At 44.9% G+C, this 71,679-nt stretch overlaps 4 protein-coding genes, 2 long non-coding RNA genes and 2 pseudogenes across 11 annotated transcripts; 5 read left to right on the top strand and 3 right to left on the bottom strand.

Annotated features, from left to right (window-relative positions):
• The first annotated feature begins 15,483 nt into the window (after positions 1 to 15,483).
• On the top strand, positions 15,484 to 16,379 carry LOC136501480 (uncharacterized). 2 transcript variants are annotated; one of them, XR_010770286.1, is made up of 3 exons: positions 15,484 to 15,557; positions 15,646 to 15,716; positions 16,339 to 16,379. It is a non-coding gene; the product is annotated as an uncharacterized lncRNA (long non-coding RNA). The 2 variants fall into 2 exon arrangements; XR_010770285.1 differs by lacking the exon at positions 16,339 to 16,379 and adding an exon at positions 15,799 to 15,887.
• A 1,773-nt stretch (positions 16,380 to 18,152) lies between these two features.
• On the top strand, positions 18,153 to 20,883 carry LOC136501479 (uncharacterized). 5 transcript variants are annotated; one of them, XR_010770284.1, is made up of 6 exons: positions 18,153 to 18,418; positions 18,960 to 19,097; positions 19,161 to 19,322; positions 19,517 to 20,469; positions 20,633 to 20,752; positions 20,832 to 20,883. It is a non-coding gene; the product is annotated as an uncharacterized lncRNA (long non-coding RNA). The 5 variants fall into 5 exon arrangements; XR_010770281.1 differs by having other exon boundaries at positions 20,656 to 20,752; positions 20,832 to 20,872; XR_010770280.1 differs by having other exon boundaries at positions 20,656 to 20,849.
• A 203-nt stretch (positions 20,884 to 21,086) lies between these two features.
• Positions 21,087 to 22,705, bottom strand: LOC136499401 (uncharacterized; annotated as a pseudogene).
• A 12,919-nt stretch (positions 22,706 to 35,624) lies between these two features.
• LOC136499400 (UPF0481 protein At3g47200-like) lies at positions 35,625 to 37,043 on the bottom strand. Its single transcript, XM_066495070.1, has one exon. It carries the CDS (start codon positions 37,041 to 37,043, stop codon positions 35,625 to 35,627), a length of 1,419 nt encoding a protein of 472 aa, XP_066351167.1.
• An 11,308-nt stretch (positions 37,044 to 48,351) lies between these two features.
• On the bottom strand, positions 48,352 to 49,770 carry LOC136499399 (UPF0481 protein At3g47200-like). Its single transcript, XM_066495069.1, has one exon. The coding sequence runs from the start codon at positions 49,768 to 49,770 to the stop codon at positions 48,352 to 48,354; it is 1,419 nt and encodes a 472-aa protein (XP_066351166.1).
• Positions 49,771 to 54,791: 5,021 nt separating this feature from the next.
• On the top strand, positions 54,792 to 55,547 carry LOC136499398 (putative UPF0481 protein At3g02645). The gene has a single exon (XM_066495068.1). The coding sequence runs from the start codon at positions 54,792 to 54,794 to the stop codon at positions 55,545 to 55,547; it is 756 nt and encodes a 251-aa protein (XP_066351165.1).
• A 23-nt stretch (positions 55,548 to 55,570) lies between these two features.
• Positions 55,571 to 56,180, top strand: LOC136499397 (putative UPF0481 protein At3g02645; annotated as a pseudogene).
• Positions 56,181 to 66,281: 10,101 nt separating this feature from the next.
• Positions 66,282 to 68,116, top strand: LOC136500862 (protein ENHANCED PSEUDOMONAS SUSCEPTIBILITY 1-like). The gene has a single exon (XM_066496327.1). It carries the CDS (start codon positions 66,365 to 66,367, stop codon positions 67,814 to 67,816), a length of 1,452 nt encoding a protein of 483 aa, XP_066352424.1. The 5' UTR covers positions 66,282 to 66,364; the 3' UTR covers positions 67,817 to 68,116.
• Positions 68,117 to 71,679: the final 3,563 nt, after the last annotated feature.

The following is a 71,679-nucleotide window of genomic DNA, read 5'->3' as shown; positions in this document are numbered from 1 at the left end:
GGGTCCCGTATGTCAGCGACTGTGTAGTTCAAATGGAATTTTTCTATTTTCAGAAATGGATGAATAGTGTCTATTTTTGTTATTTTTGTGTAGATTTATTTAGAGCTCCAAAAATTATGAAAATTTTTGTGTGACCTCTCTGTGATGAATATTATGTAGCAAAAATATGAAATATTGATTTACAGTACTTTTTGAATGTGATGAAAATTGCTCAATTAATTGATAAATGTAATTTCCATGATTTTTGTAGGCCACTGTATAACTCCAAAAATTATGAAATTTGTTTTGGTACACTAATTTGTCATGAGAAAGCTTTTATAAAATTTTGAGGTCATTTGGAACAAGTTCATTTTGAGCTTAATTCCAAATTTAATTCAAAAATGGATAAAAGCAAACCCTAAGTGTTAGTTTAGGGTTTGATCTTGTTTTGGTCATGTTTTGTGACCAGTAGGGTTTCAAGATCAATTTGGTCAAGTCACTTGTGTGGTCCTTGATAGTAGAATTGCAAATTGGTTTTGTTGGCTTGCAACTGTACCGTGAAGGAAAGTTGTACTCAAGGTGTTATTATATTTCATGTACCATGAAAGCATCATGTTTACATTATCATCATGCTGAAGCATATGTTATTATTTCATGTAGAATCCAAGAGTGAACCGATCCTAGTTGAGCAATTTGTGGAAGAATCCCCGGTTGTCTCGGGATTCGATATTTGTGGTACTGATCCGGAACCCGAGATCATCAACGAAAGCAAGCCCCGGTTTATGCATTAAACCATTACCTTATTTACTTTGAAAAGTTTATCACCTATGTTACCTATTGCATTAAGTTGATTAATTCAAATGTTACCTACTTGATGCATTACCTACCTTGTTAATTGTTTACCATCCTTGAAGATGATTTCATTTGCAAAGGCGTAGAATCCTTAGTATGCTTTATGGTAGGCTTTCAAAGTAAAAGTTTCGATACACTCAAAGATGGCATTCTTGCCAAAGAAAGAAAGAAGATAGAATGAACTAGAGACTAGTCGGATGAATTATCTTGAATGTTGGGTAATGTTGCCGACTATGTCGCTTAAAGGCCAATCGTTGTGGATCTTCTGAACAAGACACTTTGTAGTACTTGTCACATACTCCGATAAGCCTACTTCGGCTAATCCGATACTAAGACGAATGCCCATGCACTGGGAGTGGAGAGATGGCAGGAGTAGCATGTACCCTCGTGGCTAGAATGTGGCCGGATTGGAGGCGTGCTGTGCTCTTGGGTGGCGTGGAGACGGCTTAGTATAGGAGGATCCGGTAGTGAGGTTGATATATGCAAGATTAAGTTCTACATATGTCATGTGATAAGGAATCCCCAGCTAGGACTTGAATCAATTTGAATTGCCGGTGCTCCATGGATATGGAGACTCATTTCATTACAGAAGCAATGCAGGACTGGTGAATTACTAAAATTTGAGAAAGGGAATGGAATGAGAAGGATTGGAACATGTAATATGAACACTTAGTTGAGATAATGAACTAAGAATACTTAGGGGTAAAACTTGAAAATAGGATCAAGAATAGTAAGCTTTTGGCAAAGAACTTTTGAATCTTGCTACATCCTTACCTTGCCCCAACACCTGCATCACTAAAGTCTATCACCCCCTTTTACGTCGGGTTAGTCTTGTTGAGTACTTTTGTACTCAGGGTTTGTTAACCCTTGTTGCAGGCGAGTCACATGCGCAGGCTTGTTTTGGTCCCTGCTGCATGTCAGTGTTTGAAGTCGATGACGATGAGGAATGATGAATGGCCTTTGGACAAGGCACTAGTTTGTATGATAAATAATGTTAATGTAATATTATCCCGCTACTATGGTTGTATGACACTTATGGTTATGTAAGTTTGAAACAACTGGTTTGTAATATTAAAACTTAAATCTTCTGCTTTATAATCTCTGGTATGTATATTGAAAACTGTTGTAATCTGCAATGTCTATGACTGGGATCCTGTTCGGAAAAGATTTGTGGATGATTCGGGTTTCCCGAGGACACCCGACAGACCTGTTAAGTTGTTGAGAACTTGTGTATGCTATCAGAGGTCTGTTGAGACAACAATAGATGCACATGGGCCCGATTTCTTAGGAGGTTCTGCCACAGAGGGAGAAAAGAAAAACTCATAAATCCTTTTGTGATCCCGGAGCGAAATGTCGGACTGGAGGTCGTCCACCGTGAGGGAGTCGGTGCTGAAGGCCTTCATCACAAAGGGGTTTCTGCCACCGAAGGAAGTGGCACACTGGAGGGCTCCCAAGAGGGAGGAGTTCCCGCAACCTCGTCTTGATGAGGTGGTTTGTTTCCTCACCTTCCATGAGCGCGGGTTAGGATACCCCACGCATTGGTTCCTGCGTGGGCTCCTTAATGAGTGGGGTCGGGAGCTGCAACACCTTAATCTGATGGGGGTGCTGCATATCGTCGGCTTCGTCACCGTCTGCGAGGCCTTCCTTGGGATGGAGTCACACGTGGACTTCTTCCGACGGCTGTTCTCCAGGAGAGCTTTGACGGTGGGGAATCCATCTGAGGCCGTGCTGGTGGGGGGTTTCACCCTACAGAGGAAACCGAGCGTGGGGGGCTCGTATCCCATGTACATCCCCTATGACTCCAACCGGGGGTGGCACGGGGAGTGGTTTTATATCAGGAATCCGATGGAGGCGCCGTTCCTGGTGTTCACCGGCGAGAGGCCGGAGAAGCAGGATAGTTGGTCGTGGGGTTGTGCCCGTAAGGAGAAGAAGGTGGAGATCATCGAGGAGGAGCTGTAGAAGCTTGTGCAGCATGGCCTTGATGGGGTGCAGGTGTTCCACACTCTCTACCGCCGCTAGGTTGCTCCGTTGGTGGAGAGGGCGCGGCCGATGTGGAGTTATAGCAACACGTCGGACCCTGATCACGTGTCGCCGGAGGAGCTACCGAACGATGAGGTCTGGAGTCGCCTCGGCCGGGTGCTGCATCTGAAGCCTAAAGAGAAGGTTGAGGGAAAGCCCATACCTCTTAATGCCTCGGTGGTGTCTAGAATGGTGTGCTTCCTTTCTTACTCTGTGTTCCTTTCCCTTTCGCTTTCCTGCTTTTTTGATTTTGAGTTGCCTGTGCATAGGGGCTTGATGCTTACAAGTCCTGGCCGCACCTTCTGAAAGGGCCAGAGGGCGTGGCTCGGTAGGCCGCCCAGAAGGAGGCGACGGATGCCAAGAAGAAGAAAGCCAAAGTGGCCTAGCGGAAGTATAAGAAGGAGAAGGAGATCGCCCGGCGCGTGAAGGCTGGGGAAAGAAAGAGCGACATCGAGTCAGAGGATCCCACGGAGGTGGATGACATGGTTTTCTTTGAGGAGGAGGAAAGCCAGGAGGTTGTTGTGACCTCAGCGGTGCGTCGCGACCCTACGGTGATGTCCGCTGGTGATGAGCAGGAGGCAGAGAGGCGCGCGGTGGTTCTCGCACCGAGGAAGCGTGCGGTGAGCGCGGACGCCATCGGCGAACGGGAGGCGAAGCGGACGTGGTCACCATGCCCCTTGGTGGCGTCGCCGGTCTTGTCCCCGCCTACTATGGACGCAGCCGAGCAGGCCGGGCGGTCCGAGGAGCGGACTCACACCAGTGCGTTGCTGGGAAGGGGATGGCCTTACAAGTGAGAGGGAAGGAGTATGTTTGCTTCTAAGCATTGTTGCCCACGCCGGCGGGTATGGGATGATGGTAGGCGCCCACAACACTGTTGGATGTAAGATGCACGCGGGCGATTACGTTGTCTTGTTCGGTTACGGCAGATGTCGGTACCTGCATATACTGTTGATGCCCAGAGGCATGTGAGGAGTTTGACCATGTTCACTCGGTACGGAAAATCCCGGCGCCCACAACACTGTCAATGCCTAGAGGCATGTGAGGGGTGCCTTACCGTATGGGAGTTAATGGCGCCCACAATACTGTAGGGTAAAATGTTGGCGCCTACAACATTATTTGTGTCAGGGAGGCTGCAGAGTACCGTTTCTGCAGGCGTACAGGGTACGATTCCTGGTATCGTGGTTTGACTTGTGTGCTTTGCCTTGCTTTCTCCGTTCGTTCCCTGGTCCGTTCCGAGCGAGCGTCCCCGGTTGGTTGGTCCCAGTCGGCTCTGGTTGCGCCAGTCAGAGAAGAGCAGCGAGCAGGGTTTTTGTGTACCCAGGTCAGAGACGTGGGGTTAGAGTCGGAAGTGGTGCTTTGGCTAGGCCTTTCGATCGGAGAGGCCGTCCGGAGGCGGCTGGAGACCAAAGTGAGTGCTCCGGTCAGAGAGGTGGGCCAGAGTCGGAAAACGGGCACTGCTCCTCCTCGGCCAGACCTTCCGGTCGGTGATTGGACCGCCCTCCTGGCTTGTCGTTCCGATACTTGGGTCAGCCCATGAGTTGAGTGTTGTCTGTTTGGGCCGAGTCTTTGTTAGGAAGCCGGTCCGTGAGGGACCCTGGGTTTATGAACCCGACAAGTGGTAAAGATCATAAGAATCAGTCAAGCCAATACAAGGGTATCATCCAAGGCTTGTAAGGAGAAATTAGAGCGCTCAAAAGGATTAGGCAACATAGTTCTATTGCACTAGATATTCTTGTATAGGGCAAGAATCAAAGGGTCCTAGAGAGTCAAGTAGGCTTACAAGAAAGCGACAATCACTTGTACTCTCTTGGAGCTATGCTTATAGAATTTGCGGTCGGCTTCATAAAAATCCTAATCTCTTGTCGTGGTTGCTTCATTGTCATTTATGGTTTTTCTACACGATTCGACAACATCGCCCTTAATATAGTGCAAGCTTATGTCAAACTCGCAACATCCATTCAAAGATTTGAGGTCCACTGCGGATAATTACGGATATTAGATTCAAATAGTTTTTTGAAGCTAGGTGTTTGTAGCAGCAGAACTGCAAAGACATTGAGTATTAAAAATGATTAATTTTCATTTTGTTTATAGCTTGGGCGACTATGTATAAATGTTTAAATCACTTCAATTTAATCTACAAACTACGACTCCAACCTAGATCTTGGATCTGGAGCTATATCAAACAAGTTCTAAATATGGTAACGCTCCTTATAGGGCATTCTTCCGGATGGACGGACCCCGCACTCGCCCACGCCTCCCCTGCCCACGTTGCCTGCTCACTTTGCTCGTGGGACGGACCCCGTCCATGCCCGCGCTGTCCCCGATCGCACCCCCACCGCCCGACCACGCAGTGCACGTGAGCCCAACGCGCTAGCCACTCGCTAGCTCGCTCCCGGACTTGCACCTCCCATCGCGGTTGTGCTCCATCCGCCCGCCCCTGCCCCTACCGAGGTCCATGGCGATGATGAGCTCCGCACTAGCGACCTCCGCGCCACTCCGTGGCTTCGAGCTCCGTGCCGATGTCGAGCTCCACGTTGACGAGCCTCCATTTGTCCAAGCAGCAAGTAGATGCTACGCTGAAAGTGCATGTTGCAATAGTATGTTTCAAGTGTTTTGGATATTTTTGAGGTATGTTGCAAATGTTGTATATTGATATTGCAAAAGTACGTAGATCGGGATGTTGCACATGTTGTAATGGCTATACACGTATGTTTCAGGCATATATTCCAAATGTTTCATCTATTCCAAACGAATGTTGCAAGTGTTCTGTCTGGATATTATAAAAGTAGATCTAGATGTTGCACATCCATGCATATTGCAAGCATATGTTTCAAGTGTTTTCAGGTGTTTCATACGTATGTTTGCAAGTGTTTCATCTGGATGTTGCGTATGTGCAATGGTTTTCAAATATTTTTCAGGAGTTTTTCGCAAGTGTTTCAAATGCTTGTTTCAAGTGTTTAATCTGTCTTTTTTTGCATGTTGCAACTACTGCATCTAGATGTTTCAAAAGTAGATTGGGTGTTGCACATGGAATGCACGTGGGAAGCGGCCTGCGGCGCAAACAATGTCTGGGGCGGCGTGGGCGACGTCCAGGGCGGCACTAGACCACTACTGGTGCGCTCCCTCACAAGCTCAACGCACTATGCGCTCATTGGCTCCTTGTGCAGGCAGCGTCTGGACGCTAGGGCCTGGATCCAGCGCTACCAAGTCTGTTCTAGTGTTTATCCATTCTACACTCATTTAAGAGTTTGTGGCGGTAAAGTGGTAATGTACACTTCTCCCCTGGAGGGGCGATCTTTAATTAACACGTACTAAATATACCAAGCGGAATGGAAATAATGGTAATTGTTTAGTTACACTTCTTGCACTTGAGAAAGTTACATGATGGGTATATTTTAGAAAAGAGTTTTGATATTTATCTGTCAACAGATTTTTGTTGTTGAAATCTGTTGAATTTTGGACCATTAATTTGCTTTAAGATGTGTGTTTCTTGTGTTCTCTAGTATCTGAAACGTTTTTGTTATCGGGTTTAAACCCGCACTTGAAGAACCCATGCCCAATTAACTTACTCAATGTCTATCTCACTCATATCTCTCTCTCTTTCTCTCTATCTCTAGCACACCCACTCATCCTCCTCTTCTTGGTCTTCTAGATGCGGATGTGTTTGCTGATAGCTGCAAGGAGCGCCTCTCCTCTAGTCCTTGTCCCCTGACCACCCATTCGAGAGAGGCATTTGAGGCCTAGATCGAGATTTTGGATTTCGTTGTTTTGATTTTCTCTGTATGCATTTTGCTCACTGTTGATTCTTCACCTCCCCTCACCCAGATCCGGAATGAAGATTGCTGGTCTTCGTTCGATTTTCTGGGTGTTATCTGAATAGGTCGTTTTTTTCTTTTTCCTCATATGCAGGCACCATTTCCTCCATTTGTTTTGTAGCCTTCTATTGATCGGACACTTCATTATTTAGGTTTTTGTGTGTGATTCATCAGATTCTATAGGTACTCATGCCTTCTCACTCTCCCCTAAACCGTGCAAAAAAAATTGATGCTCAGATCCCTAATTTGTGTGGTGTGCTCCAAGTTTATGTGGATCAATAGTGTTGGTAGTATCGAGTCTACTATATTTCTGCTTGAGTAGCTGTGTGATTTGTAGCGAGGCTAGGTTAGGGAATCTCCTGCAGCTTGGTGCTATGGCAATCACTGCTAAAAGGGGCTTTAGCCTACACTACTACAGGAATCAATTTGCGCAGCGTGGCTAAAATGCGCTCCGTGGCGGGCACCTCTTTTGCCCGCCACGGTTAACCGGTGGCCGTCCATCGAGGCCGGCCACCGAGGCGCCCACTGCGGGAAAAGGGTTTACCGCAGCGGGCCACCTTACTTGCCCGCCGCAAGAAATCGTTATTTACCGCGGCGGGCGGTATGAATCGCCCGCCACGGTTAATACGATTTACCATGGCAGGCTCTTTAAACTGCCCGTCGCGGTAAAGAGTTGATTTACCGAGGCGGGCGTTTTATCTTGCCCGCCGCGGTAAAGCCTGTACAAATACACAGCACAACCCCTTCATCTTCTCCATGGGTCTTCCTCTCTCAAAACTCATGGGGGGAGGCTTTGTCCTAAAATTTGAGGAAACTTTTGATTTGAGTTGAAGGGCTTGGATTTGAGGGAGGAGGACATCATAAGAGGTTCATAAAGGCTCTCCCTCTCTCCTTCCATCCTCTCTCTCTCTATTTCCATCACCTAGAGTTCTCTCTAGATCTAGATCAATTTTAATGGAAAAAATGATGTCATGTATTTCTTTAACTTTAGATTCATCATAGATGCATGCTTCATCTTTCACATCGTCATTTCCTCTCTTTTTCATGATTTTGGACATAAAAATTATCAATTTCTCCTAATTCTTCTTTATTTAATGTTGATTGTGACGGATAATGTTTGCAGGTATGATGGATAGGTCGGAATGGATGTACCGGATCGATAGAGTGAATGATCCGCGGTACCTCTTTGAATTAAGGAAGTTTATTGCGGCTGATAAAGCTCACCGTGAGAGACTGAAGCGGATGACAACCATATGTCCATGTTCTCGTTGCAAGAACCTGAAAGCCCACCGAGATAGCGAGGTGCAAACTCATTTGATCATGCATGGTTTCGTCGAGGGCTACACAGTCTGGACATTTCACAGCGAAAGAGTTGGTGCGAGTGGCGGTGCATCTGGAGTGAGCTCTTTGACGCCGACGACGACAGCACCACCAGTGAATAAAGATCCTTCAGTAGCAGCTACGCCAGCCGACAATGACAACAGTTGTCATGATTACATCACGGTGGATGATCTAATGCAAGACATGGCCGATGAAGCCGGCGACGGTGGGGATGGTCAGGATACTGTGAGCCAACCCGAGGATGTGCAGCTTGTTGAAGATCTAGTCAAACACTTCGATGAAGACGACGTTGTGTTGGGTTGCCCAAAGTGGTTGGAGAATTTCAGAGAGTTGAAGCAGGCGGCAGTTGATCCTCTCTATAAGGACAGCGGCGATTGTCCGAAGGAGTGCACAGTGCTCCGTTTTATCCTCCATATGTTGATGTTGAAGGCTCGTCATGGTTGGTCTGACACTAGCTTCAATGAGTTGTTAAGCTACCTTGCCACCACATACCCAACGGCTAACAAGGTGCCTGCCAATACTTATCGGGCCAAGAAGCTAATCCGGCCAGTAGCGATGAAGCTTAGAAAGTTTGATGCATGCCCAAACCACTGCATCCTGTATCGGGACAATGAGTATGAGAATTTGACGAGTTGTCCGCACTGTGGCTTTAGTCGGTATAAGAAAAATGCTGGTTGTCGCGTGGATGCAGAAGACGAGGGAGGCTTGCGGGGTGGTCGGAAGAAGAATAAGAAGGGGGCAAAGAAGAGTAGTGCGGCCAAACAGATCTCGGCTCAGCAGGACGATGAAGAAGAGGGTTACACACATAGAAAAAGTCCAGCACTGTTGGTGTGGTACCTGCCCGTGACCGATCGCCTACGTGCAATATTCGGGAACCTGGACGATGCCAAGCTCATGTCCTAGCATGCATCAGCTGAGCGCCTAAAAGACGATGGCAAGCTACGGCACCCATCCGATGGCAAGCAGTGGAAGGATTTCGACGAGGCCTACCCGGAGTTTGGCAAGGAGCCCAGGCATGTTAGGTTCACGCTGAGTACCAATGGGATGAACCCGTTCGGTGAGCTTAGCAGCTCGCACAACACTTGGCCTGTCGTGGTCACCATGTACAACCTACCTCCCCATCTATGTTAGAAGCGTAGGTACCTTATGCTGACCATGCTTATCTCCGGACCAAAGCAGCCCGACAACAATATAGATGTGTTCCTGGAGCCGTTCATGGAGGAAATGAAGATACTATTTGATGTTGGGGTCCAGATGATGGATGCATCCCGCAAGGAGAAGTTCACACTAAAAGCAATCATCTTTGTCACCATCACCGATTACCCCGGTCTCTTCTCACTATCGGGTTATGTCGTCGAAGATGAGCTGGAACTCAGTGGAGTCATGGCAATCCGACGCTACCACATACCGGTCAAGGCAGAGGTGCAAGGAGGGCATCTTTCAAAAGGGCTATGATCAAGGAGTGGCTGAAATGATCAGCCGGTCCATAAAAGAAGCCTTCACGAGCAATGACCCAGATATACTGTCGATGAGGTCATAGATGCTTCGCCAGGCTAGCGTAGCCGTGCCTCAAGTTCCACAAGGGCAGACACAAGGGCAGCCACTACCGATGATCGAGGATCGCCCAAGGCACCCCATCGACGCCATCTGGGAACCCATGCGCGTCCAGCTCACGATCCCGTTCGGTAGGGCGAAAAAGTTGACCGTGGGTGAGGGTTACATGCACCCCAAAGAAGATATCAAAGATTTCAACCAAGACCAGATCCCTGCCAACTATGCTGTCGTGATACTTACATGGTATGCGACCGAATACGAAGAATTTGAAATGGAATATCCAAATGCAGAAGGGGTAATGATCGTTGGAGCTGCCTTGGGTTCTGAAGTCCTGTGGAACAAGGACGACATAGAGATCATTCTCTCGATGCCGACTTCTACGCTGACGATGACACCAGCATCACAACCATCCGTTGCCGGATCTTATCCCCCCGATGATCCAGATCACGACGATGGCGATGACGAAGGCAATGGCGGGGATGACAAGGGAAGGAATTCACCCCGAGGCACAAGCCCTCACCCTCGTTCTCCTCCTCCAACAAGTCCACCTCCACCTCCCGGCAGTCCGTCTAAGGGCATGAGCAAAGCATCGGGAGGCACAAGCCCTCACCCTCGTTCTCCTCCAACAACAACAAGTCCACCTCCACCTCTCGACAGTCCATCTAAGGGCACGAGCAAAGGACCGGGAGGCACAAGCCCTCACCCTCATTCTCCTCCTCCAACAACAAGTCCACCTCCACCTCCCAGCAGTCCATCTAAGGGCACGAGCAAAGGACCGGGAGGCACAGAGGAACCAGGGGCAAAGACACCGCTTGCTGCCATTGCGAGCACAAGCCACTGTCCTCCACCGTCGGCGAAGACTAAAGGCGACCAAGGGCAGCTCACATACTCACTTGAGTTCGAAAGGTATGGTAGCGGCGAGCATAATTTGCTAATAACTTTTCTTTGCCATAATATGGTACTAACATTTCTATCCCAGGCCGAGATCACCTTTCCATCTATTTCCTAGATCGGATGACTGCCTCGGCCATTACGAGCATGGGAAGTTCATGATAACCAAGGCCCAACTCATCGACAAGGAAAGGTGGGAGACAAGGAGGTTTCATCTCTGGTACATGGAAGCGGCAAAAGCTGGCCTGCATGGTTTTCTAGTCAAGGTTGTGGCGAAGTGCTTCCACTTGCCCAGCAATGATGTAGAACTCCCCGTGGACTTCCACGACATGTACAAACTACTGCGGGAACAAGACCTTGACATCGCCCAAGTCACCTTGTTCTCTATGTAAGTGCTGAATTGCGAGTTTCACATATCACCTGCCTTTGAATCGGTCAAGACTACTTATATATGCCACGATGGCTTGTCCTTGCAGGTTGATGGCCTATATATCCAAGGAACTAAAACTTGATGTTATCTATCTATCTCCAATGCATATTGCTCAAAGAATCATCATTGGTTACCACCTAGATGACAATCATCCAACCATGAAAGACTTGACCAAGCGACAGAGAAAGGCGCACAGGAAGAAACTGATGGACAATGAGAAGTTGAACATTTCAAGATACATACTAGGAGCAATGAAGATCAGGAGAAATGGGTGTATCCTAGCTGCCTACCACTTTGGGTAAGTCGAAGACATGCCTGTAGATATAAGTGGGTAGCTAGCTAGTATTATTATTCCTCATCGTAACCTGTATTTTGTTTCAATGGTGCAGCCAAGGCCTCGAGGGTCACTGGGTTGCATTTATCATCTACCCTCAGGATGGCAGGGCCTGCGTATTTGATTCGTTGACAGTGCCAAACTTAAAAGGGTACAAGGCCTTTGAAGATTGCCTCAAAGTGTAAGTGACTGAACTGTCTTCTCATATGCGTTCTAATGCCCTGCCTAATACTAGTACATTTCGTATAGCGCTTATAAGGAGTACATGAAGGATCCTGAATGCTATGATCGAAGAACAGAGAAATTTAAGGCTAAGCATAAGAACCGTATCAAAATCAGACGCAACTTTCCGGTAAGTATTTGAAAGGTTTAATTGTGCTTTCCGTTCATATGCGTTCTAATGCTTGTGTTGTAATGCTTGCGTATCGATCATGCAGTGTGCCAAACAACTGGTAGGATCACAAACCTATGGCTTCTACGCCTGTGAGTTCCTGAGGGTGTGCAAGCAGTACAACAGTAGTTGGAGGGTGCTCAAGAATGGATTGAACTAGTCGAGAGACATGCAGAGCATCCAACACAGCTTCAAGCAGACAAAGGCGGACATATGTAAGTTTATCTTAGACAAATGCGTGCTTGAAGGGGGCACGTTCTTCCATGAGAACAGCCCGCTAGCGATTTTACTGGAGTACGAGAGACTGAGGAAATGGCTCACGATGATGCGTCCGCAGGATTACACCTTAGCGCATGTATAACGACTTTAATATGTAAATGTAATGAATTAACGATGACAAGAACGACGAAGTGAATGCATATATATGTATATTATCTCATGTGTAATGCCTGCATACTTTTTAAGTTTAATCTGTGAAATCTGGATATGATTTGGATTTGAATTTGAATTTATATGCCTACTGTATTTTATTTGAATTTATATGCCTGCTGTATTTTTTTTTTAATTCAGGAAATAATTTACTGAGGCGGGCAAATAATAAAGCCCGCCACGTCTAATCCACATAACCGCGGCGGGCCACAAAAGGTGTCCGCCGCGGTAAAATAATTTACCGCGGCGGGCGGTGTAACGTGTCCGCCGTGGTAAAAGTATATTTACCGCAGCGGGCACGTTACACCGCCCGTCGCGGTAAATCGGTTTACCGCGACGGGCAAAGCTGCCCGCCGCGGTTAAGCCATGATTTACCGTGGCCACTAGGCCGCGGCGGACGGCTTTGCCCGCCACGGGAAACCCCGCCTCCAGTAAAGTTTGTGTAGTAGTGCTACCCATTTTTAGTTTGATGTTGATTATTTGCCCATTTCTAGTTGGATGTCGATTATTTGATGACAGGTTACAGGTTCCAGTGCACTATTGCAAATAGTGGTATTGAGTGCTGGAAACCTGGAATCTGTTGCAAATAAAACTGAGAACCTGAAAAAATGCTGAAAAGGCCTTGTTTGGAATTACTAAGGTTCGCCTATAAAGACACCACGGTTGAGACTTACTACTTACGAGTGACTCAACAGTCAATCATTTGCATCTGTATCTTTTTGCCAATAATTAGGACACTGAATTATGCAATCTCTTTTTCGTTCTAGATTTAGCACGCATTATATTTTATTGGATGTCCAGACTACATAAAAGTTACTTTGAAGAGCTTGACAATGATGTCTTGAAAATTGAAATAAAGTTTATTTCTCTTACTTAACAATTTAGGAAATAATTGGAATCTATCTCTGTTCAGCTATTTTCTGGTGTTGCTTTGTAATTGTGGTCTATTGAGGTTTGGTTTTGTCAATTTGTGGGTTTGATTTGGGGATTTTAGGCCAAGCTGCATGTTCAGTTTGGGGATTTTTGCTGTCTCATGTGTCAAAGCAAGAACGCCCGACAACAAGGATATATATATGTGTGTGTGTTGTGTCTTCCAGCTTACTCATAGCTTTGGATTTAGGACTGATGTTTGTCTTTGCGGATTGTGTTGTACCTTTTCATTCGTTTCGCAACACTATGCTTTCTCATGCCATTTTCTTTTTTGTGCAGTCTATTTGCTATTGCTGGTGCCTGAGGAGACCTTGCCAGAGTTCATGTCAAAGGCAACTGGAACTGTTGTCAACTGGTTGGAATGAAGGTATACTTGTTTTTGTATATAGTGATATTGTAGAATACTCCTTTTTTAGATTATCTTGACTCTTGTAAGAGCTTACGTTTGCATGTTGTTTCATTTGCGGTTCATTAGATCCATTTGTGTTATATCTATTTGTGTTTGTATCTAGACTGGTTTTTTTGTTCTTCTTAGAATCATAACTTGGATTTAAGTGCTAGATATTAGTGGAGTTCAAAGGCTTGATTTTGTTTGTCCACCATTGTGCATTTTGAAGAAATCGGCATGTGATTATCCTAGTCTCACTTGTTGAACTTAGACCAAGTTCAATCAAATATAGATTAATTTTTTGGACTAATTTGTGTTTTTGGGAGTGCATTTGACATATAATACATTGAGTTGCCTGTGGGATTACAATTGTATATTAGAACTATTAGCAATTGGCTGAATAGCTCTGTTTGCTACCACCAGGTGGATAGGGTGACATTCTAGTGTGTCTTGAGTTGAAACTGTATGCATTTTTAATTGCTTGGTATGACTGTTTTGTTTTGTAGCCACCTTGTGCATGGTGATTTTTTGATCCATTTTGAGCTTGCAATTTCACACTAGGTGCATGTGCAATTAGCTACTGGTTTTGTCCACAACTTCCAGCGTGTATGGTTCACGAGGCCTATCATATTATAATCTTGTCATCTAGCAATTGATCTGATTTGTCCTTGGTAGAGGGAGAACAGAGATGATTAGGGCTTATTTTTTCCCTAGTATATGTCAATTGGTAGATTGTGTGTGTGGGTGTGGGTGCCTCTTTCGTTTTTTTATTTCAGTAGTTATTTTGGTTTATTTTATATTTGGTTTATTTCAGTAGTTATTTTGCAGATGGCTTCTCTTCATGTGGTTGATGATGCATCTATGGATGAAGCTTTATTTGAGTTCTTTAAGAAGGAGGATTGTATTTAATATTTGTTTTCTTTGGTTTATTTCAGTAGTTGGTAGTGGTGATAAGTAGTTGTTATTTGCTAAGTTTTTTATTTAGTTGTCAGAGTTTTTTTTAGTTCAGTTGATGTTCAGAGTGTGCATTTGAGTAGTTGATTAGAGCATGTGTCGACCTAGAGTGTTTGTATAGTTTTTGTTTTTGAGCTCAATTCTTAGCTTGTAGTTTTTATAGTTTTTTATTTTTATTTTGAGCTCAGTTGATGTTCAGAGTCTGCATTTGAGTGTTTAGGTTGTCCTGTGTTTTTTATTTTTTGTATTTTTGTATTTCTGATATTTAGATCTAAGTATGCCTATCTTGCCTCTTCTTTCTTTTGTGTATGTGTCTTTTTGGATGAGTTTTGCAGATTATTTCTTTTGTGATTTTTAGATGAGCATTAGGTGGTGCCCTATGTATTTTTTAAAAAGTTTTGTAGCTTAGGTTAGGGTGAGGTGTTTTTGTTTGTAGGTTGCTTCTGAAAGGTGCAAATTTTGTAGTTGATTTGGTTTAGTTGTATTTGTTAGTGGTGATAAGTAGTTGATTCTTTTTTGTTAGTGGTGCTAAGCGTTTTTTATTTAGTTGTTAGAGGGTTTTTTTAGTTCAGTTGATATTCAGAGTGTGCATTTGAGTAGTTGATTAGAGTATGTGCCTTCCTATAGTGTTTTTTATTCAATTAATGTTTTTATAGTTGACTGATTTAGTTCTTTGATATGGTGTTTGTATGATATGCGAGGGAGCAACAGGGGGATTGTCTGGATGTGGTGATTTAAGGATTGTTTGGTTTTTTTTGTTCAGGTACTAGTAGTAGTAGTTATCTAGTGTCCAGATTGGCTGTTGAATGCCTATTATCATTTGTTTGTGATGTTTTTTTCAGCAATCATGTTTTCTATGTGTTGGAATAGTTTAGTTCTGAGGATGTCTTTGAGTGATCATGATTTTGTGTTATTATATATGATTTGTAATGGTGAATTTAGCTGAGTTGAGTTGATGATTGTGTGTAGATGCCATAGTTTTTTTTAGCTCAATTGATGTCATTTCTTTATTTTCATTTTTACCTGAGGATTTGGTGGTGCCCTGCAGGTTCTCTGAGTTTTTTTAGTTTTCAGCTAGAAGTGAATGTGCTAATAGATGTTACTTTTTCATTATTTTATGAAATTACCTGTGGATGTTTCTAATTGGACACATCTTTGAACTTTTGTGCGGGGCATAGGCGTCTTAACAACAATAGCCTTTCTGGTGCAGTTCCAAAATCATTGACTGCTATCACTGTACTCCAAGTTCTGTAAGTATTTGTTTCTCAGTTTGCATACTTAGTTTCATTTTAATTAGGAAATGTAATATGGAAATTAAATGTTTCAATTGAATCATAGGGATCTGTCAAATAACAATTTGTTTGGAGAAGTTCTATCAACTGGTTCCTTTTCGTTATTCACCCTATCAGGTAAAGCAAGAATTTTAGCTGAAAATTTCATCCTTTTTGAAACCTTAACACTTCTACTATTCACACATGTCTTCTTTCGCAGTTTTGCGAACAACCCTAACTTATGTGGTCATGGCACCACAAACTCTTGTCCTGGTGCTCCTCCCTTTTCTCCACCTCCTCCATACAAACCCTCCAACCCATGTGCAATCACCAGGTGATTTATTCGGATCGTCTAGTGAAATCTTTTGAGTTCAATAGGACCTTTTCTACCTTTCTCGGATTTGTGTGCCTCCAAAACAACCATAATGCTGTCTAGTATGGAGATCAATAAGGAAGAACTGCAGAACCAGGGGTTTACAATTTTGGTACGATGATTCTGTGCTGCACTATTAGGCTGTGGCTCAGTCATATATGTCAGTGTTGTACTGCTGTCAACAGGATATAGTGACTAGTGAGATACTAGGATAAGACTGGAAGCTACATGATCTGTACCTCATTTTGACTACAAGAATCTCTCGTGTGCTACAAGTCAATAACTACCTTCTCTTTGTTTTATTTTGCCCCTATGATGCATTAGCACGACAGTAATTAAGGGTATGGAACATATGATTTTCCTGCTCTGGCATCTTATTTTGTGCAGGAAGTAGCTCTTCCAGTACTAGAGCAATTGCTGGTGGAGTGCACTACTGGAAACAGAGATTTTGCCGAGTGCAAAATTCTTTGTCGAGTGTCAAAAATCGGGCACTCGGTAAAGGCCTTCTTTACCGAGTGTTGCACTCGGCAAAGAATTGCACTCGGCAAAGGGTTCTTTGTCGAGTGCCGGGCACTCGGCAAACAACGGCACTCGGCAAATGACTTCTTTGCCGAGTGCCAGACTCTCGGCAAAATCTCTACACTCGGCATAGGCTACCCACGAAACGGCGTTCGGTCACGGCGTTCTTTGTCGAGTGCCTGCTGTTAGGCAGTCGGCAAAGATTTGATTTTTTTTTAAAAAAAATTCTTTGCCGAGTGCCCCAGATTTGGCACTTGGCAAAGATTTAATTTTTTTTTAAATTCTTTGCCGAGTGTCTCAGATCTAGCGCTCGCAAAGAATTTTTTTTTAAAAAAAATACTTTGCCGAGTGCCCCTAGCACGGCACTCGGCAAAGATTTAATTTTTTTTATAATTTCTTTGCCGAGTGCCCCTGTGGATACACTCGGCAAAGAGGAAATTTTTTTAAAAAAAATTAAAACACTCTTTGCCGAGTGCCTTATGCCTGGCACTCGGCAAAGACACCCTTTGCCGAGTGCCATGCCCCGGCACTCGGCAAAGTTTTTTTGTTTTTTTGTTTTTGGCCTCTAATTTTTTTGTGCAGCACTTTTAAAGCACTAGGAACTCCTAGTTACAATTTGGGGATTTTTTATGGCTTTTTGATATATTTAGTTACTTTATTTCGTTTACTTGAATTTTTCTGAAAAATAGAAATTTGAACAGCACGTGGTACGAATAATGGAGTTTAATGATTCAAAAATTGATAGTCATGTTAGTGAGTGTTGTAAGAGGCCGTATCCAGGAAGGAACGGACCCAAAATTTCGGACATCTTGTTCACGAAACATGTCCGCGAAATTACGTGTGAAGTGTTTTTAAATTTTATAAAAAGCAAACGAAGTTCGAAAATCATGAAACTTGTTGAGATGTCGTGATATCATATGTGGAGGCTATGATAAAAATTTCAGAAGATTTCGTGCACGTTATCACGTACGATGCTTACAAACCAGGACATCTCTACATGTGATATCTCAAGTGCAATGTGGAGATGTCCTGGTTTGTAAGTATCATACGTGACAACGTGCACCAAACATTCTCAAATTTTTATCATAGCCTCCACATATGATATCACGACATCTCAACAAGTTTCATGATTTTCGGACTTCGTTTGCTTTTTATAGAATTTAAAAACACTTCGCACGCAAGTTCGCGGTCATGTTTCGTGAACAAGATGTCCGAAATTTCGGGTCCGTTCCTAGATACGGCCTCACACTATACTCACTAACATGACTATCATTTTTTGAATCATTAAATTCCATTATTCGTACCACGGGCAGTTCAAATTTATATTTTTCGAAAAAAATTCAAGTAAACAAAATAAAGTAACTAAATATATCAAAAAGCCACAAAAAATCTCCAAATTCTAATTATGAGTTCCTGGTACTTTAAAAGAGCTGCACAAAAAATTTAGAGGCCAAAAATAAAAAAAAATAAAAAAACTTTGCCGAGTGCAAACTTTGCCGAGTGCCAGGGCATGGCACTCGGCAAAGAGGGTCTTTGCCGAGTGCCAAAGATAAGGCACTCGACAAAGAAGTTTCTGATTTTTTTTTTAGAAATTTTCTTTTTATGCCGACGGTCGGATCGGGACACTCGATAAAATTAGACTCCTTTGCCGAGTGCCTCGGCAAAGGGGCGGATGGGGGCACTTAAGCGAGTTCGCCCGGGCAAGCCACACAGAGAGCCCCGCGCGCGCCGCTCCCGGCCGTCCCCGCGCCCGCCAGCCACTCCCCGTGCGCCGCGCCCGCCAGCCACCGGGCCCCGCCGACGCCGCGCGCCACCTGCCGTAGCCCCTCCCCGCGCCCCAGCCAGATGGAGGCGTCAGCTTCGGCAGAAGGTGGGGGAGGCAGCGCCGCCACGCGGAGCAGCCCGGCGGCCGTGCACGCCACCAACGACGACGCCGCGGCCAGCGAAGGTGATGTCTCGCGACCTGCTTCGAGTGTGTCTGCTTCGATTCCGGTTCTGTAACGCGGTTGTTGGGGGGTGTTGGTCACCACATGTTCGTCGATTTGCCAACTAGGGAGTGCGCTTTGCCCGTGCTACTTTGCTAGCTTTTTACGAAGACACAGACTGGACGCTTAGTAGCTAGGAGTAGAAGGGTTGTGAAAAAATTGTGTAACTTCACGGTAGATTTTACATTTTATTTCAACTTCATGAGACTGTAACATTGGGGCGTGTCTGAGAACCTGATGCGAAATGCTATTTGATTCCTTACTACAGATAAATGGTGTATTTACAATTAAGATAATGAAAGCGTCAGGGCAGGCACTATTAAAATTAAAGATTGCTGTGCTCTAACTTTGCTTTTACATTAGTGCAACTAAGTGGACTATACTTTAGAGACCTTAAGTAGTATGGAGATGTCTATACTATACTACTGTTACTTTCTGGGACAAAGTTTTCATTGTGTTGTTTGATTTGAGTATTTGGAGGTAAAAAATTTCTTGTTTTTCTAGATCTGGCTATTCAAACTACAATCTTAGATTCCGCTTGGTTCAAAGCAAGCAAACGGTTGTGTGCTTATATAAGCGGTCAGCAGTTGTGAGAAGTCGATACATCAAAAATACTAGAAGGGTGTCTATCATCGAATCCTGGTGAGTCCATCTGTAGTTATGCTCGTTACTGATTCTGTCACTAACAATTAGGTTTTCCTTAAGGACAAGAGGAACTGGCAAAGGATCTTTATGTTCCTCGAGTGGAGGATAAGAACAGTAATATGCGGATGCTCAAAATCACCACCAGGGATGATTTAGTTAAGAATTCAATGAACATTCTGGAACCATCACCTGTGGATGCTACCGGGAATGATCGTGAAGATGGTATGAAATTTCATTTCCATGTTACTGCAAAAAGCTTTCTCCACATCTATATATATAAGTTACTGCATCGATGGGGCGTTTAAGTTGACATGTATTCACTACCTGCCCTGTCTAATGTATATAAGTTACTGCATCCATGGGGTGGTTAATTTTACATGTATTCACTACTTCTGATCCTCTTTTTATCCTTGCAGTATTGTCATCATCTTCCCCTGTTGATCTTTTGTTATTGCCTGGTATGTCCTCTATCATTTACTTCATAAATGCTCCGTCACATGAACTGGGGTAGCTTGTCACTCCAATTTTGATGTGAAAGTCCCTCCTTGCGGCAAGGGGATATACAGTGCTATAGAAATGTTCCATTTTTTATTTTTCTGTGTAAGAAATCAAGTATAAAGGTAAGCAAGAGGTATGCTGCAGTTACCAATTCGTTGTCAACTGAACTATCTCTCTGTGTATCATCCCTTTTTGCAGGTTGGGTCCTTCCAATTTGTAATTGGATTGACCCAAACTCCTAAACAATTTCATGCACTATACTAAAATATCCTTTTAGAACTATATATTTGTCAATTATTCACTATATGTCTGCCTCTTATCCTATTTCTGTTGTATCTCACAGATATTTGTGTTTAAACACATACAAGGAGACGTGTTGTTTACTGAGTAGCAGTAGTAGTCAAGTCTTATATTCCATACAGAAAATTCAAGTCACCTTTTGTCAAGTTCTCACTAATGTGTATCCACTGATTTATAGTAGCAAATAAATGGTCCTTGGAGAAGCATAAAGTACTAGTTACCATAGCAGAAAAAGTTCCTTTTTCGTTTGGTTTCAGAGGTAGCCGTTCCGTCCTGTTTGGAAGAAAACTCTCTTTGTCTCGTTGTGAGAACTTCAAAACTTAAAATGGATAATGAACTTTTGCAAAATATTACTTTCAGATTCAAGTAGAATTGCAAGTTAGAGTGACCACTACATGTTACAGAATTGGACATTTCTTTTTCTTGATGTGCCTGTAGCCTGCGCAATAACTTATCCATCTATTTCAGAAAAAGGTGAAGTAATAAGCACGCATTACAAGCTATTTTCTGCTGATATTCGTGACATACCAAAACTGGATTCAGTTATTCACATGGCTGAAATGGATCCTAGGTAAGCTTCTTTTCTCTTCTGATATGAAAACATGTTGAACTAGAAAATATGCCACACAATATGGGGACACCATCAATTAGGATACATGCATGATGTAGTTTCTATGTCTTTTTAATATAAACCAAGCTTTCAAGTGTTTGATATAACTTTCTGTTGTCATCAGCTTGCCAACCTTTATAATTGCAGAGTGTGTGCTTATTTACCTTGACCCGACTGCCACTGGTGCTATCGTGAGTTGGGCATCTCAAAGTTCTCCACTGCTGTCTTTTTCTTATATGAGCAGGTCGAATCATTCTCATGGTGTACTATATTTTGCCTCTTAGGTGTAGCCTTTGGAATTGATGGCTAATGTTTTGATGCAGATTCATCCTGATGATGCATTTGGGGAGCAAAGAATTTTTTTTTTAAAAAAAAAATCAAACTTTGCCGAGTGCTAGCCAGAGGGCATTCAGCAAAGAAATTTAAAAAAAAATTCAAACTTTGCCGAGTGCCAGCCAGAGGGCACTCGGCAAAGAAATTTTTTTAAAAAAAAATCAAACTTTGCCGAGTGCCAGCCAGAGGGCACTCGGCAAAGAATTTTTTAAAAAAAAAATTCAAACTTTGCCGAGTGCCAGCCATAGGGCACTCGGCAAAGAAATTTTTTTTTAAAAAAAATCAAACTTTGCCGAGTGCCAGCCATAGGGCACTCGGCAAAGAAATTTAAAAAAAAAATTCAAACTTTGCCGAGCGCCGGCTAGGGGCACTCGGCAAAGAAATTTTTTTAAAAAAAATAAAAAATCTTTGCCGAGTGCCTGCAGGGTTGGCACTCGGCAAAGAGACCGTCAACGGGACCGGCGCCGTGACGGTCGCTTTTCTTTGCCGAGTGCCCCCGGAGCACTCGGCAAAGAGGGCTTTGCCGATCAAATTTTTGCCGTGTGTTCTTTGCCGAGTACTGCACTCGGCAAAGGCTTTGCCGAGTGCAATTTGGCCTTTGCCGAGTGCCTCAGGCACTCGGCAAAGAACCTGAATCCAGTAGTGGTAAGAGCTCACGACGTAGGCACCAGACTCCCCGCTCGCGCCTGAGCCTGAGGTGCTCGCCGCCACCTCCAGCGCGGCGAGGTTCACGAGCCAGCACGCGGTGGTGTCGTTCAGCAACACCGGCGACAGGGACAGCTCGCCGAACAGGTGGCTCCGGTGGAAGCTCATGTCCCAAAGCCATGGCGTCGTGCTCGGTGTCAGCCTGACGCCGATCTCCGCGAGCTCCACGGCGTTGCTGGACAGCCTGGACTTCAACGGCCGGAAGCCCCTGTAGTTCTTCACGCGCGCGGGCATGCCGCCGACCTGGGTGTACCTGAGGAGGCCAAGGAGATACTGCGGTGTGTAGTCGTCGGCGTCGCTGCGAACGGTTACCTTTCCGGGGTTAAACATCTCCTGCATTCCGGCGACATACCTTCGCACGTCGACGGGCATGAACTCCCTGAGCACCTGGAGCACCAGCCATGGGATCTGGTTCTCGAGCAGGAAGATGTCCCTCGGGATGCTCCGCCCCGTGGACAGCGTCATCCGGTTCTGCAGCACGGGCTCGCCCCCGCCGCCGACCATGTACTGCAGCAGGAAACAGCCGTCGAGGAACATCATCATGGTCGCGAAGTCGGCGTCGCTGAGGCCCGCCACCGACGGATCTTCGGCGTGGTAACATCCACGGGCATCACCGACGATGGACAAGACCTCTCGTAGACCTCCATGGACGTGGAACGACCCGAGTGTTTGCAGAGGTGATAGGCCGCGGCGAGCTTGACCTCCTCGATCCATCTTCTGCAGGTGCGGCGAGCCATGGTGGTACGGGCCGATCGCCACCACGCTCGGCACGATGTAGCAGTGGCTTACCAAACAGGCTCATAGTTTATTGTGTAAGAAACTATTTTCTCTCTCTCTTCCTCAATTTCAATGCTACTCACTATTTTGTTTAGTTGACACCCCAAGAAAGCATCCTAGTCTTTTAGGTTGGGGCTGCCATTATGTAAATGGGTAATTTTTTTTTGCGACTTATGTAAATGTGTATTGAACATATCATCCCGCAATGGGTGACTCATAAGGTAGCTCTCAGCATTTTTTTATATTTTAATAGAATAGAGATAAAAGCTAGCTCTTAATCAAGAGTGCTAGGCTCATACACATTTCAAGAACATGTGAGGGTGTTACGTGGGACATAAACATACTATGAGCTATTGCTAAAAGCTAACACTATTGGAGACATTGGCTTAGAGCTAATAACTAACTCTTAATGTTTTGGGTGCCCTAAGAGGAAAAAGCAGCATTAAACAGCACTCAACCGCTGTTAATGTGCGTAATATATAGGTGGGTAATCTCCATGGATTTTTTTTTTGAAGCTAGGTACTTTTTTTAACTGCAAATACAAAGAGAGTATTAATAATGATTCATTTTGTTTATAGTTTGGACTAAAACATAAATTTTCCCATGGAAGGGCGATCTTATTTAATACTTATACATATACATAATAAACTAAACGGAATGGAAATGGTTATTGTTTAGTTACACTTACACATGTGAAAATTACATGATAGGTATATTTGAGAAGAAAAAAATAAGAAGAATCTGGCCAAATATGATTTATTGCATAAGTAAGTACTCCATCCATTCCAAACTATAAATCCTTTAACTTTTTTGGTATATCGATTTTATTACGTATCTAGACCACTACTACAGAATGGACTTGTTGTCCCAGGCGGTAACAGCCTTTAGTCCCGGTTACCGCGCCGGGACAACGATCCCGGGACTAAAGGTGAAACCTTCAGTCCCGGGTCATCGAGCCGGGACTAAAGAGGGACCTTTAGTCCCGGTTGGTAACACCAACCGGGACTAAAGGCCCTCCAGCCGAGCAACCTGGCGTACCCTTTAGTCCCGATTGGTAACACCAACCGGGACTAACGGTTCACCTTTTAGTCCCGGTTGGTAACCCCAACCGGGACTAAAGGTTCCTTTTCTTTTTCATTTTTTTTGTTTAATTTGTTTTCAGTTCAGTTACACGTATTTGTTTAATATATAATATATTTTTATGTACGTATTCTACGCTGCTAATATAAATACACGCATGCATATAATTACATCTAATTCTCATCTTGAGCATTATTATATTCGAATAAAGTATGAAACTATATATATTATAGATATATATATATATGTATATATACAACACTTTCATAATCTTGTTCTCGAAAATAACGATATCAATAAACATTTAATTTACATCATTTATTCCTTAGGATCAAAGTAGAACTCGCCGTTGGGATTTAGCACTTTTTCTAGAAGATATCCTGCTATTGACTTTTGAACTGCTTTCAGATGGTCTTTTTGCATGACCCTTCGTTTCAACCATTCAGTCTTGCATTTGAAATAAAAGGAAAAGTATTAATACACATATATGTATATATATTCATTTAAAAATAAATAAAAATTGATATATACGTACTCTGAGGACATCTTCAGGAGTTCTTCTTATGTGCGCAGTGATAAATTCACAAACGTAGTATCCACATAAGTTATTACCTGGTTCCTGCCGCAAACACCACTGTACGAGAAGAAGATTATTCTCATCATCTCACACGTAAATTGAAGTACGATATAGTAATTAAACACGTGGAGAAGTGTATATAGTACAACTTACTGGTATTTCAACTACATTAAGTGGTACCTTGCAATCCTTGCGATGTTGCCGAATAAACTCTTTCCAAACCCTGTGCGACCAATAATGTACGATCGTTAATAAATTATGGCAAAGTCTATTCAATAATAGTTATGCGCGAGAGATCGAAATTACTCCTGGATAATGTCTATCATATCTTGGTATAGTGCCCGTTCTTTTCTCAACGAGTCAAAGATTAGTAACCGACTTGAGTTTAACTCAATGACAATGAGTATCCAGTGAAAACTGCATTGGTTTATACACACACGTACATGCATATAATTTGTATTGATATTACATAAAATATGTAGACTACATTATTATTAACACTTACTCAAAGTTGTATGGGAAAAGTATTGTTGTCTTGTCGTGCTGCTTCACGAAGAACATCATGATATTCTCCTGTGCTTCAGATACCCATCGCTCCTTGACAATAATACCAGTTTTGAATACGATATAAGGATCAATGAAGCCAACACTGGTGTCTTGTATTCTTTGGAGCTCTGACATCTGGAATCTGTATATAAATATAAGTTACATGTGAGGATAATTATATACACGTACGCATGGAAGTGAGTTTATTAAATAAAAGTAAGAATCACTTACAAACAAAAGGAGCTAATGATTGATTTGTCCAGAGCGTCCATGTGGTATAGTTGATGCAATTCTTCGAAACTAATATGTAAGATGTCATCGCCACGGAAGTAATGATGGTCTCTAAATCTGACAAAGATCCACTGCTCACCTCTGCCACACGCCTGCATGTACCACTTGTTGAGCAAGTACATTTGCGTACCCAATTCATTCAGAGCCGCAGGGTTGTACAGACTTTTGCCATATTTATAAGTCTTCCAGGTATCAACTTCCAGGTTCTGGATTGGAGCTTTGCCCGTCAATTGATCCAAGGTTAAACCAGTATCTTGAAAAAAAGCATTAAGGGCTTGAACCGACACTTCTCCAGAGTTGTCTGGTCGATAGACTTCTATGTTGGAACCATATTGATTAGCAACAACAAGATTTTGCATTGGTTGCTTCTGTTATCCGAGCTGTGGGACATCTTTCCCTGATGCTCTTTTCCTTTTCTTATCTGCATCATGTGACTTCACGAGGGAGCGGTCATAGTCTGATAGTGGCGAAGGCTTACGAAGTTCAATCATCTTTTTCTTGTGAGCATCGACCTTCTGCCTCAGCACCTCTCGTGGTAGGTAAAAGTATGGCTTCTCCTTAAGCTTCGCTTGACTCTTCTTTTTGGTATCTATAAAAAAATCTTTCACTTTTTTGTCTTCTTCAGCTGCTATTTGCTCATCAGTCTTTTCAGAAAGTATTTCTTGAGAAATAACTCTTTTTCTCGGGGTCTTCTTTGCCGCCGGAACCTTAGACGTCTTTGTAGTGCGTCACTGTGGAGGAGGTGGGGGCGGTGTTGGAGACCGGCGTGGAGGCGATGTGGCCGGTGTTGGTGGAGACTGGCGTGGAGGCGTTGGAGATCGTTGTGGAGGCGGTGGGGCCGGTGTAGGAGTTGGAGATTGTTGTGGAGGCGATGGGGCCGGTGTAGGAGTTGGCGATCGCCGTGGGGATGAAGTTGTCTCGCCCCCCGCGACGCTGTGATGAGATGGGGAATGAATGATTAGGCTAGGCTGGGGGGAGACCCTGCTACAAAAACAAGTTGTGTGTCAATTATTTTTTAAGCCAATAGAAAATTAATGGAAAATAATATTTCATTCACTGTCATTCATACCTAGGGTGAGGTAGGGGAAGCGGTGACGCCCCAGGAATGATGATGAAGCGTTTGCGCCATTGAATAAATGTCTTTCCTGCTTCTCCTAGTGTCTTCTCCCCATCACCGCCTTCAATGTCAAGAGGAACATTGCTGTAACCTTTGAGCACTCTATCGACCTAGACGCTAGCATATCCAGGTTGAATAACTGACCCATGGATTCTTGGTGTCTTCGTTCGGTCTATTGGAGATACAACCCCGACAGCCACCATGATTGATGCATTATTACCATCTGGAATGTGCAGCTCACATGTTGTTAGAGGCTCGGTAATGTCATCAACAGGGAAGCGCAACCCAGCGTCGTCTTGAATAACTGGCAGCTCCATAGAAGCACAGCTGCTTTTCATCTGACCAACGGGGCTAATGGTGACTCCCGGCGTTGATTGCGATTGCATTTAACTCATTGCTAGCTGCACTTGCCTCTTGATCTCCTCCTGCATTCTTGCCTCAAGAGATTTTTCTCGTTCACGTGATTTAAGCAATGCTTGTCGTGACTCATCAATAAATTGCTCCAATGCACGGATTCGTTCTGCCTCCTTATCCTTCTTTCTTTGGCGGCTTCTGTAGGTATCCTTGTCTGCTAGGAATGCGTGTAGCCACAGAACCGCCCCATAGCCTCTTGTTCGACCACCGTGTTCGGGATTCTCTAGGGCATATGTCAATTCATCCTTCTCTCTGTTGGGCTTGAAAACACCACTATCAGCTTCTTCCCTAGCATGAGCTAGTCTCTGTGTTGCTCTCTCAATTTTTTGGCCAAAAATTAGCTTGCCAGTGTCTGGGTCTAGGCTTCCCCCTTGAGCATAGAACTAATTCTTCACGCGTTGAGGCCAGTTCTTCTCTATTGTTTCAGGTATGATTCCCTTGGCAGTAATCTCTGCTTCTAGGTTCTACCACTTGGGAATAGCACTCTTATAACCACCTGATCCCATGCGATGATGGTATTGCTTCTGTCGGGCATTCTGCCGATTCCTCATCACACGTTCCTCACTGTCTTGGGATGTCTTGTATTCTACGAAGGCATCCCAATGGGACTCCAACTTGACAAACACCTTAGCATTAAAATTTGGCGTAGCATTCTTCAAGGTAAACTTTTTATACAATGTCTTCTTCAAACTCTGGAACAATGTTGCCATCTTCTTCATTGTCCAATCCCTCACTAGCTCCTTCAAAGCATCATCTGCTTGTAATGTGAAATGCTGAGTGATATCTCTCCAAGCTAGGTTCTTGTCACGATCAGATACAAAACTAACATTAGGAGCGGATATCTTCTGCTTCTATTCACGAGCACTAACTGGGATCCTATCCCTTACAACGAACCCACATTGATTGACATATGTCTGAGCATGTGGTCCCAATGGTTTGCCGGTGTCGGTGTCGAATTCTGATATTATGAAACGCCTCTAATGGCTTTTTTGGCCCTCGGACTTTCCTACTTTTGTCGGTGGTTGATGTAGATCCAGAGACCGGCTACATGAGTAGAAACACAACGATTAACAACAAATATACGTATGCATGCATCTATAAGAGATGATAGATAATCGAATATACCTCGCCAGTATTTTCTTGCGCGACAATTTGTTGATCTTCAACCACCAGCATATTCAGGATATCCTCATAATCAGCAAAGTACTGACTCGTGTCATCTATATCCACATTGGTGCCGGCGTTGATAATATCCGCCATTATGTCATCACTCAAGTTATTATTCGGAGCAGCCATTTGTATCTTCAAGATAACACATAGATAGAATTACTATGGTACATAACATAAGTACATGTGATAACACATATAGAATTACTAAATTCAATTAAATATAATAACACATAATATTTCATCAACATGGAAATAAGTACATGTATATATATACACATAGAATGATACAATATATTTTCTCTCTCTCTCAACATATAGAAATAAGTGCATATGTCTATATCTCTAGATATGCATGTGATACACATAGAATGTCTCTCTAGATACAATTTTCTCTCTCTCAACACATGAAAATAAGTACATGTATATATACATAAAGAAATAATTAAGTACATATGTATACATATATATAGAATCTCTCTTTAGATATAATATATATAGAGAGATAGAATATATAATTACTAAATCCAATTAAATAAATCTAACATGAAATTAGATAAACTAGTAAGATAATACATTTTAATCTAACATATATCAAAAATATAATAAAAACTATCTAAAAAACTATCTAAATAAAATACTAATTAAATTTTAATACATTTAAATCTAATATATCAAAAACTTTCTAAAAATAACTAAAAACTAACAATAAACTACTAATTAAAATTGAATACATTTTAATCTAACGTACAGCCGAGACTTTGTAAAAATCGTGAGTTCGACGGAGGCTGTACGGCATGGGCGCGCGGGAAGCGTCGGCGACAGAGGGTGGGGTCGGGTGCGGCGGCGGAGACGGGATGCGGCGATGCGGGCCTGGAGAATGGCGCGGCTGGGCGGGGGTACACGACGACGGCGGCGCGGCAGAGACGAGCTCGACGACGGCGGATGGCGCGGCCAGGCGGGGCTGAGCGACGGAGGCGAGATCGAAGATGAATAGAACAGACGTTCGATATATATAGCCCGCGACCCTTTAGTCCCGGCTGGTAACACCAGCCAGGACTAAAGGACATTTAGTCCCAGCTAGTAATACCAACCGGGACTAAAGGTCCAACCCTTTAGTCCCGGTTGGTCTTACCAGCCGGGACTAAATGGCCTTTAGTCCCGGCTCGTGTTACCAACCGGGACTAAAGGTATTTTTTTGGCGGGCACCGAAATTGCCGCCCACCCTTTAGTCCCGGTTCTTGGTCTGGGCCGGGACTAGAGCCCTGAAAAATTTGCCAACCCGCCAGCGTAATTGGAAAGGCCTAGGATTTTGTTTTTGTTTAATACTAGGTTAATCAATTAATTTCATAGCAACTTCAATACTTTGCAATATTTATTTTAAAAAATACTATTGATTAACTAATTATTTATTGTAAATAGGAAAATTTTGTAACCTAAAGTTTTTAATTTCTTTTATGAATATAGAATATAAATGTTACTAATACTAAGTATTTTGTTAATGCAAAAATATATTTCTAACTTAAAATTAATAAAACTAATATTATTCGATAGGAAATTTATTATCACAATATTGTAACGTCAATGTTTCAATTTTTTCTCGGTTTTTGACCAAAATTGACAGGAATTTTTTTGTTGAACCTATAAAAATAGAGAAAATATAGTATTTTTTGTTCTACAACTTTCTCAAATGAAAAACTGGCCTATATAAGGATTGTATATATTGATGAGCTTAACAAACTCGGTATTCAAAACTTTTCAATTTGAGACAATCTAGGGTCCCGAAAACTAGTTAGTAGGTGTCGAAATTTAAAAATCACAAATTTGAACTATCCAAACTTTCTCAAATGGAAAGTTGACCAAAACAACAATTGTAGATCTTTTTGAGTTTAACAAACTTGGTATTCAAAACTTTTCAATTTGAAGTCATTTAGAGTTCATAATACTAGAGTCAAAGTGTTGTTTTTTTATTTGACCAAATTTGACTTGGTCAAACTTGCTCAAATGAGACACTAAATGACCTCAGATGAAAAAACTCTGAATACCAAGTTTGATCATCTCAGCAAGATCTACAATTGTTACATAGCTCATTTTCCCATTTGAGAAATTTTTATCAAACACTAGTCACAACTTCTTGAATCTCATATATACTTTCTAAAACTATGTCACACACTTGTGAAATTTGAACTACATTTTGTTCAAGCTTTCTCAAATGAAAAAATGGCCTATATAAGGATTGTGTATATTGATGAGCTTAACAAACTCGGTATTCAAAACTTTTCAATTTGAGACAATCTAGGGTCCCAAAAACTAGTTTTTAGGCGTCGAAATTTAAAAATCACAAATTTGAACCGTCCAAACTTTCTCAAATGGAAAGTTGACCAAAACAACAATTGTAGATCTTTTTGAGTTTAGCAAACTTGGTATTCAAAACTTTTCAATTTGAAGTCATTTAGAGTTCATAATACTAGAGTCAAAGTGTTGTTTTTTAATTTAACCAAATTTGACTTGGTCAAACTTGCTCAAATGAGACACTAAATGACCTCAGATGAAAAAACTCTGAATACCATGTTTGATCATCTCAGCAAGATCTACAATTGTGAAGTCATAACATATTACATAATATCCGTCTCTAAAACATAATATATTAAACATGCATCGTTGTATCAGGCGGGCACAACAGTGAATTTCTTCTTGACGTATGACCCTTGGTTATGATCTTGTCGTAACCATGGAGTGTCTTCATCATTTAACATGATGCTTGGATCTTTCTTCACTATGAAGGGTGGAATTCGGACATTTCTTTCGTAATCTTCTGACATGTCTGACTTGTCTTCAATTCCCACTATATTTATTTTCCCAGAAAGAATTATGTGGCTCTTTGGCTCATTGATCATTGAGTTGATGTCTTCGTTTTTTTCTCTCTTTGATTTTGTAGACATGTCTTTCACATAGAACACCTGACTCACATCGGCAGCAAGGACGAATGGTTCTTCTTTGTACCCAATATTGTTGAGGTCCACTGTTGTCATTTCATACTCTTTGTCGACTGTTACCCCTCCTCCGGTCAGCTTCACCCATTGGCACCGGAACAAAGGGATTTTAAAATTAGGTGCGTAGTCTAGTTCCCATATCTCTTCTATGCGGCCATAATATGTTTGTATATTCCCATTTGGATCTGTTCCATCTATGCGAACACCACTATTTTGATTGGTGCTCCTTTTATCTTAGGCAACTGTGTAAATTGTATTCCCATTTATCTCGTATCCTTGGTACGTGAGGATATGCCACGATGGCTGCCTAGCCAACAAATACAGTTGCTCATCAATATTGTCATCGCCTTGACATTCTTTTCGCAACCAACCACTGAAACTTTCCATGTGCTGACGCCTAATCCAAGCTTCAGTCTTCCCTGGAAATTTGGATCGTAAGAACTCCTTATGTATCTCGATGTACGGATGCACCAATGATGAGTTCTGAAGAACTGTGTAGTGTGCTTTATTGAAATAATCGTCTTCCATGCCGATATATGTTTTCTTTCCTAAAGTTCCTTTACCACTGAGTCGCCCCTCATGTCGTGATTCGGGAACGCCAATCGGGGCAAGGTCAGGAATAAAGTCAACACAGAACTCAATGACCTCCTCTGTTTCATAGCCCTAGGCGATGCTTCCTTCAGGCTTAGAACGGACTTTCACATATTTCTTCAAGACTCCCATAAACCTCTCGAAGGGGAACATGTTATGTAAGAACACAGGTCCAAGAATACTAATCTCCTTCACCAAATGAACTAGGATGTGTGTCATGATATTAAAGAAGGATGGAGGGAACACCAACTCAAAGCTGACAAGACATTGAACCACATCATTCTGTAGAGTAGCTAGTTCCACTGGATTGATTGCCTTCTGAGAAATTGCATTGAGGAATGCACATAGCTTCACGGTGGCTAGACGTACATGTGGAGGTAGAATTCCTCTTAAAGCAACTGGAAGCAATTGCGTCATAAGAACGTGGCAGTCATGGGACTTTAAGTTTAGGAATTTCTTATCTGGCACATTTATTATACCCTTTATATTGGAGGAGAATCCCAATGGGACCTTGATGCTGCTTAGACATTCGAACATGATGTCCCTCTCTTCTTTGCTAAGCGTGTAGCTAGCAGGACTTAAGTAATGACGTCCATCATCTGTCTTCTCTGGATGAAGGTTGTCTCGTTCTTTCATGCCCTGCAAGTCCTGGCATGCTTCAAGTGAATCCTTTGGCTTCCCGTACACACCCATGAATCCTAACAGGTTCACACAAAGATTCTTTGTTAGGTGCATCACGTCGATTGCGTTGCGGACCTCTAGAACTTGCCAATAGGGTAGCTCCTAAAAGATGGACTTCTTCTTCCACATGGGTGCGTGTCCCTTAGCATCTTTGGGAATAGATTCACTGCCTTGTCCCTTTCCAAATACTACTTTCACATCCTTGACCATTGCGAGTACATCTTCCCCGGTTCAGTTATGAGGCTTCTTCCGATGGTCTGGCTTACCTTTAAAATGCTTCCCTTTCTTTCTTACTTGGTGATTCAACAGAAGGAATCGACGATGGCCAAGGTACACGACCTTTCGACATCTTTTCAAATATATACTGTCAAGGTCATCAAAACAATGTGTGCATGCATTATATCCTTTGTTTGTCTGACCTGAAAGATTACTTAAAGCAGGCCAATCATTGATTGTTACGAACAACATTGCTCATAGGTCAAAGTGTTCTTGTTTGTACTCATCCCAGACACGTACACCTGGTTTGTTCCATAAAACTAGAAGTTCTTCAACTAATGGCTTCAGATAGACATCAATATCGTTGCTAGGTTGCCTCGGACCTTGGATGAGGATCGGCATCATAATGAACTTCCACTTCATGCATAACCATGGAGGAAGGTTGTAGATACATAGAGTAACTGGCCAAGTGCTATGACTAGTGCTCTGCTCTCCAAAAGGATTCATACCATCTGTACTTAAGGCGAACCTTAAGTTTCTAGCCTCATTTGCAAACTCTGGAAATTCCCTGTCTATCGCTCTCCACTGGGACCCATCAGCTGGGTGTCTCAGCATATTGTCTACCTTACGGTCTTCTTTATACCACCGCAACAACTTTGCATGGTCTTTATTTCTGAACAAACGTTTTAAGCGTGGTATTATAAGAGCATACCATATAACCTTGGCAGGGATTTTCTTTCTAGGACGTTGTTCACCCTCGACGTCACCAGGATCATCGCGCCTGATCTTATACCGCGATGCTTTACATACCGGGCATTCATTCAAATTCTCGTATTTATTGCCATGGTAGAGGATGCAGTCATTAGGACATGCATGTATCTTCTGGATTTTTAATCCCAATGGGCAGACAACCTTTTTTGCTTCGTACATAGTGATGGGCAATTCATTTGGCTTCGGAAGCATCTTCTTTATGAGGTTCAATAAATTCCCAAATGCCTTGTCGGATATACCATTCTTTGCCTTCCACTGTAGCAATTCTAGTGTTGTACCCAACTTTTGTTGCCCCTCTTCGGCCATCGGGTATAGCAACTTCCTATGATCCTCAAGCATGCGCTCGAACTTAACTCTCTTTTTCACTTTCCCATTCTTGTTGTGCATCACGAAAGGCATCGCCAAGAGCATCACCGAGATCATCTTCTACCGCTACCTCTTCTTCATCTCCCCCCATTGTAGTATCATCAAAGGCACCATACTGAGCAATAATGTCATCAATGTCTAAATCTTCTCCTTCACCTTCTTCCATCATGACCCCGCTTTCTCCATGCTTAGTCCAACATATATAGTTTGACATGAAACCTGACTTAAGCAAATGTGAATGAAGACTCATTGAGCTTGAATATTCCTTTAAATTCTTACATAGGGCACATGGACAGCACATGAAACCATCCCGCTTATTTGCCTCGGCCACACCTAAGAAATAGTGTAAGCCCTCAATAAAGTCTTGGGAGCGGCGATCGGCATTGTACATCCAATGGCGTGACATAATCTGTATTACACGACAAATTATGAAAACCTTGAACATAATTTAGTATTTTATTACACAACATAAATGACACACACACGGTTGATTAATTAACTAAGTCTGGCTACAACGTAAGCAATCCCAACTATCACTAAACAAACTAAAACTACAATGCACTTCAGTAACATAATTATTTCGTGATCGTACGCAACTAAAACGGACAAATCATTCTTCTGTTGAATATCAATAAGCTTCTCCTGCTGGTTCACTGCCTCATCAGCAGCAGCCGCTACCTCAAGCGCACCCAAATTCTGCACGTATATAGCATAATCTTCCTCCCAGTATCAACCATCGCATCCATTGCCCTCCCACTGTAATTAAAGCCAAAAAATATTTAGTCAAAAATATTCAAGAAAAGCAGGTCAATTAGCCATAAAGGTAAAATGCGTAAGAAACTCACATCGCGATTCGGGCACTTGTAGAAAACACGACCCTTGTTGGGTCCCTGTCTCTTGACTCGGTACTCCATCACAATCTTCTGCTTACACTTGCCGCAGATAATGAGAGGGAGTTCTGGCCTCAGTCGTTTCGCAACTGAACAAGAGGCCGATGATCCGGTACCAGTTGTCATCTACTTTCTATACTTATTTTTGTAAACTAGTGTAAATTTCATATTTTCTAAAATGATATATTTAAACAAAACTAGTACGGATTTCACATGTTTCAATAAATAACCATCCGTACTAGTTGACCTTGCTTACGTGATCATCTCGGCCAGCATTTCTCCACTGGACAGCACCGTACTTGGCCAAGGAAGAGCTCCGATTCTACAAGAAAGGGAACACGGTCTTCCACGACCGTTGCCGCTTTCCCTCGTAGCATCAAAGTTCCTCCTTGACGTCCGTTACCGCTCGGCAGAGAACATGTTGGCCGAGCTGAACACGGTCCGCAAGTGCAACTAGTATGGATTTTCTATAATTTTCTAACTATTTACTAAGTTTTTCATTTCATGGAAAATTTAATTCTAAAAAAGGCATGATTTCTAAGTAGTTCATTTCATGGAAAAAATAATTCTAAGTGACCTGTTCGATATCGGTGAGCTCGCGGACGTTTAGGTTGCCGAGGATAGTAACATTTGTAGATGGCATTTGTAGGTCTGAAGTTATCAAATATCCATCAAATTATAGCTCAAAAACATGTTTCAATAAATAACAATCCGTACTAGTTGACCTTGCTTACGTGATCAACTCGGCGAGCATTTCTCCACCGGACGGCACCGTACTAGGCCAAGGAAGAGCTCCGATTCTACGAGAAAGGGAACACGGTCTTCCACGACCGTTGTTGCTCTCCCTCGTAGCATCAAAGCTCCTCCTTGACGTCCGTTACTGCTCGGCAGAGAACATGCTCGCCGGCTTGAACACGGTCCGCAAGTTCAACTAGTATGGATTTTCTATAATTTTCTAAGTTTACATATAAAATCATAATAAAGTCCAACATATAAAATTACACATGCATCTACATCGTAAAATGAGATAAGCTACTGATAAAACATAAGAGGATTAAGTTTGTTACCTCCAAAATCGAAGAGCAACACCAATGGAGGGGGAGAGAGCAAGAACAACAGCAAGTTGAAAAACAGAGGCAGTGAGTTTGAATGGAATGGCTCGGGCTCGGGGAGAAAGAAATGAGCTGGATTATAGGCCGGGATTATTAGTCCCGGTTAGGGGTCCAAACCGGGACTAAAGATTAATTTTTATTCCCGGGGTATCGCCCAAACCGGGACTAAAAGCTTTAGTCCCGGCTGGTATTACCAACCGGGACTAAAGGTGGCTGGTATTACCAGCTGGGACTAAAGGTTTACCTTTAGTCCCGGTTGGTAATACCAGCCGGGACTAAAGGCCCCTGCCCCGCGGACGACCGTTGGGCAGGGACCTTTAGTCCCGGGGGCAAAAAAATGCCGAGGCTAATGCTAAATTGGAATATCGTTCTAAAGTCTGTTCTCTAGTAGTGGACATATTACCTAGCAAAATTGATATACCAAAAAAAATCAAAGTGGCTTATAATTTGGAACAGAGAGAGTATATAATAAGTGAAGGGACAGGCTAGCTAGCTAAGTCTTATAGGTTTCTTGAGCGAATAAAGTGCGTTCAAGATGCTGAAGAGCACACCGGCAACGGACATGACAGCGGCAATGAACCTGTAGTGTTTGTATATGAACCTGTACGTGGCGATCCGCACTGGCCTGCGGCGCCTGTACGAGTAGATGTGTTCCAAGATGGAGAAGTAGCGGTCGCCGAAGCGGAGGTGCTCAGCGAGCCCCTTGAAGAAGTGCAGCGCCTGCTTGTCGCTGAAGATGCTGTACAGGAGCTTCTTGGCCCGCAGCTTCTGCACGTCCTCCTCCCTGTCCATGAGCATCGCCAGCACCGACAGGTAAGAGCTCACGGTGTAGCCGTCGGACTCCCTGCTCGCGCCCGAGGTGCTCGCCTCCAGCGCCGCGATGTTCACCAGCCAGCACGCGGTGATGTCGTTCAGGAACACCGGCGACAGGGACAGCTTGCCGAACAGGCGGCGCCGGTACTGGAAGCTCATGTCCCCGAACCATGGCTTGGTGCTCGGTGTCAGCTTGACGCCGATCTCCGCGAGCTCCGCGGCGCTGCTGGACTTGAGTGACGACACGATGCCCCTGTAGTTCTTCACGTGCGCGGGCATTTTGCCGATCTGAGTGTACCAGAGCAGGCCAAGGAGATGCGGCGGCGTGTAGTCGTCGGCATCGCTGCCAGTGTTGACCCCGCGGTCCCGTTGGCCAGCAGGGCCTCTTTCATCGGGCATCGGGGTGGATCCGCAATGCATCCAGCACCGGACTTTCTCCATCCCCTTTCCAGGTTGAAACTTCTCCTGCATTCCGCTGACAAACCTTCGCACATCGACGTTCATGAACTCCGTGAGCACCTCCAGCACCAGCCAGGGGATCTGGTTCTCGAGCAGGAAGATGTCCCTCTGAATGCTGGGCGCCGTGGAGAGCGTCATCCGGTTCTGCAGCACGGGCTCGTCCCCGCCGCCGACCATGTACTGCAGCAGGAAGCAGCCGTCGAGGAACATCATGATCGCCAAGTCGGCGTCGCTGAGGCCCGCCACCGACGGGTCATCAGCGTCGTAGCAGCCGCGGGCGTCGCTGACGACGGACAAGATCTTCTCGTAGACCTCCATAGACGTGGAGCGACCCGAGTGTTTGTAAAGGTGGTAGGCTGCAGCGAGCTTCACCTCCTCCATCTTCTGCAGGTGCGGCAAGCCATGGTGGTACGGCCCAATGGCCACCACGCTCGGCACGATGTAGCGGTCGCTGTCGCCGCCGATCCCGTGGAGGCCGCGGGGGAATCGGTGGATCTTGGTGTCCACCTTGGAGAATTGAGCCTTGAGTCTCTCGTTCGCCGTCGCCGTCCTCTCGTCAATGGCGAGTACTATCTCATGGGTTGGGCCATCACGGATGAGGATTGTTTTTGTGCCTGCGTTGCTACTGGCGTCCATGGCGCCAAACACCGCTCTGGTAGTAGTCATTTTCAAAGTTTCACATGTCATGTTCGTAGAGCTTCAGCTTATATATATGGTTCTTCACTCATCAGAATCATGATTGGCAAATAAAACTGATCGATCCTTTATCCAGAAAGATCGATCCCTTGCTCAAACCGTTTCCAACATCTAGTTCCAAGCTTCATGTTAACGCGCGTCGCATCTACATGCCCCAGTAGTCTTTGTTTAAGCTTCATGATCGGCAAAACATAGAAATGAATTTATTGAACATGCAATTGTCAGATCAATCCTGATTCAGATGTCAGATGATTAATCGCCTTTCTAGGAAAAAAAAAAACTGCTGAAGAAGAAACAAAACTACCTTTTGTCATCTTCCAGCCATAACAAAAAGACCAGAGCCTAGAATGAAAGCTTGGAATCAAATGCTATCAAAGATTGGGCAAGGAATAAGGATAAAGCCATAAAGATCAGTTTTGTCGGTCAAGTTTAATTTATAATAAAGGGTACAGGCCTGGTCCACAGATGGTCTTTTGCAGAGGAATCAAACTCACTTTATCCTTGGAGTGAACTGCAATTATAGTCATGCATATGCTTGTATAACCAGCTCTAAAATATCAAGAAAAATCAAACTAGATTATGGCCTTCTCAATTTTTAAGGAAAATTGGTCTATTAACACACGTGCACCTATTTGGGATCGCTGTATATTTTATTTATAAGTTAATGCATAATATACAACATTAAATTACTACTGCTTCGCCGGACAAATTAAACCCGTACATGTATTATCTACATTTATTTTGTATACTAGCCCCCATCAACTAGTACTCTCCCTGATATATTCTAGAATCTTATGTTGCATAAGTATTAAAAGTTTTATGGATAAATTTAGTATGCGCAGCTAATCAAAATGATTATCTTTACTCTCTCGTTATTCTTTTCGTAACATAATATCCATTTAGATAGTATATAATCTCTATCTTGCTGTGACAAATGTACCAGTTACTCCATATATGTTTGCATAATTTTCAATTCACCTTTACGGGGGTTTAATTTGTATTTAGTTGAAACCTTAGCTTAAGTTCAAACACTAGTGCTTATGTATCTTTTATTCAATTTTTTTGCTTTTTACATTTTATCAATAATAAATTATAGGTTTATAAACTCCACCTACTCTTAGTTACTAAAATAGTATAACCAGTCATTATAGTTTGCACCATAGCACTCAAGACATTCATCCTCTATGAAAAGAATTATATATATATATATATATATATATATATATATAGTAGTAGTAGTATGTTTTAACAAAAGCTAGAGTGCTTAAATTAAACTACAATTATTGGTATATATGCTAAAATGTATAAACTTATCTAAAGTAACAACTAAAAAATGTCGCATAGAGTTTTAATATAATTGAGCATGAACTTCGATTGCAACATGCTAGTAACAAGGTCAGGAATGTGTATATGTTACAAAAAGACTAGTGCAGCATGTAGATGCGACGGGTTAACATGAAGCTTGGAACATATGTTGGCAACAATTTGAGCAAGGGATCTGGGTAAAAGATCAAACTTTCCAAAGTATAACTGAGAACCAAGCGCACCCCAAAGCATATATATATTCTCTGCAATATAATACAGTGTGTGCAAGCATTGAAAAATTATACCCAAATATAAGGGATTCTAGGGACAAAACAGTTTTGCATTAAATAGTTACATAAATTTGATAGGTATTATATTGTTACTTGTCATCTATCAACCAATTACCATTAATTATATACTGATGATAGCATCTGATTATGAAATAAAGTGAGAGTACATGTGTCTGTCCTAAAATCTTTAGAATACATTATATTACACGACGAAGGGAGTAAGCTCTACGTGTATGACACCATGAAATGGCCATTACCACTATATTTCACTCCTGGTCGGAACACTATTATTAGCATATACGGGAGAATGGCAAACCTTGAGGTTGAGAAAATTCCTTTTTTGCTACCAAAGACGAGCATACATATATAGGTGCACATACACCCGTGTAAGGGCATAGGAGAGACCAGACTGATAAATCTTGACAAAATCACAAAATATAGTGCCTCAAAATCGATGGACACGTTTTTGTGACTAAAGGAAGAATCAGCTATAAGCGCAGCACCCACACGTAGAGTCAGGAACTTGAAACTGGATAGATAGGTTAGAGCATCTCCAACATAGAAACTAAATAGGACCTCTACTCTACTTTTTGGTGTCGCGGAAAAAAAAAACTTAATCCAAGAGGGCTCTAAATCAATTTCCTACTTTATGGAGGCGTCCAAATCTCCCCCTCAGCCTTATCTTCGAGGGGGGTACTACTAGAAAGTTCTCTATTTATTTTTAGGATTTTTTGCACCAACTTACTCCCACATGTTTTTCCCATCTAGACTCGATCTTTCCCACCTTGTCGCCCTATTCTCCTCCCCTAGTGGAGCCCCTCAGCCCGATGCATCTTGTCGCACTATGCCCCTCCCCCCGTGTGGCTCCCAGGTGAAGCCCTTAGCCGGCGCGGCTCACTTCCCCGGCACTCGTCCCATTGCGGCTCTCTCCTCCGGGTAAGGCACTCGACCCCACCATGGCTCGCCTCCCCATGTAGTCTATCTCTGGTGCTCCTCACCCTCTATGTGCCATGCATCTCCGGTACTCCTCCCCTCCTCTTCTACCCCCTAGCTCAGTTGATTGGAAAGATGGTGGATATGGCTGAATGATGAGTGGGACCCATACGCCAATGTCTACTAGAATGGATTTGAGGGCTACTACCACAATATTTGTATAAAACAGATCTTAAAGAATTGGCGGAGCTCTTGAAACAAAAGTAGAGGTCATTGTTTAAGGGCTCACGCAAAGTTGCTTAGCGTGGTGGTGAAGTTTGTTTAATCCAGGCGTGTGCTTCAGTATAGTTGGCCAAATGGGCCGCCCGGCACGGCACTAGCACGGGCACAGCTAGGCACGGTACTACGCGGCACGGTAGACTAGCCGTGCCGCCGTGCCGAGGTACCGGCCCAGGCACGGCACTATCAGGTCTTAGGCATGCCGTGCCGTGCCACTGGGCACGGCGGCCCAGCAGTGCCCGTGCCGGCACTGGCACTATAAGTGCCCAACACCTCAAACTGATCAGAATATCAGGGACAATAACTTCATCATCTCAATCTTAAGTTACATGTTCTTAAAGTATCAGAATATCAGAATATCACAATAACTTCATCATCTCAATCTTAACTTCATCATCAAAATATCAGAATATCAGAGAACTTATCAAAGACTCAAAGTTACATGTTCATAGAGAATTGATATTAACTTGATCACTGAAACGCATAGATCACATAATCACACAAACATAGGAAGAGATCACATAATCGACAACGAGGGATGGATCCGGCGAGGAAACCGACGGATCCGGTGAGGAAACCGACGGATCCGGCGAGGTCGACGATGGATCCGGTGAGGACGAAGTGAGATCAAGGGTTAGGGTTAGGGATTGAGCAAGGGTTAGGGTTAGGGATTGTGCCAGTGCCAGCCAGTGGTGGCTCCAGAGGCCACCGGAGAGCAAGAAGAAGAGAGGAAGTCGGAGGCGAGAGGAGAGCGAGTTGCCGACGCGGCGACGCTGACTCGCCGAGAGAGGAGAGCAAATGAATTAGGGCGACGGAGCGAGATGCGGCCGGCCGGTTGGGATGGGTTTTATACCCCCTATTCCAATGGCCGGATCCAACGGTCCGATGGGAGCGAGGCCGGAGATCCAACGGATCCGGCGAGGTCAACGATGGATCCGGCGAGGTCAACGACGGATCCGGCGAGGACGAAGCAAGATCAAGGGTTAGGGTTTGGGATTGAGCTAGGGTTAGGGTTAGGGATTGTGCCAGTGCTACTAACAATAAACTACTAATTAAAATTGAATACATTTTAATCTAACGTACAGCCGAGACTTTGTAAAAATCGTGAGTTCGACGGAGGCTGTACGGCATGGGCGCGCGGGAAGCGTCGGCGACAGAGGGTGGGGTCGGGTGCGGCGGCGGAGACGGGATGCGGCGATGCGGGCCTGGAGAATGGCGCGGCTGGGCGGGGGTACACGACGACGGCGGCGCGGCAGAGACGAGCTCGACGACGGCGGATGGCGCGGCCAGGCGGGGCTGAGCGACGGAGGCGAGATCGAAGATGAATAGAACAGACGTTCGATATATATAGCCCGCGACCCTTTAGTCCCGGCTGGTAACACCAGCCAGGACTAAAGGACATTTAGTCCCAGCTAGTAATACCAACCGGGACTAAAGGTCCAACCCTTTAGTCCCGGTTGGTCTTACCAGCCGGGACTAAATGGCCTTTAGTCCCGGCTCGTGTTACCAACCGGGACTAAAGGTATTTTTTTGGCGGGCACCGAAATTGCCGCCCACCCTTTAGTCCCGGTTCTTGGTCTGGGCCGGGACTAGAGCCCTGAAAAATTTGCCAACCCGCCAGCGTAATTGGAAAGGCCTAGGATTTTGTTTTTGTTTAATACTAGGTTAATCAATTAATTTCATAGCAACTTCAATACTTTGCAATATTTATTTTAAAAAATACTATTGATTAACTAATTATTTATTGTAAATAGGAAAATTTTGTAACCTAAAGTTTTTAATTTCTTTTATGAATATAGAATATAAATGTTACTAATACTAAGTATTTTGTTAATGCAAAAATATATTTCTAACTTAAAATTAATAAAACTAATATTATTCGATAGGAAATTTATTATCACAATATTGTAACGTCAATGTTTCAATTTTTTCTCGGTTTTTGACCAAAATTGACAGGAATTTTTTTGTTGAACCTATAAAAATAGAGAAAATATAGTATTTTTTGTTCTACAACTTTCTCAAATGAAAAACTGGCCTATATAAGGATTGTATATATTGATGAGCTTAACAAACTCGGTATTCAAAACTTTTCAATTTGAGACAATCTAGGGTCCCGAAAACTAGTTAGTAGGTGTCGAAATTTAAAAATCACAAATTTGAACTATCCAAACTTTCTCAAATGGAAAGTTGACCAAAACAACAATTGTAGATCTTTTTGAGTTTAACAAACTTGGTATTCAAAACTTTTCAATTTGAAGTCATTTAGAGTTCATAATACTAGAGTCAAAGTGTTGTTTTTTTATTTGACCAAATTTGACTTGGTCAAACTTGCTCAAATGAGACACTAAATGACCTCAGATGAAAAAACTCTGAATACCAAGTTTGATCATCTCAGCAAGATCTACAATTGTTACATAGCTCATTTTCCCATTTGAGAAATTTTTATCAAACACTAGTCACAACTTCTTGAATCTCATATATACTTTCTAAAACTATGTCACACACTTGTGAAATTTGAACTACATTTTGTTCAAGCTTTCTCAAATGAAAAAATGGCCTATATAAGGATTGTGTATATTGATGAGCTTAACAAACTCGGTATTCAAAACTTTTCAATTTGAGACAATCTAGGGTCCCAAAAACTAGTTTTTAGGCGTCGAAATTTAAAAATCACAAATTTGAACCGTCCAAACTTTCTCAAATGGAAAGTTGACCAAAACAACAATTGTAGATCTTTTTGAGTTTAGCAAACTTGGTATTCAAAACTTTTCAATTTGAAGTCATTTAGAGTTCATAATACTAGAGTCAAAGTGTTGTTTTTTAATTTAACCAAATTTGACTTGGTCAAACTTGCTCAAATGAGACACTAAATGACCTCAGATGAAAAAACTCTGAATACCATGTTTGATCATCTCAGCAAGATCTACAATTGTGAAGTCATAACATATTACATAATATCCGTCTCTAAAACATAATATATTAAACATGCATCGTTGTATCAGGCGGGCACAACAGTGAATTTCTTCTTGACGTATGACCCTTGGTTATGATCTTGTCGTAACCATGGAGTGTCTTCATCATTTAACATGATGCTTGGATCTTTCTTCACTATGAAGGGTGGAATTCGGACATTTCTTTCGTAATCTTCTGACATGTCTGACTTGTCTTCAATTCCCACTATATTTATTTTCCCAGAAAGAATTATGTGGCTCTTTGGCTCATTGATCATTGAGTTGATGTCTTCGTTTTTTTCTCTCTTTGATTTTGTAGACATGTCTTTCACATAGAACACCTGACTCACATCGGCAGCAAGGACGAATGGTTCTTCTTTGTACCCAATATTGTTGAGGTCCACTGTTGTCATTTCATACTCTTTGTCGACTGTTACCCCTCCTCCGGTCAGCTTCACCCATTGGCACCGGAACAAAGGGATTTTAAAATTAGGTGCGTAGTCTAGTTCCCATATCTCTTCTATGCGGCCATAATATGTTTGTATATTCCCATTTGGATCTGTTCCATCTATGCGAACACCACTATTTTGATTGGTGCTCCTTTTATCTTAGGCAACTGTGTAAATTGTATTCCCATTTATCTCGTATCCTTGGTACGTGAGGATATGCCACGATGGCTGCCTAGCCAACAAATACAGTTGCTCATCAATATTGTCATCGCCTTGACATTCTTTTCGCAACCAACCACTGAAACTTTCCATGTGCTGACGCCTAATCCAAGCTTCAGTCTTCCCTGGAAATTTGGATCGTAAGAACTCCTTATGTATCTCGATGTACGGATGCACCAATGATGAGTTCTGAAGAACTGTGTAGTGTGCTTTATTGAAATAATCGTCTTCCATGCCGATATATGTTTTCTTTCCTAAAGTTCCTTTACCACTGAGTCGCCCCTCATGTCGTGATTCGGGAACGCCAATCGGGGCAAGGTCAGGAATAAAGTCAACACAGAACTCAATGACCTCCTCTGTTTCATAGCCCTAGGCGATGCTTCCTTCAGGCTTAGAACGGACTTTCACATATTTCTTCAAGACTCCCATAAACCTCTCGAAGGGGAACATGTTATGTAAGAACACAGGTCCAAGAATACTAATCTCCTTCACCAAATGAACTAGGATGTGTGTCATGATATTAAAGAAGGATGGAGGGAACACCAACTCAAAGCTGACAAGACATTGAACCACATCATTCTGTAGAGTAGCTAGTTCCACTGGATTGATTGCCTTCTGAGAAATTGCATTGAGGAATGCACATAGCTTCACGGTGGCTAGACGTACATGTGGAGGTAGAATTCCTCTTAAAGCAACTGGAAGCAATTGCGTCATAAGAACGTGGCAGTCATGGGACTTTAAGTTTAGGAATTTCTTATCTGGCACATTTATTATACCCTTTATATTGGAGGAGAATCCCAATGGGACCTTGATGCTGCTTAGACATTCGAACATGATGTCCCTCTCTTCTTTGCTAAGCGTGTAGCTAGCAGGACTTAAGTAATGACGTCCATCATCTGTCTTCTCTGGATGAAGGTTGTCTCGTTCTTTCATGCCCTGCAAGTCCTGGCATGCTTCAAGTGAATCCTTTGGCTTCCCGTACACACCCATGAATCCTAACAGGTTCACACAAAGATTCTTTGTTAGGTGCATCACGTCGATTGCGTTGCGGACCTCTAGAACTTGCCAATAGGGTAGCTCCTAAAAGATGGACTTCTTCTTCCACATGGGTGCGTGTCCCTTAGCATCTTTGGGAATAGATTCACTGCCTTGTCCCTTTCCAAATACTACTTTCACATCCTTGACCATTGCGAGTACATCTTCCCCGGTTCAGTTATGAGGCTTCTTCCGATGGTCTGGCTTACCTTTAAAATGCTTCCCTTTCTTTCTTACTTGGTGATTCAACAGAAGGAATCGACGATGGCCAAGGTACACGACCTTTCGACATCTTTTCAAATATATACTGTCAAGGTCATCAAAACAATGTGTGCATGCATTATATCCTTTGTTTGTCTGACCTGAAAGATTACTTAAAGCAGGCCAATCATTGATTGTTACGAACAACATTGCTCATAGGTCAAAGTGTTCTTGTTTGTACTCATCCCAGACACGTACACCTGGTTTGTTCCATAAAACTAGAAGTTCTTCAACTAATGGCTTCAGATAGACATCAATATCGTTGCTAGGTTGCCTCGGACCTTGGATGAGGATCGGCATCATAATGAACTTCCACTTCATGCATAACCATGGAGGAAGGTTGTAGATACATAGAGTAACTGGCCAAGTGCTATGACTAGTGCTCTGCTCTCCAAAAGGATTCATACCATCTGTACTTAAGGCGAACCTTAAGTTTCTAGCCTCATTTGCAAACTCTGGAAATTCCCTGTCTATCGCTCTCCACTGGGACCCATCAGCTGGGTGTCTCAGCATATTGTCTACCTTACGGTCTTCTTTATACCACCGCAACAACTTTGCATGGTCTTTATTTCTGAACAAACGTTTTAAGCGTGGTATTATAAGAGCATACCATATAACCTTGGCAGGGATTTTCTTTCTAGGACGTTGTTCACCCTCGACGTCACCAGGATCATCGCGCCTGATCTTATACCGCGATGCTTTACATACCGGGCATTCATTCAAATTCTCGTATTTATTGCCATGGTAGAGGATGCAGTCATTAGGACATGCATGTATCTTCTGGATTTTTAATCCCAATGGGCAGACAACCTTTTTTGCTTCGTACATAGTGATGGGCAATTCATTTGGCTTCGGAAGCATCTTCTTTATGAGGTTCAATAAATTCCCAAATGCCTTGTCGGATATACCATTCTTTGCCTTCCACTGTAGCAATTCTAGTGTTGTACCCAACTTTTGTTGCCCCTCTTCGGCCATCGGGTATAGCAACTTCCTATGATCCTCAAGCATGCGCTCGAACTTAACTCTCTTTTTCACTTTCCCATTCTTGTTGTGCATCACGAAAGGCATCGCCAAGAGCATCACCGAGATCATCTTCTACCGCTACCTCTTCTTCATCTCCCCCCATTGTAGTATCATCAAAGGCACCATACTGAGCAATAATGTCATCAATGTCTAAATCTTCTCCTTCACCTTCTTCCATCATGACCCCGCTTTCTCCATGCTTAGTCCAACATATATAGTTTGACATGAAACCTGACTTAAGCAAATGTGAATGAAGACTCATTGAGCTTGAATATTCCTTTAAATTCTTACATAGGGCACATGGACAGCACATGAAACCATCCCGCTTATTTGCCTCGGCCACACCTAAGAAATAGTGTAAGCCCTCAATAAAGTCTTGGGAGCGGCGATCGGCATTGTACATCCAATGGCGTGACATAATCTGTATTACACGACAAATTATGAAAACCTTGAACATAATTTAGTATTTTATTACACAACATAAATGACACACACACGGTTGATTAATTAACTAAGTCTGGCTACAACGTAAGCAATCCCAACTATCACTAAACAAACTAAAACTACAATGCACTTCAGTAACATAATTATTTCGTGATCGTACGCAACTAAAACGGACAAATCATTCTTCTGTTGAATATCAATAAGCTTCTCCTGCTGGTTCACTGCCTCATCAGCAGCAGCCGCTACCTCAAGCGCACCCAAATTCTGCACGTATATAGCATAATCTTCCTCCCAGTATCAACCATCGCATCCATTGCCCTCCCACTGTAATTAAAGCCAAAAAATATTTAGTCAAAAATATTCAAGAAAAGCAGGTCAATTAGCCATAAAGGTAAAATGCGTAAGAAACTCACATCGCGATTCGGGCACTTGTAGAAAACACGACCCTTGTTGGGTCCCTGTCTCTTGACTCGGTACTCCATCACAATCTTCTGCTTACACTTGCCGCAGATAATGAGAGGGAGTTCTGGCCTCAGTCGTTTCGCAACTGAACAAGAGGCCGATGATCCGGTACCAGTTGTCATCTACTTTCTATACTTATTTTTGTAAACTAGTGTAAATTTCATATTTTCTAAAATGATATATTTAAACAAAACTAGTACGGATTTCACATGTTTCAATAAATAACCATCCGTACTAGTTGACCTTGCTTACGTGATCATCTCGGCCAGCATTTCTCCACTGGACAGCACCGTACTTGGCCAAGGAAGAGCTCCGATTCTACAAGAAAGGGAACACGGTCTTCCACGACCGTTGCCGCTTTCCCTCGTAGCATCAAAGTTCCTCCTTGACGTCCGTTACCGCTCGGCAGAGAACATGTTGGCCGAGCTGAACACGGTCCGCAAGTGCAACTAGTATGGATTTTCTATAATTTTCTAACTATTTACTAAGTTTTTCATTTCATGGAAAATTTAATTCTAAAAAAGGCATGATTTCTAAGTAGTTCATTTCATGGAAAAAATAATTCTAAGTGACCTGTTCGATATCGGTGAGCTCGCGGACGTTTAGGTTGCCGAGGATAGTAACATTTGTAGATGGCATTTGTAGGTCTGAAGTTATCAAATATCCATCAAATTATAGCTCAAAAACATGTTTCAATAAATAACAATCCGTACTAGTTGACCTTGCTTACGTGATCAACTCGGCGAGCATTTCTCCACCGGACGGCACCGTACTAGGCCAAGGAAGAGCTCCGATTCTACGAGAAAGGGAACACGGTCTTCCACGACCGTTGTTGCTCTCCCTCGTAGCATCAAAGCTCCTCCTTGACGTCCGTTACTGCTCGGCAGAGAACATGCTCGCCGGCTTGAACACGGTCCGCAAGTTCAACTAGTATGGATTTTCTATAATTTTCTAAGTTTACATATAAAATCATAATAAAGTCCAACATATAAAATTACACATGCATCTACATCGTAAAATGAGATAAGCTACTGATAAAACATAAGAGGATTAAGTTTGTTACCTCCAAAATCGAAGAGCAACACCAATGGAGGGGGAGAGAGCAAGAACAACAGCAAGTTGAAAAACAGAGGCAGTGAGTTTGAATGGAATGGCTCGGGCTCGGGGAGAAAGAAATGAGCTGGATTATAGGCCGGGATTATTAGTCCCGGTTAGGGGTCCAAACCGGGACTAAAGATTAATTTTTATTCCCGGGGTATCGCCCAAACCGGGACTAAAAGCTTTAGTCCCGGCTGGTATTACCAACCGGGACTAAAGGTGGCTGGTATTACCAGCTGGGACTAAAGGTTTACCTTTAGTCCCGGTTGGTAATACCAGCCGGGACTAAAGGCCCCTGCCCCGCGGACGACCGTTGGGCAGGGACCTTTAGTCCCGGGGGCAAAAAAATGCCGAGGCTAATGCTAAATTGGAATATCGTTCTAAAGTCTGTTCTCTAGTAGTGGACATATTACCTAGCAAAATTGATATACCAAAAAAAATCAAAGTGGCTTATAATTTGGAACAGAGAGAGTATATAATAAGTGAAGGGACAGGCTAGCTAGCTAAGTCTTATAGGTTTCTTGAGCGAATAAAGTGCGTTCAAGATGCTGAAGAGCACACCGGCAACGGACATGACAGCGGCAATGAACCTGTAGTGTTTGTATATGAACCTGTACGTGGCGATCCGCACTGGCCTGCGGCGCCTGTACGAGTAGATGTGTTCCAAGATGGAGAAGTAGCGGTCGCCGAAGCGGAGGTGCTCAGCGAGCCCCTTGAAGAAGTGCAGCGCCTGCTTGTCGCTGAAGATGCTGTACAGGAGCTTCTTGGCCCGCAGCTTCTGCACGTCCTCCTCCCTGTCCATGAGCATCGCCAGCACCGACAGGTAAGAGCTCACGGTGTAGCCGTCGGACTCCCTGCTCGCGCCCGAGGTGCTCGCCTCCAGCGCCGCGATGTTCACCAGCCAGCACGCGGTGATGTCGTTCAGGAACACCGGCGACAGGGACAGCTTGCCGAACAGGCGGCGCCGGTACTGGAAGCTCATGTCCCCGAACCATGGCTTGGTGCTCGGTGTCAGCTTGACGCCGATCTCCGCGAGCTCCGCGGCGCTGCTGGACTTGAGTGACGACACGATGCCCCTGTAGTTCTTCACGTGCGCGGGCATTTTGCCGATCTGAGTGTACCAGAGCAGGCCAAGGAGATGCGGCGGCGTGTAGTCGTCGGCATCGCTGCCAGTGTTGACCCCGCGGTCCCGTTGGCCAGCAGGGCCTCTTTCATCGGGCATCGGGGTGGATCCGCAATGCATCCAGCACCGGACTTTCTCCATCCCCTTTCCAGGTTGAAACTTCTCCTGCATTCCGCTGACAAACCTTCGCACATCGACGTTCATGAACTCCGTGAGCACCTCCAGCACCAGCCAGGGGATCTGGTTCTCGAGCAGGAAGATGTCCCTCTGAATGCTGGGCGCCGTGGAGAGCGTCATCCGGTTCTGCAGCACGGGCTCGTCCCCGCCGCCGACCATGTACTGCAGCAGGAAGCAGCCGTCGAGGAACATCATGATCGCCAAGTCGGCGTCGCTGAGGCCCGCCACCGACGGGTCATCAGCGTCGTAGCAGCCGCGGGCGTCGCTGACGACGGACAAGATCTTCTCGTAGACCTCCATAGACGTGGAGCGACCCGAGTGTTTGTAAAGGTGGTAGGCTGCAGCGAGCTTCACCTCCTCCATCTTCTGCAGGTGCGGCAAGCCATGGTGGTACGGCCCAATGGCCACCACGCTCGGCACGATGTAGCGGTCGCTGTCGCCGCCGATCCCGTGGAGGCCGCGGGGGAATCGGTGGATCTTGGTGTCCACCTTGGAGAATTGAGCCTTGAGTCTCTCGTTCGCCGTCGCCGTCCTCTCGTCAATGGCGAGTACTATCTCATGGGTTGGGCCATCACGGATGAGGATTGTTTTTGTGCCTGCGTTGCTACTGGCGTCCATGGCGCCAAACACCGCTCTGGTAGTAGTCATTTTCAAAGTTTCACATGTCATGTTCGTAGAGCTTCAGCTTATATATATGGTTCTTCACTCATCAGAATCATGATTGGCAAATAAAACTGATCGATCCTTTATCCAGAAAGATCGATCCCTTGCTCAAACCGTTTCCAACATCTAGTTCCAAGCTTCATGTTAACGCGCGTCGCATCTACATGCCCCAGTAGTCTTTGTTTAAGCTTCATGATCGGCAAAACATAGAAATGAATTTATTGAACATGCAATTGTCAGATCAATCCTGATTCAGATGTCAGATGATTAATCGCCTTTCTAGGAAAAAAAAAAACTGCTGAAGAAGAAACAAAACTACCTTTTGTCATCTTCCAGCCATAACAAAAAGACCAGAGCCTAGAATGAAAGCTTGGAATCAAATGCTATCAAAGATTGGGCAAGGAATAAGGATAAAGCCATAAAGATCAGTTTTGTCGGTCAAGTTTAATTTATAATAAAGGGTACAGGCCTGGTCCACAGATGGTCTTTTGCAGAGGAATCAAACTCACTTTATCCTTGGAGTGAACTGCAATTATAGTCATGCATATGCTTGTATAACCAGCTCTAAAATATCAAGAAAAATCAAACTAGATTATGGCCTTCTCAATTTTTAAGGAAAATTGGTCTATTAACACACGTGCACCTATTTGGGATCGCTGTATATTTTATTTATAAGTTAATGCATAATATACAACATTAAATTACTACTGCTTCGCCGGACAAATTAAACCCGTACATGTATTATCTACATTTATTTTGTATACTAGCCCCCATCAACTAGTACTCTCCCTGATATATTCTAGAATCTTATGTTGCATAAGTATTAAAAGTTTTATGGATAAATTTAGTATGCGCAGCTAATCAAAATGATTATCTTTACTCTCTCGTTATTCTTTTCGTAACATAATATCCATTTAGATAGTATATAATCTCTATCTTGCTGTGACAAATGTACCAGTTACTCCATATATGTTTGCATAATTTTCAATTCACCTTTACGGGGGTTTAATTTGTATTTAGTTGAAACCTTAGCTTAAGTTCAAACACTAGTGCTTATGTATCTTTTATTCAATTTTTTTGCTTTTTACATTTTATCAATAATAAATTATAGGTTTATAAACTCCACCTACTCTTAGTTACTAAAATAGTATAACCAGTCATTATAGTTTGCACCATAGCACTCAAGACATTCATCCTCTATGAAAAGAATTATATATATATATATATATATATATATATATATAGTAGTAGTAGTATGTTTTAACAAAAGCTAGAGTGCTTAAATTAAACTACAATTATTGGTATATATGCTAAAATGTATAAACTTATCTAAAGTAACAACTAAAAAATGTCGCATAGAGTTTTAATATAATTGAGCATGAACTTCGATTGCAACATGCTAGTAACAAGGTCAGGAATGTGTATATGTTACAAAAAGACTAGTGCAGCATGTAGATGCGACGGGTTAACATGAAGCTTGGAACATATGTTGGCAACAATTTGAGCAAGGGATCTGGGTAAAAGATCAAACTTTCCAAAGTATAACTGAGAACCAAGCGCACCCCAAAGCATATATATATTCTCTGCAATATAATACAGTGTGTGCAAGCATTGAAAAATTATACCCAAATATAAGGGATTCTAGGGACAAAACAGTTTTGCATTAAATAGTTACATAAATTTGATAGGTATTATATTGTTACTTGTCATCTATCAACCAATTACCATTAATTATATACTGATGATAGCATCTGATTATGAAATAAAGTGAGAGTACATGTGTCTGTCCTAAAATCTTTAGAATACATTATATTACACGACGAAGGGAGTAAGCTCTACGTGTATGACACCATGAAATGGCCATTACCACTATATTTCACTCCTGGTCGGAACACTATTATTAGCATATACGGGAGAATGGCAAACCTTGAGGTTGAGAAAATTCCTTTTTTGCTACCAAAGACGAGCATACATATATAGGTGCACATACACCCGTGTAAGGGCATAGGAGAGACCAGACTGATAAATCTTGACAAAATCACAAAATATAGTGCCTCAAAATCGATGGACACGTTTTTGTGACTAAAGGAAGAATCAGCTATAAGCGCAGCACCCACACGTAGAGTCAGGAACTTGAAACTGGATAGATAGGTTAGAGCATCTCCAACATAGAAACTAAATAGGACCTCTACTCTACTTTTTGGTGTCGCGGAAAAAAAAAACTTAATCCAAGAGGGCTCTAAATCAATTTCCTACTTTATGGAGGCGTCCAAATCTCCCCCTCAGCCTTATCTTCGAGGGGGGTACTACTAGAAAGTTCTCTATTTATTTTTAGGATTTTTTGCACCAACTTACTCCCACATGTTTTTCCCATCTAGACTCGATCTTTCCCACCTTGTCGCCCTATTCTCCTCCCCTAGTGGAGCCCCTCAGCCCGATGCATCTTGTCGCACTATGCCCCTCCCCCCGTGTGGCTCCCAGGTGAAGCCCTTAGCCGGCGCGGCTCACTTCCCCGGCACTCGTCCCATTGCGGCTCTCTCCTCCGGGTAAGGCACTCGACCCCACCATGGCTCGCCTCCCCATGTAGTCTATCTCTGGTGCTCCTCACCCTCTATGTGCCATGCATCTCCGGTACTCCTCCCCTCCTCTTCTACCCCCTAGCTCAGTTGATTGGAAAGATGGTGGATATGGCTGAATGATGAGTGGGACCCATACGCCAATGTCTACTAGAATGGATTTGAGGGCTACTACCACAATATTTGTATAAAACAGATCTTAAAGAATTGGCGGAGCTCTTGAAACAAAAGTAGAGGTCATTGTTTAAGGGCTCACGCAAAGTTGCTTAGCGTGGTGGTGAAGTTTGTTTAATCCAGGCGTGTGCTTCAGTATAGTTGGCCAAATGGGCCGCCCGGCACGGCACTAGCACGGGCACAGCTAGGCACGGTACTACGCGGCACGGTAGACTAGCCGTGCCGCCGTGCCGAGGTACCGGCCCAGGCACGGCACTATCAGGTCTTAGGCATGCCGTGCCGTGCCACTGGGCACGGCGGCCCAGCAGTGCCCGTGCCGGCACTGGCACTATAAGTGCCCAACACCTCAAACTGATCAGAATATCAGGGACAATAACTTCATCATCTCAATCTTAAGTTACATGTTCTTAAAGTATCAGAATATCAGAATATCACAATAACTTCATCATCTCAATCTTAACTTCATCATCAAAATATCAGAATATCAGAGAACTTATCAAAGACTCAAAGTTACATGTTCATAGAGAATTGATATTAACTTGATCACTGAAACGCATAGATCACATAATCACACAAACATAGGAAGAGATCACATAATCGACAACGAGGGATGGATCCGGCGAGGAAACCGACGGATCCGGTGAGGAAACCGACGGATCCGGCGAGGTCGACGATGGATCCGGTGAGGACGAAGTGAGATCAAGGGTTAGGGTTAGGGATTGAGCAAGGGTTAGGGTTAGGGATTGTGCCAGTGCCAGCCAGTGGTGGCTCCAGAGGCCACCGGAGAGCAAGAAGAAGAGAGGAAGTCGGAGGCGAGAGGAGAGCGAGTTGCCGACGCGGCGACGCTGACTCGCCGAGAGAGGAGAGCAAATGAATTAGGGCGACGGAGCGAGATGCGGCCGGCCGGTTGGGATGGGTTTTATACCCCCTATTCCAATGGCCGGATCCAACGGTCCGATGGGAGCGAGGCCGGAGATCCAACGGATCCGGCGAGGTCAACGATGGATCCGGCGAGGTCAACGACGGATCCGGCGAGGACGAAGCAAGATCAAGGGTTAGGGTTTGGGATTGAGCTAGGGTTAGGGTTAGGGATTGTGCCAGTGCTAGCCAGCGGTAGCTCCAGAGGCCACCGGAGAGCGAGAAGAAGAGAGGAAGTCGGTGGTGACAGAGGAGAGCGAGTCGCCGACGCGGCAACGCGGCTACGCCGACTCACCGAGAGAGGAGAGCGAGGCGAGAGAGGAGCGGGCGAGACGGCGCTACGGGGGAGAGATGAGAGAGGAGAGCCGAGAGCGAGGCGAGAGAGTGAGAGCAAATGAATTAGGGCGACGGAGCGAGATGCGGCCGGCCGGCCGGGACGGGCGGTTTTATACCCCCTATTCCAACGGCTAGATCCAACGGTCCGATGGGAGCGAGGCCGGAGATCCAATGGTGACGAGCCGTGCCGCTACCGGGCCGGCCCATATAGCGTGCCGTGCCCGGGCCGGCACTACGTGCCAGAATGGCAGCCCAGGCACGGCACTAAGGTCGGGCCGTGCCAGGCACTGGCGCGAAGGCCGTCGGGCCGGGCCGTTCCTGGGCCGTGCTATTTAGTGCCGTGCTTGGGCCGGCCCGTAGTGCCCGGGCCAAATGGCCAACTATATGCTTCAGCCATCTTGCGTAGGTCTATTATCTATATATAATGTACTAGATCATAGATCCACAGTTTGGTCGATGCACCTGTGAGGTTTTCTCCTCCAGCGACCAGCTCCAAGCCTCCAATATGGAGATCGGCGCTGCTAGCCTGGGACGTGCCGGTAAAATACAGGGTCTTCTTCCAAACTTTAAAATAGGCCCTACTAGCCTAGATAAATAGAACGATAATAGCATGTACATAGCATTTCGATAAATCAAGAATGGTACATATTCAACCCTTGGTAGCCTCCACTCTCAAGTCATGCATGTGCGGATGGCGATTCAGTCACTCGGCATCGGCTTGCTTGATTGGCAATATGGAGACGCTTAGATGGGGCGACGGGCCGATACAGGCTAGATGGATTTTGTAACGCCACTAAGAGAGATGCAACGTTGGTAGCGAATCCTATACAGTCGGAGCCATAATTTTTTAGGCCCCTACGAATGGGAGGCCCCGTACAGTCGCACGTCTTGCACATGCATGGGGCACGGCCCTGCTGCTAGCAGTCCACCAGACGAAAAACTGTACCTATCCCTGCAGCAGCCGCACAAGAAATGACATTAGAGGCTTTGAAAGAGAGGCTGCACAAAACAGCGGAGAGAGTGCAGACCCGCATCTCAATGAGCCCTGCCATGATCCACAAGTTCCCTCGTAGGCTACGAGGGCTCGGCGGCGAGGACAATCGGTACGTGGTGCCCGGCGTGGTGGCCATTGGCCCGTATCACCACGGCCTGCCCCACCTACAGGAGATGGAGGAGGTAAAGCACGCCGTGGCCTACACGATGTGCAGGGGCTCGGGCCGCTCCGTCGACGATGTCTACGGGAAGATCGTCTCCATCGCCAGCGACGCCCGCCGCTGCTACGACGCTGACGACGCGAAGGTTAAAGGCCTGAGCGACGCCGAGTTCGCGACTATGATGTTCCTGGACGGCTGCTTCCTTCGGTGGTTCATGTCCAGCGGCGACGACGACCCGCTGTTAAAAGGGTGCGCCATTTCGGCCGGACCTAGCTTCCTCAAGGACATTTCAATGCTCGAGAACCAGATCCCTTGGCTGGTTCTCGAGGTCCTAATGGAGTTCTGGCCCGTGGACATGGATTCCCTTGTTTATTTGGCGACGAGGTTTCTCTTGTGTGTAAAGGAAAAGATGGTTCCCTCATGGATCATGAGGTCCCAGAGATTCCTTCACACTTTCCTAGAGAAGTGCAGGCACGTCGTCGTCCCTGGACAGAAGACAAATACTGATGGTGAAACAAGAAGCATCACAAGCCATGGAAGAAACTTCAGTGTATGTCAGGGTGACGATAGGTGACGATAGTCATTCTCATACATGGCATGCCTCCTCAAGAGAGAGGGAGCGAGGATGGAGACAACTCAGACGAGGTATGCCTGTCTACTCTATCCAGCAGCGCCTTGGATCTGGCACAGATAGGTGTCAGGGTGACGGTCAGCACGGCCGGACGATTTGCGGACATGAACGTTCGGAAGAAGTCCGTCTTCGGCGAGCTCTCTGTCTCCGGTGTTCATCAATGACGTCATGGCCTGTTACCTCGTCAACTTGGTGGCGCTAGAGGCGGCCGGGGCTAGCTCCGCCGCCAGCTTTGTGTCTGATGGCTACGTCGTGAGCTCGTACCTGTCGGTGCTGGCGATGCTCATGGACAGTGAGGAGGACGTGCACGAGCTCCGGAGGCGGGGCTTGCTGTGCAGCCACTTCAGCAACACGCAGACGCTTGCCTTCTTCAAGGGCTTCGGCCAGCACCTTCGCCTGGGCCACAACTACTTCTGCATCGTAAGAGATATCCAGGAGTACATGCGCCGGAGGCCGGTGAGGATCGCTGTCCACAAGTTCGTCTACAATAACTACAAGCTCATCGCCGCCGTCCTGTCTATCGCCGGTGTGCTCGTCGGCATCTTTAAGGCCATCTATTCACTCAAGCAACCTTAGACGCATCACCTGCGGTGCGTGGTCCTCTGTCCTCCTTTGCTTATTCTCATCATATACTGTACGCACGTTTCATGCATATATATCTGCATTGCATCGGTCGCATTTCTTATTTTGTCATAGTAAGTAATTGATAAAATCAGCATGCATGCATGCATGTGATTTTTATATCCTATATGGTGTGTCTACGTGACATGTAGGATATCCTTATTGCCTATTGTGGATTGTTGAATAAGGCTGTAAGGGCCATGTACAAAATGGCTATTTGTCATTTGCTGTGATAACTGATAACCATGTTAAAAATAATCTTAGTTATAACAGGATCGTCTTATCTTTGCTCAAACATGACCACTAACATAACTTAGTGTGGAAATTCATCTCATTCCATATATGCCTATGTAGACATAGTAGAGTTGATGTAGGTGAAGTAGAAGTACTATCTTGATAAAGAACTTGATGTAGATGTAGATCAGCAGTCTCCTAGCCTCTTGGAACATGAGTCGTGCTTCCGAACCTCTTGCAGTGTCTAATTGATCGGTTAGATGGGTTTAGGTGTCGAGGGAAAAGACTTGATGGGGACATGATTTGTAGGTCAAGGATCTCAATTACACGCTGTATGGTGGCTGGATCGAACAACAAAGATCAAAGAATGCGCTAGAACATCAACACAGCGAACACAAGAACTGGAACCGCCGGGTGGACTACCGGGAGACAGTGCCCTTTTTCACTTTGGTTTGTTCTGGATACAATGTGCTTAACCAGCACCACGACGCATTACTCAACTCCCTAATGACCCTGCATTATATATGTCAAGCTAACACACACTCTGCAGCTATAAAAAACTGCTACACACTCGATACAAGTTTACTGAAAACACATGTTGCAGTTAACAGCAGAACGTGGGCGTGGTCACCACGCCTGGCTTGGCTTCCCCAGTTTGAAACTGGTCTTCCCGCCTTGCCGTCTCCATCTCAGACACGCCACGTCATTGCATACTCCTTGCACATGTGTGATCAGGATTACACCAACACACTCCCCCCTAATCCTGGCACACACCGAGATCTCTCACACCAAGCAAATGCCTCATCACAATCAGCTTGCCTGCTGCAAGTGGCTTGGTCAGCACATCTGCCTTCTGCTCCTCGGTACCAACTCTCTTCACAACAATTTGCCCTCTCTCTACACACTCCCTGATAAAATGGTACTTGATATCAATATGCTTGCTCCTGCCATGAAAGACAGGGTTCTTCATGAGTGCAATAGCCGAGTTATTGTCAACATAGAGAGTCACTGCCTTAGGCTTCTCCTTGGTGATCTCACTGATCATATTTCTTAACCACAATGCCTGCTTGGCTGCAGCTGTGGCTGCCATGAATTCAGATTCACAAGAAGACAATGCTACTGTCTTTTGCTTTTGGGAGCACCATGTTATCAGGTTCTCATTCAAATAAAATGCCATGCCACCTATGCTCCTTCTCTCCACTACATCTGCACCATGATCACTATCAGTGTAGCCCACTAACTTATCTGAACATCCACCTTGCACATACACCAGTCCAAGGTTGATGGTACCCTTCAGATATCTCATGATCTGCTTAACTGCTTTTGTGTGCATAATTGTTGGTTTCTCCATAAACCTGCTTGCTACTCCAACTGAGTATGACAAATCAGGTCTAGTATGAAGCAAATATCTGAGACACCCAATCACCTTTCTATATTTAGTTGCATTCACTGCCTGACCACTCTTGTCTGCATCAAGTTTGCAACCAGGCTCCATTGGGAACTTTGTTGAATTGCAATCACCCATCCCAAACTGCAACAGAATTTTCTTGGCATAACCAGTCTGTCTCACAGTAACATAGTCTTTCTTTTGCTCTACCTCAATCCCAAGGTAGTATGACAGTAAGCCTAAATCTGTCATCTCAAACTCAGTCATCATCTGTCTCTTGAAAAAAATTATTGCCTCAGGATTTCCTCCAGTAACAATTAAATCATCTACATAGACACCTAAAATGACTGTGTCAACACCATTCCCCCTGGTGTATACTGCCTGTTCACTCAAACATCTTCTGAACCCAAGATTTTTCAGGCTTTTGTCAAGTTTGACATTCCAAGCCCTAGGAGCTTGTCTAAGTCCATAAAGAGCTTTGCTCAATTTCAGAACATACTGCTCTTTTCCCTTCACGGCATATCCCTCAGGCTGTGACACATAGACTTCTTCCTCAAGCTCCCCATATAAGAAAGCAGACTTCACATCCAAATGATGAATCTTCCAGCCATTATTAGCTGCAAAAGCCAGTAATAGTCTCACTGTATCTAATCTGGCTACAGGGGCAAACACCTCTTCAAAATCTATTCCTTGCTTTTGCACATAACCTTTTGCAACTAATCTTGCTTTGTACTTCACCACTTCACCCTTTGAGTTCTTTTTCAACTTGAAGACCCATTTTAATCCAATAGGCTTCTTCCCTACAGGCAGCTTAACCAGCTCCCATGTTCTATTCTTCTCAATGGATTGCATTTCCTTATCCATTGCCTCCATCCATTCTTGATGACCAGCTGCTTCACCATAACAAGATGGCTCATCTGCCTCTGCCAACAATGCCTCTACATCAGAGTCCATCAGTTCAACTTCAGTGGTCTCATCATAAATTTCATCAAGGTTTCTAAACCTCATTGCTCCACTCTCATTAACTGATGGTGGTGTGGAACTGTCACTCTGAGACATGATGTGTTGTGGTGTCAACATACCTGCATTGACCATTTCAGTATCTCCCTGATCATACATTCCTACAGGCATCTGTAGCTCATCTGGCACATTGACAGAATTCTCAACACTTGCATCTGTCTCCCCTGCCTGATCTGCTACAACATTGTCAACATTCACAATACCTTCAGGCTCAAAGTCTCCTTCAACTACAAACTCTTCAGTGATGTTTGTGCCCAGGCTTAACCCCCAATTCCACATCTTCTTCTCTTCAAACACTACATCCCTACTAACGACAATCTTGTTGTTTTCATGGTCATACAATCTGTGTGCTTTACTCCCTTCTTCCACTCCAAAGTAGACCAATTGTTTACTCCTGTCATCAAGCTTTTTCAGATGGGGTACAGCAACCTTGGCATGACATATGCACCCAAACACCCTCAGGTGTCCTAGACTAGGCTTCCTGTCATTCCAGGCTTCATATGGAGTTTTGTCACCCAACACCTTTGTTGGCAGCCTGTTCAACAGATAAACAGCATGCCTGACACCCTCTCCCCAATACCTTCCTGGTATTTTCATGCTCTTCAACAGTGCTCTAGCCATTTCCATCACAGTCCTATTTCTCCTCTCCACCACACCATTTTGTTGTGGTGAGTATGGGGCTGTGAAATGCCTTTTGATTCCTGCTTGTTCACACACCTTGGCAAATTGTCCAGCTAGAAATTCTCCTCCTCTGTCTGACCTGAGTGTTTTCACTTTGCACCCAGTGACATTTTCAACATCTGCTTTGTACTTGACAAATGCTTCACATGCTTGATCCTTCCTCTGCAGCATGTACACCTGCATCCATCTAGAATGGTCATCAACTAACAGCATGAAGTATCTGTTCCTTCCTGCTGTCTCTGGTGATATTGGTCCACACAAATCAACATGAACTAGCATGAGCTTCTCAATTGAATGCCATTGTGTAGACTTAGGAAATGGTGCTCTAGTCTGCTTAGCTGCAAGACAATCACTGCACACCTGATCTGGGTGACTGATCTCAGGTACTCCCACAGCCATCTCCCTTTTCACCAGCTGATTCAGAGATCTAAAATTCACATGTCCAAGTCTCCCATGCCAAAGCCAGGCTTGATCATCAATGCTAGCCAATAAGCAATTTGGTTCTACTGTTCTCAACTCAATCTTGTACATCCTATTTTGTGTTCTAGGCACTCTCATGATAACTCTGACAGGATGTTTCTCTAACACTTCTAACACATCTTCATCCAGTACAACCTTGTGTCCTATTTCAGTTAACTGACCCAAACTGACAAGATTGCTTTTCAACTTAGGAATGTAGTAGACATCAGATAACACCCACTGATCATCACATTTGCCTTGAAACACTACAGTACCTCTACCTCGAATTGCTACAGTAGAGTCATCACCAAATCTTACCTTGCCTGTTATAGCTCGATTCAAATCTCTGAACTTCTGAAGATCACCAGTCATATGTTTGCTTGCCCCATTGTCCAAGTACCAAATGTTGCCTGTCGAATTGCCTCCCTCTGACAGGTGGAGCTCTGGCACTGTTCTGGCTTCATTCAGAAACACTTTCTGAACTTTCTGAACTTGCCCTGATGACGAGTGCTCATTCAGTCCCAGCATCGCTGTTTCTGCGAGCAGCACCGTGGGCTCGTTCTCCTCCGCCTTTGCATAGTGCGCCTCCTCCTTCTTCTTCTCCTCCGGGCACCGGTTGGCGTAGTGCCCATAGTTGCGGCACTTGAAGCACTTGATGTGACTTTTGTCACGCTTCCCCGTGCCGTCCTTCCCGGCGTCACTGCCACCGCTGCAGCCACCGCTTCCTCCACATCGGCCCCGACCACGACCTCGCCCGCCGCCTTCATGCTTCCTCCCCTTCCCCGAAGAGTCACCACCTGATCTCTTCTGTCTGGCCTCCCACTCCGCCTGCGTGAGCAGCACCTGCCCACTGTCAGATCGCGTGCCGCCACTGCTCCGCCGTGTGCGTTCCTCGAACGCTTTCAAACGCCCCACCGCCTCATCAAATGCAAGTGTCTTCAAATCATAGAACTGCTCTATGCCCGCCACGACGTTGAGGTAACGATCGGGGACAATGTCAAAAAGCTTCTTCACCATCTCTGCATCATCAAGGCTTCCACCCAGGCTGTTATATTTCACTGACAGTGTCGTCAGTTTCCCCACAACCTAATCGAGCGGCTCATCCTCGTTCATCCGGATTGCATCGAACTCGCCCTTGAGCGTCTGCATCCGAGCGTCCTTCACTCGATCTGCGCCGACGAATCTTGCCTTCAGGGACTCCCACACCTCCTTACCAGTCTTCTTCTTGGCAACTTGCATCAGCAAGTCATCCGGTATGCACTGCAGAAGATGCGCCTTGACCTTCTTGTCCTTGGCGATTGCCTTCGCCTGCTCCGCCGCACTCGGCGTCGCCGACGTCCCGCTCCCCGCCTCCGGCTCCACCACCTCCCACTCCCCCCGATCCTCCATGATCGCCTGAACCCGAATGCACCAACTGGTGTAATTCATGTTCGTCAGAGTCAGGTAAACCTGACGAGCTTCCCCGCCGCCCTTCTCCCCGCTCACGCTCATGGCTCCGATCTGGAGTATCTCCGCGTGTAATCAAGGCTCCGATACCAAATGTAGGTCAAGGATCTCAATTACACGCTGTATGGTGGCTGGATCGAACAACAAAGATCAAAGAATGCGCTAGAACATCAACACAGCGAACACAAGAACTGGAACCGCCGGGTGGACTACCGGGAGACAGTGCCCTTTTTCACTTTGGTTTGTTCTGGATACAATGTGCTTAACCAGCACCACGACGCATTACTCAACTCCCTAATGACCCTGCATTATATATGTCAAGCTAACACACACTCTGCAGCTATAAAAAACTGCTACACACTCGATACAAGTTTACTGAAAACACATGTTGCAGTTAACAGCAGAACGTGGGCGTGGTCACCACGCCTGGCTTGGCTTCCCCAGTTTGAAACTGGTCTTCCCGCCTTGCCATCTCCATCTCAGACACGCCACGTCATTGCATACTCCTTGCACATGTGTGATCAGGATTACACCAACATGATTCTCAATCTTCCGTTAGGTGAAGATAACAACTATCGATTTGGTTGGAAAGCGACACACCGATCTGGCTTCATATCAAAAGACCCGACCCCCCCTGCAACCTTAGCACCACGTCTCATCTAGTTATCAAGCGTGTCACAATCCGGTTGACCTCGCTGAGAAGGCTAATCCATGCTATGAATCAAAGACACAAGTAAGAACAAGATAAAACACAACTCAAGTAAAGTGACAATTGCAGATCAATGATAAAGCGCTCGAATTTGGGGTCTCACAAACTGATAACGGTGACTATTCAAAGATAGATTGGTCTAAAGCAAAACTCAAACTCTAACTTAGACTATGTCTACTGAATATACAGTCTAAGGGGCTGTCAAGGACCCTATTCACGTCCCTAAGAAGTCCTGAGACATTATAGGGCCTAAATGGCCCAAAAGACGGCGACGCAGCACCCTAACAGATTTTTGGTGTCCACTTGTTTCGATGATTCCTGTTGATTCAAGGAATTTTAATGTGGGACTAGTGCCATTAGTTAGTTTATAAGCTTATAAAATCATCTTTCCATCATCCATAGGTAGAACGTCAAAAACAGAGTCCGTATGTGACTTAGGCATCCCTTTTAGTGTGGGCTGCTCCTGGAGTCCGAGATGGACTCGAACTTAATGCGGATTGAGCCTCCAACTTGGCTTGGACGACTCGAACTTGATGTGGATTGGGCCTCTGACTTGGCTTGGACGCTCTTGCTGGCCTCCTAAGGAGGTGGGCAAGTGGGAGGACGTCCAAGGGCTTCTTTGATGTGTTCCTCATTTCCTTTAGGCATGTCCTAATTTGGGCTCAAGGTCTCAAAGGTGAATAACAAGCCCACAACAACGTCATAGTACCCCGCAGAAACAACGACAACTTATCATGATGATTTGAAGACCTTGTCGACATGATATTGAGGTGAGATTAGATCCATTTGAAAGCCGGCTAGAGGAGGGATCTGCGCCGGCTGGATCTGGGTGGAGGGAGGCGCCGCCAGTTAGATCTAGGTGGAAAGAGGCGGCGCCAGTTGATCTTGCACGGGGAGTCGCCATCGTCTTTGGGGGGAGGAGTTGTAGCGAAGGGGAAGGGAGAGGAGAGGCGGTCGGAGACCCGAACAGGAGAGGCGCTCGGAGACCCGAACAGGAGAGGATGCGCGATGAGACGGGCGTGAGAGATCGGGGTACGCTAGAGTAAACCATTTTTTGAAGCAGATTCAGTTCACGCATATGTGAGTAACCATTTATGCTATGGACGTGTTTTATTAATCCGCGTCTGTAATATATGTCCATAGAAGATTTCTTTTCTAGAGATAACATATTAGAGACGCGTTTTAGTAAGACGTGTCTGTACACATTAAAGACACGTTTTGTTTCTGCGTCACTAAATTAGGTGTCTTCTTTTTGCAAGTTTGGCATAGTGGGTACTGGTTCAGGGGCGAATCTATGTGTAACCATAGGGGTCAGCTGACCCGATAACTTGCCAAAAACTTTTTAAAAATTCTTTCATCCACTAGCAAATTGCTCTTCAAATAGAAAATCAACACATCTTTGACTCCGTTGCTTAGTCCTTGACCCCAGTGACATGATATCCTAGATTCGCCCCTATACTGTTTGATGGTTTCGTCCAAAGCACAACTGCTAATAAAAAAGCAGCAGGTGCACATTTCGCTTGCAAACTCAAACAAACGGCCGGCGCCAAACACCAAACGCCAAACGCCAAGCGCCAGCTCAGCCCAGCCCACAGCCTTAGTGGATCTCGATGCAAACATACAAGAACCCTACTGGTGCTACTGCATGCATGGTGATGGTAGCTTGGCAGTTGGCGGCATACACAGAAACCGCACATGCATGCCCTTTCCACCTGACCTCGGCGTCATGGCTTTTATGGTCGAGGAAACACGTCTCGACGCTATGGCCAATGGCGTCGAGATTTTGGTGGGGCGTCGGACGTGGCGGTGACCTAGCGCCGACGTGGACAAGGCTTCGATGCCATAGATGTTGACGCCGAGCTCGACGCCGTAAATCTTGGGATCGAGCTGTTACCCTATAGATATTAGCGTTTGAAAATGAAACAATTATAATTATTCCGAGGAATATGCAACAATGCCATTATGGTTTAGCTGGGTAGGACGCGCGCAACTTAGCTCAAAAAAAAAGACTTGAGTTCGAACCTGAGCGCTAATTTTTTTTGCTACATTTTTTGGCTTCCTGACTCAGTCGCTCTCTTCTCATATCATATCAAACACAGCATAACCATCAAGTGCAAGCTAAGTGCAGCAAGGCTTCCTGACTCCAGCACTGATTGGGTCGATTCCATCGAACTGAGCTGACACACACAGTACGAGTATAAAATTACGAGTATGTGTCATGTGTGCACATCTGGATTCGTACATATATTTGCAGTAAAAAAACGGAGAGACGACGACACCGATCGATGGTCCAGTCTCTAGCTATAGCAGGCTGATTAATTGTAAGGACGACGGACCGCGACACGGACGGTAGGACGTCGTTTTTCTCCAAGACTCCAAAGGGTGCGGCAGCTGCCACACGTTTGTTTAATAATGGGCCACGCACTTCACGGGAGCCAAAGTTTAGAATCTTTTTGCTGTTTCCGGCTCACAAGTCGCCATAGTACTCATTGTTATTTCTTTTGGTGTGTGTGTGTGTTGGGTGGGGGGTTGGGGTTGGGGTTGGGTGGTGGGGTGGGGGGGGGGGGGCATTTACATATTTATTATTATTATAGATGATATCTTACCCTATATCACTAACATATGAGTCATTAACATGGTACTCCTTCATTTCCTTAATATAAGCCATATAGTTTTTAGCATCAATATTAACGCACGGCTTGGGGAAGGATGTGAGACCGAGGAAAAAAAGGAAAATCAGGCCATCTTCTCTCTCCCAATCAAATTGCTTTCTAAATATAAGAGATTGGTTGAGGTATGTGCTATGTACGGTGGGAAGGTTTCCAAACTAATAACCGTGAGAGCTGATACGTACCTATATTTTGGAATTTTCTTTAGAAATCTATATGGCTTATATTAAGAAACGGAGGGAGTATTTTTTATACCATTCACATCATAACGATAATAAATATGTAAATAATCGTTTCTTTCTTTGGGTTCCCATCGCCATATGCTTGCATGAATTACTGCTACGTACTTATTTATTCACCCGTACCCATTAAAAAACCCAGTTTAAGACAAGCTAAGGGTCCATTATTGATTCCCATCGACATTATTGGTATGATTAAATGTTGGACCCAAGGTTTGGATTCCAACTTGCCGAAAAATGCTTATAAAAATATAGCAAAAAAAAATTCAGCGCCGTGGTTTAAACCCAGACAATTGAGCTTAGTCGCGCGCGTCCTAACTAGTTGAACCGCAATGATGTTGTTGCATGTTCCTCAGAACAATTATACTGGTTTCGTTTCAAACGCCAAGATCTATGGCACCGAGGCCTTGTCCATGTCAGCGTCAGGACACCGCCACGTCCGACGTCTCGCCAAGACCTCAGCACCATTGGCCATGGCACCAAGACGTATTTCCTCGGCGCCAAAAGTCATGGCGCCGAGATCAAGGTCTATAAACGAAAATCAAACTACCATAGGTTTATTTGTGAATATTTTTTAAAAAAGAGGCTGAAAAATAAAAAATTTGGGCCCACAGCCTTAGTGGATCTCGATGCAAACATACAAGAACCCTACTGGTGCTACTGCATGCATGGTGATGGTAGCTTGGCAGTTGGCGGCATACACAGAAACCGCACATGCATGCCCTAGCTTCCCACCTCTAAAATTTAGTTTATGTGAAATCGAATATTTGGGCACTAATTTGCAAAACTAAAAAACTAATGATACAGATTGAGACTATTAAGCCTAATTAGCCTATAATTTGACAACGGTACGCTACAGTAAACATGTGCTAATCATAGATTAATTAGGCTTAATAGATTTATCTCACTAATTAGTCTACTTCTATGTAATTAGTTTTATAATTAACTCATACTCAAACATTCAACCTGACACGAACTAAACTTTACCCCTGCATCCCAACAATAGCGATCAACGACGGGGAGCCGCCAGCAGCTGGCCAGTGACCGCCGACCACTAACCAGTCAGCCGTGTCGCGAGTGGCGACAGCGAGATATTTTATATTACCTCTCTGCGCTGCTGACCCCATGCGAGATGCCACTCCTCCTGTCCATATCATATCGACCATATCTACTATCGTAGCATTGCATTGTACATTTGTACTATTGTAATTTGTAAGTACTCCTACTGTCCTACAAAACATGGGAAGCAAGAGCAAGAGTAAGAGCAAGAGCAACAGCAGCGTCGGTGATAGGAAATGGAAGGCTCCACCGGCGGGGTTCGGATCGTGTCCAGGCGTCTCGTCCGGCCAGAGCAGGCCGCGGGCTCGCCGGACGACAGCGCGCCGTCGGAGTCGGAGCCGGAGACCATCCACTTGACACCGTGGGATCTCCGCATGATCACGGTGGACTACATCCAGAAGGGACTGCTCCTGCCCAAGCCACGGACAGCAGGAGGAGGAGCACAGCTCGTGGACAACCTCGCTTCGTCCTTGGCGCGCGCCCTGGCCCGCTTCTACCCGCTGGCCGGCCGCCTCGCCGTCACCGCCACGGATGATGCCACTGGAGATCCGAGCATCGTCGTCTCGCTCCGCTGCAACGGCGAAGGCGCCGAGTTCGTCCGCGCCGAGGCGCCGGGGGTCACCGTCAGCGACATTATCGCGTCCGGCCCCGGCTATTACATCCCTAGCTCGGTGGTGTGGTCGTTCTTCCCGCTGAACGGCCTGCTTGGCACGGACGCCGCCTTGGACGACGACGACGGCTCCCGCCTCGCCGTGCTAGCGGCTCAGGTCACCGAGCTCGCCGACGGCGTCTTCGTCGCCATGTCGCTCAACCACGCCGTCGCCGACGGGACCACGCTCTGGCACCTGTTCAACACCTGGTCGGAGATCAGCCGGACGAGGGACGGCTGTGAGCTTTCCACGCCGCGGCCGGTGCTGGACAGGTGGTTCCTCGAGACCAGCCCGGTGCCCATCGCTCTGCCCTTCGCCAAGCTAGAGGACATCGTCCGGCGGCCCGTGTACCTGCCGGTGCGGGAGTGTTTCTTCCACTTCTCAGCCGAGAGTGTGAAGAAGCTAAAGGAGAAAGCGAACGCCGAGATAGCCGGCACGGCGACGGCGACGGCGACGGCCACGGTGTCGTCTCTGCAGTCCCTGCTCGCGCACCTGTGGCGAACGTCGTGTCGGGCCCGGGAGCTCGCGCCGGACCGGGAGACCACGTACACCCTCCTCGTCGGGTGCCGGGCACGGGTGAAGGGGATTCCACAAGAGTACATGGGCAATGCCGTGACGACCGCCGTCGCCAGGTCGACGGCCGGCGACGTGGTGAGCAAGGGGCTGGGGTGGGCGGCGTGGCTCCTGAACCGCGCCGTGGCGGCGTTCGACGAGGCGAGCGTGAGGGACGACCTCGCGTCGTGGCCACGGGATCCCAGGTTCCTCTACGTGCCGCAGCCTACCAGGGAGGAGGACCCCGCGACGGTCAGCACCGGGAGCTCGCCGCGGTTCGACGTCTACGGCAACGACTTCGGCTGGGGCCGGCCGGTGGCCGTCCGCAGCGGCGCAGGGAACAAGAAGGACGGGAAGGTGACCGTGTACGAGGGGCGCGACGGCGAGGGAAGCATGGCGCTGGAGGTGTGTCTGGCGCCCAAGGCGCTCGCCAGGCTCCTTGCCGACGAGGAGTTCATGGAGGCGGTGAGCGCCGCCGTGGCGTGATCCAAAGGTGTACGCACTCCGCCGCGCCGTTGGTAGCTGTGGCCTGTGGCTGTGCTGAGAGCCATGTGTACCATTGAGCTAGGTTGTAATCTTGAAAGATTAATTTCTTCCTCTCGTTTTTTCATTTGATTTGATGAACAAGGCATGCATGCACAAGATCCATCCACGTAGCAGATTCTGTTGCGACGCAACAAGTATTGAGTGACCGGTGACGTATAAGTGCAAGGTTCCGCCGATGCATCCGCGACGGTGCATGGGTGGCCACCATGGCATGGCAGAAGGCTGTCACTCCTGTCACGACATGTACTCCCTCCGTCCAAAAAGTGTGATTCTTGTTTTTTTTTTTTTTTTGAGAGGTCAAAAACTTTTTTTGTCATAAATCTATGAACAGATATTACTCGCTCCGAGTAAAAAGAATGTGATTCTCAATTTAATATTGTCTAAGACCGCCGTGTTCGAATTTTGACGTTTGTTATGTAAGACTATTAGACTAATGCCCAAGATATGTAACCAGGGCCGGCCCTGTGTTTTTAGGGGCCCAGGGTGAAACCAAAATTCAGGGGCCCCTTATATACACATGAACTAAGCACTTTATACGTATAAATTGTTAATGATAAACGCTTAGTAGCATATACAAAAGCGATATTCAGGAAAAAAACAATTCATATATAATAAAATACCTTAAAATTTTATTCTGATGTTCTCGATGCGAAATCATTAATTATGATAGATACTCTAGTTCCTCGAAAACAACCAGTCAATCATCACCATCTTGTTTGGATCTCTACGCTTGAATTACTCTTATAAAAAAACTTACATATAGATCTCTCCGTGATTGTATTAATTCATCTACTCATGGTCACTTTTTTCTTTTCTCTATTTGACGAGATTTTGTACAAAATATTTTTTTAAAATAAAGAAAGCATGTAAGCTTTACTGTACGTGTGCATGCATAATCATGTGCGCTTTGAAGAGGCAAGAAGATAGTGAAGGAAACTAGCAAATTACTCTGGCTTTCATGTCTTGTTTAATATGAGAAGATGAAGAAAGCTAGTTAGCCTGGTTGCTCAGGGCCCACCAGATCGAGTTCGCGCTTTGAAGAGGCAAGAAGATAGTGAAGGAAACTAGCAAATTGCTCTGGCTTTCATGTCTTGTTTAATAGGAGAAGACGAAGAAAGCTAGTTAGCATGGTTGCTAGTTCGCAAAGTAGCTCGCATGAGGATCGTCAGGTTGTTGCAGAGCGATGTACCTGTAGGCTAGCAACGGCGCAGACTATTCGCTGGCTCGCTGCTGAGCCTTAAATACGGTATTCCTGGGATGGGCCCCATGGGATCGGGGGCCCAGGGCGGTCGCCCCGCTCGCCCGCCCTCAGGGCCGGCCCTGTATGTAACCATTAACTCTGTAAATGTGTTTTACCTGTTATCAATAAAAAGAAGGGTTTTTTTTATCAATCTTGTTCAATTTATGTATATCAGCTACTAATTTAAGGAGTGATACATGATGCACAATGGACCGAGAGGCCCGACACCAGTGCTGTCCTTGAAGACTCTCTGTCCGACCGATGGTGCAGAGGTGCCAGACCATGGCAGCTCGCATCTTCTTCTTGCATTTTTTTTACGATGAGGAGGGGCGTGATTTTTATTAAAAAAATAAAGACAAGTAATACATGGCTAAGTAAGAGAGAAAGAAGGGGCATCTTCTTCTTGCATTGCCCTGCTCTTTGGCTCTTTGCAAAGCTCCTCAAGTAGAAGCAAGGAGCATGTCTCGAGGAAAAGCCCTTAAAATGCAGCGCCCAATGTTGGTACCACACATTCGTCGAAGACCATGGTGTCATTGGCCTTCTTGTCACTGACACCGAAGATATCGTGACCGGCTAGTCCCTGTGCGCTTGGTCGACCCATTACACTAGATCCAAGGGCGGTGACACTGCAACAGTGGATTTCAGTGCCACCGGAGAGGATTGCGGGCTCATGGGCTATGGCGGTAGTTGAAGTGGGAGGAGAAATACCTCGCATTGCCATCAAACCGAAACAGAAAAGAAAGAAAGGAAGGAGTGTAAACAAGTCACATTGGTAAAGTGGTTGATTGCTTGAGACCTCCTTGATCACTCCTCGAGGAGCTCTATGGCACTACCTGAAAGCATCTAGGCCCCTAGTTGGGTTTCGGTGATTAATGACAATACGAGATTACTATGACTAACGTGTGTTTTGCAGATGCATTTAAGTTAGATAATGATAATGACAATTGATTGGGCAATCATGGCGGTCATGCCCCTACGATGGAAATCATTTCGGTTTTCAAAGGATGGACGACAAGGTTAAGGATGGACTAGTTCTAAGTGTCGTTTGGTGTTGAAGAGACACTTAGAGTAGTTTATGACTTTGTTTTTCCTTTGGTCGTACTATTAAGGGGGGTATGGACGGGTAGTTTGACCTAGGTGAGTCTAGTGGGTTAGGTGTGGTGCACACTTGTAAATCTAGCACTAGGTAGCTTATAAATAGCCCTTAGATCAATTGGAGTAACTTCATTCACATATGTTTGCGAGTTGGAAGTGAATGGAGGGTCAAATGTTGACCGGACGCTAGTTCCGGTGTGATCAGACGCTGGCGCAGAGTCTGGTCAGTTCATTTGATCAAGGTGAAGTCGTCTGGTGCGACCAGACACTGAGAGGTGATGGGGATGTACCCGTCGGGTATCGCCGGAACGTTCTCTTCCCCGCTACGGAGAATTCATCCCATCCCCGTCCCCGTCCCCGTTAACTGTCTCGGGTATAGATTCTTGCCCATCCCTATACCCATCGGGCATCGGTCGGGTAACAGATACCCGACGGGTACTGCATACCCGATAAACAAGGACACTTGGGGTCGCAGCTTTGCAATCGGAGACGTTTCTTCTTCACCCGGGTATAAGTGTCGGAGTCTCGGAGATGCCGAGGAGGAGCGAGGTTGAGAGGAGGACGAGCAAAGGTGACAGAGAGACCGAACTGAGGAAGCGAGGGGCACGAGCGCTCGTGAGGCAGGCATGCTTGTGCTGCTGGCGGAGATGGTGAGGAAAAATTGAACTAGGGTTCCTAGAACACACAAACTATATATATGATTGTTCAGATTTGGGCCAAAATACCTATGTTGAGCTTCTTTGGGCCTAATACTCGCATGACAGCTCAAATAGTCAGGTTCCCCAACGGGTAACGGGGACGGGTAAATAGGGAACGTTCCCGTACCCGCTATACCCGTCGGGAATGGATTCTTGCCCATTTAGATGCCCATGGGTAAAGATATGATCCTATCCCCATCCCCTAATGGATCAAATACCCGTCGGGTATTGGGTATCGGGGCCCCATTGCCATCTTTAGACGCTGGGTGCTAGCATCCGGTCAACTCTAGTAAGGTTTCAGAGAGCAAAGTTCGTGACCGGACGCTGGACAGAGTCTGGTCACAACTTAAATGGCTCAGTGGCGGGTGAACTGACCGGAGCGTCCGGTCACTTTGACCGGAGTGTCCGGTCATCCCGCAGAGGCACATAACGGTTCGTTTTGAATGAGGGGTTATAAATACTCCCTCTATTCACTCAAGAGATTACTTTTGCTCATTCCAACAGCTGAGAAACACCCTTGAGAGTGCTAAGAAGAGCAAGGTCCTAGTGAGGTGATTGAGATTTGAGAATCCAAGAGAGAGGCCTCATTAGTAAAAGCAAGAGTAGCAAAGTGTGCATCCACCCTTCTCATTAGGCTTGTCGTGGTCAAGTGAGAGTTCGTGCTTGTTTCTCTTGATGATCGCCATCACCTAGATGGCTTGGTGGTGATTGGGAGCTTGGTGATCATTCGGCGGAGCTTGTGGATGATCCAACTCAAGTTGTGAGCGGTT

The sequence above is a fragment of the Miscanthus floridulus genome, chromosome 13 (genome assembly GCF_019320115.1).
Source record: "Miscanthus floridulus cultivar M001 chromosome 13, ASM1932011v1, whole genome shotgun sequence".
In the NCBI taxonomy this organism is placed as follows: Eukaryota; Viridiplantae; Streptophyta; class Magnoliopsida; order Poales; family Poaceae; genus Miscanthus; species Miscanthus floridulus.
This window is presented reverse-complemented; position numbering and strand designations above follow the sequence as displayed.

What these genes read in the sequence shown, in the direction of transcription:
- LOC136499400 (XM_066495070.1), bottom strand. Translation starts at nt 37,043, where the DNA reads ATGGACGCCAGTAGCAACGCAGGCACAAAAACAATCCTCATCCGTGAT.
- LOC136499399 (XM_066495069.1), bottom strand. Translation starts at nt 49,770, where the DNA reads ATGGACGCCAGTAGCAACGCAGGCACAAAAACAATCCTCATCCGTGAT.
- LOC136499398 (XM_066495068.1), top strand. Translation starts at nt 54,792, where the DNA reads ATGACATTAGAGGCTTTGAAAGAGAGGCTGCACAAAACAGCGGAGAGA.
- LOC136500862 (XM_066496327.1), top strand. Translation starts at nt 66,365, where the DNA reads ATGGAAGGCTCCACCGGCGGGGTTCGGATCGTGTCCAGGCGTCTCGTC.